The following is a 69384-nucleotide window of genomic DNA, read 5'->3' on the forward strand; positions in this document are numbered from 1 at the left end:
ATTATTATTATTTTACCTGAAATTTCAGCAGGAAGTTTTCTTGCACAGGCAAAAGTCTGAAAAACAAGAAGGGCGGGGAAGAGCGGGAAGCAGCCAGGAAAACACACTTATTAAACCACAATGACTTTTTGCTCAGAAACATAAGCAAATTAAAGAGGAAAGCAGTTTTTTTTCCCTTGGAAGCCGGAGCAGGCTCTTCCTAGACACAGGCATTTCAGGTGTGTCTTTGCCTCCCCACTGCTTCCTTCTCACCGCCCGTGACCTTACCGGGACATCTCAGAGAGGCCCAGCTTCCCGTCGCCGTTCATGTCGAACATCCGCAGCTGTGGGGACAGGAGCAGCACCCGGTCACCCACTGTCTCCCCCTCCCCTGTGTCCCACCTGCCACGGGGTGGTGAGACCCTGGCAGGGGGGGGAACAGTCCCACGGGTCCCACTTACGATGGTCTGTGTGTACTCCTGCAGCTTGGGCTCGTCGTAGGGCCGGTTCGCCTTCTTCAGCAGGTCCGACAGGAAACCCTGGGAGGAGAGGGCTTTGCTGGCTGTCCCCGTCCCCAGCTCTCCCAGCGGGAATGTCCCACTGGTGAGGACCCAGCTCAGCCCACCCCGTGCCCACAGCCCACCTTGAGCTCGTTGGCCTCGATGTAGCCGCTGCGGTCGGTGTCGTACCTGCGCCAGGCCTGCAGAGGGACCACCATGAACCCGAGTGTGGGAGTGTGAGCTTGTGTCCCCCTTCCCCTCCTGACATGTGTGTGACCCCCCATAACCCCCCGCTGGGAGCATCCCCACCACCACCCTAATGGAGAGGGGTCATCTCACAGCTCCCACCTCCTCGCCAGTGCCACACGCTCTCCCTTGGGGCTGGATGCTTTTGTTCAGCCCCATGCCAAGAGTTCAAGCACTATTGTCCTCATGCCAGTATGCAAGGCCAGGCTTTAATATTTAATAACATTTAACTGCACCCCCCAATTAAACAATAGTGCCAGCTTACCCTCCCCTCCATGCCACAGGGTGTTCTTATTTCAGCCATCGCCTTCACCTGGGATTCATTTTCCAAGCACAACCTCCCCACTCCCCAGGACTCTGCACATTCCTCTCCACCCCCAGCCGTGTTTTGTTCCCCATCCACAATTTCTCTTCCACCTCTGTGGGTTCACCCCATGCAAGGGAATAGTCAGGTTGTGGGGTGGCCCAAAGCAGTGTTGGCTTTCATAACACACACAAGCACATTCCTTGGGTACTGTGGACCAACTATGAGGGGGAATTTACAGAACAGCCCCAAATCCTCGCAGCTCACCTCACACAGAGAGTGGGATGAGGCACCTGACAGTCCTGAGGGGTGCCTAAGAGGTGCTGAGGACTGGGAAAACTCACCACACCCCGCTCTCCCCCCAGACTGGCACTGCCTCCCAGTCCTGAGTTAATGCCAGGAGTTTGGGGGAGACTGTGGGAAGTTTGGGCAATTCCAGCTCCCAGTAGTTTTTCCACTGTGGAGCTGGGCACTGAGGACGGAATCCCACGGGGAGCCCCAGCATAGCCTGTCCCTCTCACCTCCATGAACTCCGAGCTGGACCCCACGTGCTGGCGGAAACACAGCAGGAAATTCTCCTCCGTGGGCAGGATCTGGGCCAGCTGCGGGGAACAGGAGCATCAGGGAAGGAACACAAACATCAGGGGGAAACCTGAACATCCCTGGGGGGAACACGAGCACCCCGGGGGTTGGTCAGGTCCAGCACCACTCACCTCTGCCATCTCGATTTTGCCATCTGAATTTTTGTCATACTTGTGCATGAACTCCTTCATCTTGTCGCCCAAGTTGTCCTTCTTTAAGTCCTGCCAGCAAGGAGAGAGGGGATGGGAGCATTTCCCCCCCCTTCCCTCCCAGAGGAGACCTGGTCCCACTCATCAGTGCCATTCCCAAAGGAGATGGGGCTGGCACGAGTCTGCATCTTTGGGCAGGAGGGAACTGAGGAAAGAGGGAGCAAAACCAGGAAATGCCCTTACCACGCCCGCCCCCTTCCTTGCACTTTCCAGCTCCTGGAAGAAGTTTTCCAGCTCTTTGCCTTCGATGTAGCCATTTCCTGGGGAAGGAAAAAAATGCAATAAGAATTGCCCCGTGTTGGAGGGCAGGAGGAGAGGGATGGATGCTCCCAGGGGACACAGTGCTTGTTCCCTCCGCACCAGAGCACGGCTCCAAGGCGACTGTGGCAGCAAAGGAACACCAGCCAATGCTGACACTGAGTGTTACATAAACTGGCAATGCCCAAATTTGCCCAGGTGACACATAGCCCTGGACTTGTCCCCTGCACCCACTTGCAGGGCACTGGGGACTTTGTCCATCTTGGTCTTTGCTGCATTTTCTGTATCTGATGCTCCAACCAAATGGTTTAAATCAACCTCCCCATCCTGTCCGAGCGTTTCCCAAACCAGGCCTGGCTCTTCTCAACACACTGTGGGGGCCATGAGGGCAAATGAGGAGCAGACACAAGGCACCTGGCACAGCAGCATCTCCCCCATGCCCCTGGGCACAGGATCAGCCCCAGCAGGATCAGCAGGAAGCGAAGGGATCAGCACAGTGCTGATCTCTCCCACTCAGGAGCTCCAAAAGGTTCCTGTCCTGTGTCCCCTGTGCCCCTTGCTGCTGCTATCTGTGCTGAGATGTGGTTTTTCCAGCACCTGGGATATCTACAGCCCTGCCCTGCCTGTGGGATGCTCAGTGGCAGGACGGCTCAGCTGGGGGCCAGCCACACCCGGCTCCCATGGCACTGGCCCTTGGTGGCTTTAGGGGGTTGGCCACTGTGCCTCAAAGCAGCAGGGTCACACCACGGCTGGGGACAGCAGAGGACACTGGCTCCATGGTGCTGCCAGGCAAGGTGCCACCTCCCTGCCAGAAACGCTCCCTCCCACCAACATCTGGGCACAGCTGAGGGATGCTGCCCTTCCCTCTGAAGTGCCTGGCTGAGGGATAGCCAGGGCTCTTCCTTGTGGGCATTCCCCCCAAAATTGCTCCACATTTCAGCCTCTGGAGGCTTGGGACCACAGCACCCTGTTCCACACCACCTTCGGCATCATCACCTGCAGGCTCCCCAGCAGCATCTTCTCCCCGCTGCAACACAGTGGCTGGGAATAACCCATCCACATCCCAGCTTGGAACACATGGGAAAGCCCCAGAGGACCCTCCTCTTTGGTGACCACAACCCAAAGGATCAGCAGCATCCTTCCCAGGAGGGGATGAGGGGCTCAGGTGATACTGAGGTGCCGCTGTGAGCTGCTGAGGTGCTTGGCATTCCACTGCTCTTCCCAGGGGCTTTGCTTTTGTGGGCTCAGGAGAATCCCAAGCTCCTCAGAATTCAGTTGGAAAAAAAAGAAAAAATCAGCAAAAGTTTTGAGCTGGGAAAGAGAAAAGGGCCAAGAAAAGCCGTGGCCAATAGCTTGGCTTCCTCCAAGCAGCAGCTTGGACAAGTGTGATCCATGTCCGCAGAGCAGCAGGGTGTGGAGTGTCATGGAAAATCCCCTCCGGAGAGCCACGGCCGGTCCATGCGGCTGCACCTCGGAGCCTCGGGGCAGCTGTGGCTGGCAAAGAGAGGACATCAAAGACATCCAAGGGGACATCTCTGGGGCACGAGGAGCCTTGAGGGGAAGCGGCTCAAGGGATGGAAGCCCCATTGGAGGGGTTTAAGTGCAGGGATGAGCTTGGCTGAAGTAATCCCATCCACAGGGGAATGAAACCCACGTCCCTCCATCGGCAGAGGAAAGCTGCTGGAGCTGTTGGAGCTCCCACTTGGTGTGGCTGAGCATCGTCCTTGTCAAGGCCACCTTCTTCCCTGACGCCCGAGTCCCTCCTCTCCCGGGCACAGCCGCAGCCCAGTAGCCTTGCCCTGCCCGGGGGCCGTGGGCCAAGCTGGATCCGTGCCCACCGCTGTGTTTTGGAGATGACAGAGCACATCCAAGGGCGCAGCAGGATGCGCTGCAGGGAGGCAGCTGGACACCCACACCAGGAGCTGTGGGGTGCCACCTTCCCAACCCCTTGGTGGTGATCCAGTGCCAGCTCCAGTGGTGACAGGGGCTCATGCCCGTGTCCCCGGGGCTGCGGGGCTGCAGGGGGGACCCTGACGGTGCAGCCGGAGCAAGCTGAGCTCCAGCTCCAGCAGCACAGCCGAGGAGGCTGCGTGACGCAGTTCCCAGGAGGGTTTTGGTCCCCAAACCTCTCTGCAGGAACAGGAGACCCAGCGAAGGGCAGGAGTTTTCCCCTGGGCTGCTCTTCCCAGCGGGCTGAGCCTCCTTCACAGCACTGCAGAGCTGAAAGAAACTATTTTCTCATAAAATGATGCTGCTTTTTGCATTTCCCCCACTTTCTGGGGCTGGCAGTGGTGGGAACAGGGGTGTCCTGCCCAGCTGGGATTCCGTGGGAAGGTGACATCCCCGCAGTGCACACGGTCGTTTGGCACAACATCCCTGGGCAGAGGTTTTGCGGGGCTGGGGAGCAGGCGGGGAGGGACCGAGCACTCCAGACACGGAGCGATCGTTCCTCAGCCCGCTCAGGGAGTGGGACACCCGCTCTGTCGCCCCTGGCAAGGGGGTGGCCCCGCTGCCCCTCTCTCCCCAGGTGCCAAGGATGGGGCACTGTCGAGGCGCGGGGATAGAGGGGGCCGAGGGTGGGCACTGGGCAGGGAGGGGGCACCCCGGAAAGGGCAGGACCCCCAGAGCAGCACCCAGAGGTGAGAGCAGCCCTGAGCGAGCCCCAGCTCTCAGGGCACTCGGGGGACGTGCCAAGGAGCCCCAGGGCACTCTGGGCTCAGCGTCCCATGGGCTGGGGGCTCCCGGTGGGGTCCGGTTCTGGGGCTCCCCTCCTTTCCCGACGGGGAGGTCCTGGGGATCTCCTTCCCGATCCCGGAGCTTCGACCGACGGGGCTGAGCCCCAAGGGCTCTCCATCACCCCGGAGACTCTGCATCTTGAGGTCTCTCTATCCCGGGGGCTCTCCATTGCTCCGGGGGCTCTCCATCCTGAGATCTCTCTATCCCGGGTGCTCTCCGATATCCCCGGGCTGCGGCGGTGGACACTCTATCCTCTCCTCCGGGATGTCCAGGGACTGTCCACCGCCCCCCCACCCTCCCGCCCCGCTCCCCCCGGGGATGCTCAGCCCGGTGCCCTCCCCGCCGGTTTTTTGGGAGGCGAAGTGTCCCCCCGCGCCCCGGGACTGACCGTCCGCGTCGAAGTGCCGCCAGACGTCGAGGAACTGGGAGGCGGTGAGCTCGGCCAGGTGGAGGTGCGGGGCCTGCTGCGGGCCGGCCATCCCGCTCCCGATCCCGCTCCCGATCCCGCCGCTCCCGATCCCGTCGCCGCCCGCCGCCGCCTTTTATACCCGCCGCCGCCGCGCCGCCCGCCGCCGCCAGGGGGCGCCGCCGCCCCGGGACACCGGCCGGGCACGGGGGGCAGCGGGAGAGCGGGATAACGGGATAACAGCGGGATAACAGCGGGATAACAGTGGGATAGAGGGGTACAGGGATAACGGGATAGAGGGATAACGGGATAACAGCGGGATAACGGGGATAACAGCGGGATAACGGGATAACAGCGGGATACGGGGATAGAGGGGTACAGGGATATAGGGATAGAGGGATAACGGGATAACAGCGGGATACAGGGATAGAGTGGTACAGGGATATAGGGATAACGGGGATAGAGGGATAGAGGGATAACGGGATAACAGCGGGATATGGAGATAGAGGGGTACAGGGATATAGGGATAACAGGGATATAGGGATAGAGGGGTACAGGGATATAGGGATAACAGGGATAACGGGACAGAGGGATAACGGGTTAACAGCGGGATAACGGGGATAGAGGGGTACAGGGATATAGGGATAACAGGGATACAGGGATAACGGGATACAGGGATATAGGGGTACAGGGATAATGGGGATAGTGGGATAATGGGATAGTGGGATCCAGGCATCCAGGGATCCAGGGATAATGGGATCCAGGGATAATGGGATAGAGGGATAACGGGATACAGGGATAGCAGGAGAGTGGGATAGAGTGATAATGGGATAGTGAGATACAGGGATAACAGTGGGATACAGGGATAGCGGGATACAGGGGTAATGGGATACAGGGATAGTGGGGTACAGGGATAGCAGGATAATAGGATAGCAGGATAACGGGATAGTGGGATACGGGGATAACAGGATACAGGGATAATGGGACAGTGGGATACAGGGATAGTGGGATAGAATGATAACGGGATAGAGGGATACAGGGATAATGGGATAGCAGGATAACGGGATAAGGAGATACTTGGATAACGGGATAATGGGATACCAGCACACCAGGATAATGGGACACTGGGATACCAGGATACTGGGATAAAGGGATACAGGGATAACAGGATAGTGGGATACCAGGATAATGGGACACCAGGATAACAGGACACTGGGATAACAGGATAGTGGGATAATGGGATAGTGGGACATTGGGATGCCAGGATACTGGGATACTGGGACACCAGGATGACAGGATACTGGAACTGGGACACCAGGGGTAGCACCAGGCACTGGGGTCGGCAGCCTGTGCCTTGCCACTTGTCCCTGCCTTGTCACCTACCCCTGCTCTGTGCCACCTGCCCTGCCCCATGTCACCCACCCCTGCCCCATGTCACCCACCCCTGCCCCATGTCACCCACCACTGCCCCGTGTCACCCACCCCTGCCCCATGTCACTCACCCCTGCCCCATGTCACCCACCACTGCCCCATGTCACTCACCACTGCCCCGTGTCATCTACCCCTTTCCTGACACCTAGTCCTGCCCTGTCACCTCCTCCTGCCCATCACTCCATCCCTTCCCCAAGTCCCTGCATCCCCTCCTGTGCCCCCAGCCTCACCCCTGTCACCATGTCCCTTCCCTGTGCCACCCCACCTGTGCCACTGTCCCTTTGCCTCACGGCAGCTTCACACCTCATGGTTTGGGGGTCCTGGCAGGAGGAGCAGGGCCAAGGCAGTTCTTGTGTCACCACCACCAAGGGACCATGGCCACAGCAGGGCTGTCACTCACCGCCCAAGGACACAAAACTTGGACTGCATCCATCTTTTGGAGGAAAAACCAAGGAACCTCCAGATCAAGGCTCTGCCATCCCTGCTGGAACAGAGCTCCTTAGAGGGATGGGAGCGATGCTCAGCCCAAAAAACCTTTCCCACCCTGGCTCCCTTTGCCACTCGCCAGCTCATCGTGGGATTTTCTTTTCCCAAGTTTCCCCAAATTGCAGGGAAATTTCCAGGCCCAAACAAACAGCCACACGTGGGGTTTGTCACCGGCTCCAGCGCAGCCTGCCCAGGGGAAGCGTTGCCATGGCTACGGGGGGGGGGGGAATTCAGATCCAGCGAGAAGGCTGAGCCGATGGAAGTGCTTAATTAAAGATGAGAAGGCACCAGGGAAGTTCAGATGTGCGCAGAGCAGGGACGGAGTTGGCAGCAGGCAGCTGTCCAGGGGATTGCCCATCCTGTCAGGTGCTGGCACCTCTTATTTTTTGTCTCTTGGCTGGAAAAAAAGTGAGGTGCCCCCCCACGAATGGCAGGGGATGCAGGCTTGGGGACTGGGGGAGCTGAAAGCAATGGAGGTGGCACCAAACCTGGCTCTAACACCGTGGGAAGCTGGGGCAGGGCAGGACACCCGACTCCAGGCATGGGAAGGGAGATGCTGCACCAGCATCCCATGAGGAGAGCCAGACTGGGACACCAGGCAGCAAGATGGCCTTCTCCTTCTCTCTGTTGCACAACACAGCCTTCAGGCACACATGACATGCTGAAGGGTGTCCTGGGTATTCCATTCACATTTACTGAGCTCTGGCACAGAGATTAGACCCAAAAAAACATTCTTTTTCCCATTATTGCAGAGCAATTTCCCCCAGCTGAGCCCACTGCTTTTCTATCCCCCTCCCTCCAGAGCAGTTTTTTCCTGGGGGCTGAGAGGGGACACTCACTGCCTCTGTAGGGCTGGATTTAGGGATGTGTCTCCAGTTGTGCCCAGGCTGGGGAGAGAAGCAGCACAGGTACCTGACACTGGTCCATCTTCTTCTGCTCCACAGGGAGTGGAGCCCCAGCACAGGGGTGGCTCTGAGTCACCAGCCCATCACAGTCCCACTGCTCCACAATGCCCAGGTCTCTGCTAACAAAGAGCCAAGGCTGGTCCAAGGTGGGACCTGGGAGCAAAATTTGGGCTCTGGGTGCACTCTCTGCCTTCTCTGGGGAAATACTTCCCCAAGCTGCCTCTGTGAAGCAGCCGGCAGGAAAAGGGGCTCGTTGCTGCAGGAAGGGATTTGCTAAGGTTGAGAAAGACTTCTGGAGAGGGCTGTGAAGCTTCAGGCAAGGAAAGCAAGTGATGGTTGTTCTTTTGTTTGAAGTCATCTCCCACAGGGGTGTCTGGGCACAGGGCATGTCCCCTCTGCAGGAGAAAAGTCTGGATGGTTCCCTCCAGCCTTCGCCCACGTCCCAGCTCTTAAATTACTTCCTAGGTTGGATATTAGGGAAAGGTTCTTCACCCAGAGGGTGGTTGGGCACTGAACAGGCTCCCCAGGGCAGTGGTCACAGCACCAGTCTGACAGAGTCCAAGGAGTGTTTGGACAACACTCTCAGGCACATGGTGTGATTCCTGTTGTTGTCCTGTGCAGGGCCAGGAGCTGGACTCGATGATCCTTGTGGGTCCCTTCCAACTCAGGATATTTTATGATTCTCTCTGAACATGCCATCAGATTTTGGAAATTGCAGCCCACCATGCTGCTGAGAGAGTCAGATTTTAATTCAGCAATGCTCCAAGATCAGCCCTGTTGCCGTGACCCACATCACTCCCCCCTGCTCTCCACATTCATTGTGGCAGGGAAGAGTTTAATTCTTTTCAGCAGATGAAATCCATGCAGTGAAGACCTAAAGCTTTCAGAAAAACCCCGAACAACACACCACTATAGCAGAACCCCCTTAATTCAGCTGCAGGATTTCAATAAAGAGAAACATCTAAGGGAATTTTGATAACTTGAAGGCAAGGCACACGCTCGCTGCCGAGCCGAGGCAGACAGCACAGGCTTTTAAAAGCTTTCTGATTTACTTTTATATAAGAAAGAACGCAAAAGGCAAACCACATGTAAAAGGAACTCTGGAAAACCGAGCCTTGCAAAGGAAACAGGATGGATCACATCACCAGTTTTTTGGGGTTGCAAGGTTGTTTTGCAGATAACAGCAGAGATCTCTACTTAAACACTCATTATATGGTCCAGTCAAGGGCTGTGGCAGAGATTTCTCCTCTTGGCCTCACACTTTCATGTGGATCCCACATCCATATAACAATCTCCATCTTCTCCAGGGGACTGGAAGCAGCAGGAACTCATGATCCAAAAAGTTTTCTCTGGAACGGTGAGCAAGGAAAAGGAAAGGGCTGGCAGAGAGGATGGGCCAGACTGGCTCATGGATCCATGGCTGTGAGGGAGTAAAGGAGGAGCTGTGCCAGCTGTGCCCTGCACAGACACAGGTTTTCCATGGATCCCCCTGCCACAGGTAGAGCTGCATGGGACAGCCAGTGCTGGTGGCGTTCCCAATCCAGCCAGGATCATCATGCAATCTGGGACTCTTTTACCCCCTGCCAGGTTTTTCAGCTTTTTGTGCATCTTCCAGCTTATCCCTATGACCATAATGCCCTGGACTGCAGAAGCAGGTAAGGGGCACAGAGGATAGGAACGAAGAAAGCCAAAGTTGTTTCACAACCTACTCATTTCGGCCATGGATGTTGCCAGAAAGCACCAGGAGCACTAAAAAAAAAAGGCACAGCACCAAGGAACCCACATCCTGCCTCCAACACAGGTGACTTGCTGCACTGGCACCACCACAGCCCATCACACCTTCCAGCTTCTCAAAAGTTAGTCCAGGTCCTTTGGTTCTTGGTGTTTCTTCCATAAGTTCCTCAGCCTGGTGGGATCAGTAAGAAATACCTGCACAAAGTGCTGGTCCAACGTTGGTCCTGCTTATCCAGAGCTTTGAGCTCTGGCTCCCCAGGGATGTGGTGCTGTGGGGTCCCCCAGGGATATCCTCCAGCCTGGGGTGGAGTGCAGGAGTGTTAAGCACCTCCCTCTTTTCTACACAACAACCTTGGCACAGCAAACAAAAACACTGTTTTCAGGATCACAGCAGGTTTTATTCCCTCAGTTTCTTCCCTACATATCTTATTTGTCCTGCATCATTGTATTTCAGACTTTTGAAATTCACCAGCAGTTAAAAAAAACTCAAAAAATTGTATTAAAAGTATCTCCCAAAGCCAGACGAGCCCACTCTGTTAACTGTATTCTCCCTCTCCCCCATAAAGCATGAATAAGATCCTTTCCAAAGTGCCCAGGGCATCTTCCCTCTCATCACTTACAGGGACAAAAATGAGGACACTCACGCAGAGTTTGGGCCATCCAAGCCAACCCTGAGCAGCAGAAAGAAGAGCCCCAAACTGTTTAAGGGTTCAAACACTATTTAGAAAATATTTCTTAAAAAAAAAAAAAAAAAAAAGACATAATTTGCCTAAGATTTAGCTGCAGGGTGGTTTCCAGATTCAATTTTAAGTCGCATTTAAGCCACATTCAGGCACAAGAGCAGGGGATCTGCCTCCGGTACAGCTGGAGAGAGGAGCAGGCCCGGCCTGCTGGAAGCAGGTGCTGCTGCTGCCAAGCTCCTCTTCATCTCAAACCCCGCCTGAGAAGCACCAGCACAACAGCAGGTTTTTTTGGATGCTTCCCTTCACATCACAGCCCAGCCTGACTCTGATTAATTAATGGAGCCTGCTGAAATCCCAGCCTTAGCTACTCTGGCTGCTGCCAGCTACAGCGAGCTGCACAGCTGCCTTCCACTCCCACTTGAGAGACTTTGTATTTACCAAGTATTAATTAGATGAATGTGAAGCACCATTTTCCAGGCAGGGGAAATCATCTGCTCTCTCCCTGCCCTGTAACAAGCCCATACTGGGGCAAGTCTGAAAAGGGAGCAGGTAGAAGTGGCTCCTCCTTGCTCTGCACATCTGGCACTTTTCGTATTTCGCTGCTTGTGCTGCCCCACGTGACAAGCACTTCACTCCTGCTAGATCTGAAAAGGCAACAGCCCTGTGGAAGACGGAGTTGGAGTCCCTCCCCCTCTGCAGAAAACCACCAGAGCTGGTCCTCGAGACTGCCCTGACAGTCAGAGCCACTAAATGGGAAGAGCCTCTGTCTCTGAGGGCTCCTCCAAGTTCCAGGAGCTGCTGAACAAGTGACTCTGCCAGAAAAGCACAAGCAGTGAATCCTCCCCCTCCACAAGTCCTCCAGACCAGGCTGGGCAGATATTTGTCAGGAATGAGCACAGGTAACCCTGCCCACGAGAAGAGAAGGGGACGGGGCGGTCACCCAAGATCTCCCCTACACCTGAAGTGCTGTCATTTCATGGAAAACATTCAAGGCACAGCTGTTCCTCCTGGTGGCAACATCTGCACCACGGATGCTGCAGTCGACACCAGTAATTGCAGCATGAAGGGCTTCAAGCAAACACCCATTTGGAAAAAAAATGGAAGAAATGTCAAGGAAGGCTGAAGGCTGTGACGGAGGGCAAGCGTCAGTGGTAAACAACTGATCAGCTAAATTTAGGAAGGCAGGTTGGGAGCTCTCCATGACCAGTTGGGTGTCTTCAGTTCAGACCAGTGAGTCAACTGAAAACATTTAACTATGACCGTGATGGGCTTTATAGAGAACTCCAAGATAAATGAAGGGAAAAAGGTTATCTAATAATTACAGTCACTGTTTCACATCCAGCTGCATCCACAGCTCAGCCTGACCTTTGAGGAACAATGAATAATGCACCACTCTGGTGAATGTTCCCCTTCCTTGATAGACCATCAGCACGCTGGTAAAAGAGAGCCTCTCCTGTTTGTCCTTTGCTCACTGCTTGGCTCAACTTCTTTATGTAAGAGCACCTGGAAAGTCAGAAAAATATCACACCTGCTCCAAAATATTTCCACTGTAATTTCACATTATCAAACTCCTCAAACCAGTGGTGCTCCAACATCTGCTGCAGGAGAAGCAGCAGTGGAGCAAAGCTGTTGTGAAACACTGGGTCAAACTGATCTCTCTGTCTTGTGACACCAACAGGGAACCAATCTCCAATGCTCAAGCTACTGATCTCCAAAACATCCAGAAACAGAAAGAACACATCCAGGCAGAGCTGGACCTGGATTTCTGTTTTGGCCATGATAGGTCATGCCTTGTTGTTGGGCTGCATTTTCATCCCCTGTAAATTGAGACAGAGCAGAGAGGTGTGAGGGGCGCTGGGGGAGAGCTGAATTGTAGCAAACAGCTACTGAGCTCTGCAGCTGGTCATGAGAAGCCAAGAATGAGCAAAGAGGGGACTTTCTGGGAGACCATCTGGCATGGTAAGGGAGCACAACCCCATGCATGGGAATGCAGTGGTTTTCCAAGCTGTAAAATCAATTGCAATTCACTTGCTCTGCAGCACTGCCTGTTCCAGGCAGACCTCACCTTTAGCCTGGCCCATTTCATGTATCCAGAATTCAGAGTCTTTTTGTGGACTTCCACTGGCTTCAGACCAGGCCCCACCAGAGCAGGCCCAGCAGGCACCAAGCCCCAGGACCAACTGTTGACCAGGCTCATGTGGCACGGGGGAGCAGAGGCTCGGGGCAGGAGGGTGTTGTGCCAAGAGAGACAGCAGAATGAGGGGGAGCTGGAGCTCACATTGCTAACACTGGGGCTTGCCAGAGTGTTTAAGTGCCAGCGACCTGCTTTGGCCAGTGGCTAGTAACAAGGGGATCATTCTGGCAGGATTCAAAGCAAACCTCTGCACCTGTTCAGACAAAGCACAAAGATAAAAAGGTCTATTCAAAGGGAGGAGAGCAGAAGGGGACAGTCCCACCAACGGCTCTCCCCCAGCACTTGCTAGTGTTCACACGTTAGGATATGAATGCTGAATGGCTGGGGGGTCACAGAGAGTTTGTGCTTTCCCCCAGCTTCCCCAGGAGGTGTGTGACCAGTTTCTGCAGGGCCTCAGCCCGGACCACCGAGACGCGCAGCACTTCCTCGTGGTTGGCTTTCTCCTGGCTGTCATAGCTCATCACCACTTTGTTGGTGATGAGGGAGATCCCAAGGACTCGGAGGCCACAATGCCTGGCCACAATCACCTCTGGGACAGTGCTCATGCCTATGGTGGGAGAGGAAAGGACCAGAATGAGTCAGGATTTACACCAAACAAAATCTCTCCAAGGCTGCAAACCACCATCCTACCTCCAAAGCACATGCCCTTGTCTCCTTCCCCCCACCTCCCTGTTCCTGAGCCCTGCAATAGTTAAAGGATGTGACACTTAGAAGGCTCAAATAGCTGCAGCACTACAGTTACTACTCTGCTCAGCACAATAAACCTCCTGCATTTGATCCCTGAGCCACAGCTCCCTCCTCAAGACGTGTCAGGCTGCTTGCAGCCTTGCTGAGGAAAGTACTGATGTGCTGTGTCATTTGGCTCCTCTCTTCCCCAGTTAAATAACCTATTGCAAAGAAAAACGGCTTTGAGGGGAGCTGAGCTCCTTTCCTCACACACAATGAATCTGCAAAGTATTAATGAACAGACTTCCACGAGCCGGGGGCCAAGCTGGAGGAATCATATGGATCATGGCCCTTACTTTCCTTGTGCATAGTTGGGAAGGTATCCATGATTACCATCCCTAAACAAGACTCTTATGGGGGGCTGGTTTGTAGGGAGAAAGCACAGCGAAAATCTTCACGGTGTCAGAATTAAAAAAAAAAAAAATTAGAAAAAGACTCAGCTCTGGTGAAGTGGAGCCATCTGAGCATAAGAGACTTGTGCTTGGGAAACAAACACAATGTTGTGCTGCCATCCCTGCCCCGGGCAGCCATAAGCACGGGGACTTTCTGCAGATCCATCCAAGGAGCTGCACTAAGCCACTGCAGAACGAAGTAGAAACACACAGAGCTCGTTTCCCCAGCCCCGGGAGACTTAAGAGACTCAAAGACTGAAGCAAGTCAGCGTTGAGCAGAATTAACTGTATAATCCATGTGCCCAACCAACCCTGCCAGCCCAGCCTGGGCTCACCCACGGCGTCGGCTCCCAGCGCCTGCAGCACCCGGCACTCGGCGACGGTCTCGTAGCAGGGCCCGGCCAGCACACAGTACACTCCTTCCCTGGTGAAGCTCAGGAAGCCCAGCTCCTGGGCACTCTCCTTTGCCAGGCCCAGCAGATCCTGTTCATAAGCATCTGACATGCAGGGAAACCTCACCCCAAACCTGCAAGGCAGTAAAAAGACACAGCCGTGTGACACCGCGACCTTCCCGTCCTTCAGAGTCCAGGGGTGCTCATCCTTTGGGGAGAGGGGAAATGTCAAGGGCAGAGCAGCCTCTCATTCTGCCCTTATCATCAGATCACTCTCAAATCAGAGAATCATAGAATAGTTTGGGTTTGAAGGGGCCTTTAAAGGCTATCTCATCCAAACTCCTGCAGTGAGCAGGGACACCTTCAACTAGATCAGGTTGCTCAGAGCCCTGTCCAACCTGACCTTGAATGTTTCCAGGAACAGGGTATCTACCACCTCTTGGGCATGACATTTCTGCTAGATCTAATCACCCAAAACTCTCAGAACATAGAAGTTATGGCTGTTGGAAGGTCTGATGCTGCTTATTTACTGCACAAACACTTCTGAAATGGTCATTCAATTCTTTTTGTCTCCACGAGCACTGATGGCCAGTTCTCTCTCTCCCCAGTAATTGCTCATAGTGACTTTTAAACACTGTCCACCAAACAGTTGTTGCCCTTTGGGCTCCCTGAGGCACAGAGTCCCACAGGCTGTCCCAGGGAGGGGGTTTGAGCAGGCCCTGATGGAGCACCAGCCACCACATTTAAGGCCCATCCCAGCAGGCAGCTACTAACATCTTGGAGCTCCAGGGCCATATTTTAGGTAGCCTGCATCCTCTGCTTCAAGGCTGGGTTTCTTGCTTGCCTTAGGTCTTAAGATAACAGCTCAGTCCTGCTCCTGAATCTTTCTACTGGCTCATGGAGAGCAGAGTAGATGGCAAAGATTGTTATGCTGCCACTGAGGAAACCTGGAAAATAAACTCCCAGCCATATTCACCAGTGCAGTTCAGTAGGAGTGGACCGGGTCCCTCATTTAGGCTATTAAAGCTCCTGCTTGTTTACATGTTCTTCCAGCTGAATGCTTAGGGCAGGAGGTGGCTTATTTTGTTTTTATAAACAATAAATATTATATAAATAAAAACAAACTTTCCCTTCTGGTCGAAGGCAATAAGTACTCATCACTATGAAAATTGCTTCCCTTTCCTGAAGGATGGCCAGCAACGCAGAAGCCAATCTCTAATTTATTAAAAAAATATTATTTCCACATCACTTCATTGCCTCTGGTTTTGCTCTGTTGTGCTTAGATAAATCCTTCCTGGTAGCTCAGCTGGACAGGATTTCAGGAGTTTGCTCAGCTAAAGCTCCGCAATGCTTTGAAACCTGATTCATAAAGACCTTTTGCCCATTTTGATGCCTTGGTCAGCAGTGCAAAAGTCACCTCCCAGAGCACTGCAGTCTTCACCAGGAAGCTGCCTCTGGGAGGCAATGAGGCAGCTCTGCTGCCTTTGAACGTTGTCCAGATGCAGTTGTTTGATTGGCGTTTCTCCTCCTGCTCCAGAGCAATTATGCAAGTCCAGAGAGCTTTAAACATTCCATGTGGCTTCTCTGCTTTTGATCACTCTTTCCTCCAACCCACAGCACTACCTACAAAGATGTAAAGATGTTCCACTTCAGATGGCTACTGTCCTCTCGCCATGGAATCGCAGCACAGTGGTTATTTCTCCCGAGGCAGCTGCCGGCACCTTTCAGATTCTTCACAAGCAGGAGCCGGGTCTGCTGTTACATCAGGAAGGAACTAACCTAAGTGAAAGCCAGGCAGGCCACCTTATTCTCAGCAGAACTTTCTCTCTGGAAAGATCCAAGGACAATCCAGATGCCTGCCCAGCAAACATGTCCATTTTTCAGGATGAAGGTACCAACCCAACAACAGATTTAACCATCTTATTATCTGAACTCACTCTTTGCTCATAAACTACCACTTCCTTCACCACCTCCTTCAGCAGCCTGTTCTCTGGCTTCACATATCTGGCTGTCTCCTGGCCTTTTTTCCTGCCAGCTTGGTTAGGAAATAATTCTTGCTCCTGTTTTCTCCTTGTCACAATCTGGCCTCTTTCTTTCCTGCTTGTGACAGCGCTGGATCTTTACTGCTTCCATGTTGATTTTCCTGACAACTGATATGCTTTCCTTTGCTCAGCCTGGATCTCCAGTGGACGTGTCCTCACACCCTTTTTAGCCCCATCTGAGAGCCAAAGGGCTTCTCTTTGTGAGCACTGCTCCATCTGGAATGTAACCTCTCAGTGCCATGACCTTGCTCATGCTGGTTGCCTTCCACCCTACCAGACTGGTGGTGTCTTGGAAGGATTTTAGGATCATAAATTCATGCTGGAAGGGACCTCGAGGTCTCCTAGTCCAAAATCCCTCTCAAAGCAACTTTATGCCCAGAGGCAACTGCAGTCTGGGGTGAGGATATGTTGGAAGCCCCTCTCTGCTCTGACCACAGGGTAAAGATTCTGCTACACAGCCAGTACAGGAAACCTGACCTCACAGCAAAACCAGCAGCAGGTCAGTCTTGTAGGTCTAGAGGTCTCTGAAGAAGCTGCCAAGACAACCTTCTCTCATCAGAGCAATGCCTTCAATGAATCCATTCTGTTAACAATGGCACCCCAGCTTAACAACCTGGATACAAGTGTGGCTATCAGGAGATTTGGAGGTTTTATCTTTGCCCTGCTCTCACTGCCTGGCCTCTGTTGTACCCCTTCCATCACACCAGAAATGGCTGTTGGTAAACACAGGCTGGGGACACTGCAGTTCACCAACTGCTCAGTTAACAGGAACCAGCAGAGAGAGGGGTTGACAAGAAGAGACAGCAGTGGGTCATGTCAGGAGAGGATCGGAAGCCTACTTGTATGGCACAGAACATTCTGGGCTTGTAAGAGTAAGCAACAGCCAAGGCAGGGTGCTTGAGGAGGGCAGGGCAGGTGGCACAGCACACACAGCTATTGCTTTAACTCTTCCCTTGTGCACACCTGGAGCCAGACTCTACTCTCAGTAAATATCTGTCAGCAGGCACAACAGGCAGCCCCAGCCTGTGGCTGGAGGAAGAAAGGATTCATTGGTAACATGGAGCTGATGCCTTCTTACCTCTCATCATTTGGTCCACGCAGTGGATTCTGCCCTCCCAAGCCAAACAAGCTGATGTGGTCTCTTATGAACATGATGTCCCCCACTTGGAAGTGGGGATTCAGTCCTCCAGCAGCATTTGTGACAATCAAGATCTCCACCCCCAGGAGAAAGAAGACCCTGATGGGAAAGGTGACCTGGAAGAACCAAAGGCACATGTGCAATGAATATCAGAGCCAACAGACAGCTACTGCTACTGCATTTGTAGTATCACAATTGGTGGGTGCAAAGAAGGGTCTATACACAGAGACAAATCAACCTTCTCCAATTCTAAACATTCTTCTAATTTAAACAGAATTTTAATGGTTTTTAAACATATTAAAACCTAATCTTGTAATGAACACCATTAAAATCCAAGCCCACACTTCCCACAGTTGCACTAAGGTCAAATGAAGGTGGTACAGAAAGAACATACAGATAGTTCTTCCTCACTGCCAAGGACTTGCAGAGATCAAACCACTGTGCTGACTGAAGTGACTACTTATGCATATGGCCCTGGAGTGCAATCCAAAGTTAAGGAACAACTGGGAACTGGAAAAAAATTTTAACAGTTTTATTTTGAGGAGTCACAAAGGAACTGGGATGATAGCTGCTCCCTCTCAAATGCTAGAGAGGCTGTGAGCAGAAAATTTCCCAACTGTGGACACCACTTCTTTAAGAAACCAGTTAATTTTAACAGACAAACATGTCTTGATTAAACTAGTTACGTATTGAGTGATTTTAAAATAGTTGTTTTTTTCTGTAAAAAGCTGAGTGGTGCCAAATGTTGTGGTTTATATCCAAACACAAATCAACCTCAGCCACCTGGAAAATCTCAAAGCTATCCAAATAAAAAAAAGAACACACAACACTGTCAGAGAGTAAATATTATTGGTGTTTTCTAACAGAAATGTACATATGTGTATGTTAGGCAGTATAAATGCAACTATCCACACACTCCTATATGTTAGCTGGGAGGGTATAGCAAGTTGCAGTAGCCAGGGAGTTTTTTCTAGGGGGAAAAAAAAAGCTGTAAACTATACAAATGCAAAAGAAGATTAAAATAGATTATTCTTATCAGAGTTTTCTGGTTGCTGATTTAAATCATGATTAAACTGCCTGAGTTAAAGAATGTAAATTAATCTGCCTTGTATGATGAACTGTTTTCCCCTGCAAGTGTAACAGGGTTAGCCAATTTGTGTGGCTGCACAGCATCACCTTCACCCAGTAGAAGCCTCTTGGTTTGAACTCCCAATTTTATTTTTCGGGGAGAAATCTGAAATCTAAGAAAGCCTCACTTCAAGAGCAATGCAAGTTCATTGTGAGAGCTAACAATGCGCAGCTAGATAGCAAAGAAAGCAGTCGCTTTTGCTTTTTTCTGCCTTTTTCTTTTTACACTCTCCCTGCGTGAGTGTTTTCCTCGAGGAGGACTCACCGTGCTGACAGAGTAGCCTTCGTAGGAGTGGAAACGCCCCTGCATGCACACGCAGGGCTGCCCGCTCAGCTCCCCAAACACCAGCCTGCCAACGTGCCCTGCAACTGCAAACCAACACAGCGTCACTTCACTCGCAGGTCTCGAGGCCTTGGGGCTTCAGAGGGGTCTGCCAGGCCATGGCTTTGCTCTGCAGCGAGAGCAGGGGCTGGAAGCCGAATAAATAAATAAACACATATTTCTGTGCTACGGTGTTTATATTTTTTCACTCTGAACACACATTTCAGCACCGAGGGACTGGCGCGCGGGGCGATGCCAAGAGGAGCGCGTCGGCTCAGGTGATCTCTGGGTGAGGCTGTGCTGCAGGGCTGCCCAGGGGTGGGATGCTGGTGCCCTGGGGTTGTGCTGACCTGTGCTCCGTGGGAAGTGAGGGATGTCCTCGTAGGGAAAGACTGTCTTATTATCCAACACGTCAGCCAGGCCTCCCAGTCCGGAGCCGCAGATGATGGCGATTTTTGGGCGCTGGACGGTTCGGGCACGTAACCAATCTGCTGTTTCCTTGTACACCTCATAGCTGTTCCTGCAGAAGGAAAACAGGTCAGGGAGACTATCAACCCATTCAAAGAACAAGCTTCAAAGGATACAAGTCCTGAAAAGGTGCAAAGAAAAGGAAATTTCATTAAGGCTATAATAATAGAAGCTTCACTGCTATTATTGAAGATGTATCGCTTTTAATCTCATGTATATACCCAGGGAAGGCATTTGAATCATCTTTGCCAGTTTCATTCTGTCATTGAAGAATGGCTAATGATACCTAGATCACAGAAATGTCACAAGGCATAACCACTCCTGCTTCTGATGGGCTCTGGTCTCTCCAGAGTCACCGAAGGAAGGCAAAAGCACACTTAGACTGAGAAATTGCAACCTATATGTGTGTGCACAGGGATGTGCAGCCTGTGATGGGGAAACCCAAGAGGATGGAACTCCAAAGGCACCTCAACAGCATGGCTGGAGTGCTGGGCTGATGAAAAAGTAGACACTGTCCTCTGCAGTAGCCTGACTACTGAGACATAGGGCAAGAATCATCTACAGAGATGGAGGAGCCAATCTCCGTAAGTGTTGAGTGCCATCAGCTCCCAGTGCCTCCTTCAGGGCCTGGTACCACACCTCAAACACCCACCTTCTCGATCCCTCGTGCCTTCAGCACAGGAGGATAAACATGGAGATCTCCCTCAGCCTCTTCTCTCCCACAGAGTGGGCAGGGGGCACAGTCTAGTCCTAGGCAAGAGGTCCAAGGACATCAGTCTACATCAAAACAAGTGAAAACCAGGAATTTGGGCTCCAGAGTTTATGCCCATTTAAGAGGGGGACTGCTCCAACACCTTGGCAAAAAAAGTCTTATGCAGCACTGAGCCCCCCTGCCAGGAGGTGGGATAGAAGTTGGCATTAGTGTGTACTCTGTACAGTCGTGCAGTTGTCTCAGGGGAGGGGAGAGAAGTTCAATTTTTAACCTCTTAGCCCAGTATTCAGGTGCTTTAATCACAGTTTTGAAACACGATCAATAGGGAAATAATCCGATAATCCTGTTTCCAACAGGACAATGCAGATACCTCCTGAAAGTCAATACCAAGGTCGATTGGAAACTCTCCTCAAAAGCAGGGGTACCAACAGCAGTTCTTGATAGCAACTCAATCATTACCATTGATGAGCAGAATTAATGACTGTACAAGGTAGAGGACGAGGTCCTGGAGTGAACCAACACAGGTAGGGGTAAAAAGGTTCTCTATATGAGAAGCTGATCTGCTTATTGAGAGGTGAGAGAATCAGACACTGCGAGGCCTCCAGTCAATTTTACATCACCTGTGATGCTGATAAGCACTCACCGTCTGCTTCGTGAATGTTTATTTTTTGGTGGTTTTTTTTTTTTTTTAACCAAGTCTCTTGATTTCTAGAGGTGTAAACCTCAGTACTGTTGTGATGTTGCTGTCTGCAGCCTTAGAGGATATGCAGAAAAGCTTTCACAGTGGTGCTCCTCACTCCAGGAGGTGTCAGGCCACTGACTAAGAGGATTTGACTGCCTGTGTACAACTGAGTCCTCCAACTGAGGTATCAGACATTGAAACAGAGGATCTCAAGCCTATGTTTTTTCTTCCTTTATACTGACAGGGTAGGTAGTTACTGCACAGATATTTTCTGTGAGCTTTTCCTCTCCTAGCTGTCCAGCTCCTACTGCAAGTCCTGTCCAACGTGTTGTACAACAAACTTATGTTCCCAGTTACAAACTGTGATGTCAAAAATGCCCGAAAATATCATAAACCTGCAATCCAATAAGAAGAAATAACTTCCATATACATGGATTAAAAAGAAGAGTCCTACTTAGCTGAAACACTTTTCAAAGGAAAAGTCTGGAAATGAGGAAGTTTATTTACCGTCACATATTGTTGAATTTTCCAAGTGTACCATGAGCTCCTGAAATAAGCAGGAGCTGTGAAAATGACATTAATGAGGTCTACACTTGACTATATTATCGCTTGCTCCCAGACAAAAGCTTTAAAAGTGCTTTACATACATTAATGAACAATTTCACCCAATCTCTCCATTGAATAACTGTAATCCTTGTTTGGAAATTCAAGGGAACCAAGAGAATTTATATGCAATACCCAAGTTTTTGACATACCTGTGGCAGGCATGAGAAAAGAACGAGGTCACCAGGATCTGCTCTTCCTCTTGACCATAATCCCCTTTGTCTCTGTATTTTTTTTTAAAAAAGGTGCATACACCCTTGCAAAATAACATTAAAGAATGGATATTACTCCTATATCCTCAGAAATTTTAGGAGTGCAGGATGAATCACTCGATGTCTGCTGAAGATATCGGGTCTGACTGAGCTGTGCCAAGTTCCAGGGATTTTTTTTTTTCTCTTCTTAAACAGAAGATATTAAAATACTTCTTACCCAAAGAACTAAAACTCCAGTGCTGCACATGTCTCCCTGCCTGGATGGAGCTCCAGCCAGCGTGCAGGGGCCTGGCAGAGCCCTGTCCATCCCAAAGGCTTTGGGCACGTCAGAGCTGTCCCTAGTGCTGAGAGCACAGCCACGCCAAAATTAATCTGCCTGCAGTATTTGGTTTTCAGAAGCCTTCCAGATGCACACATCAAAGGGACTGGCGAGCACTGATAATTTCTGAATTTCAGGGAGATAATTTCAGGGAGATACCTGCACAGCAGGAGCAGAGGGGGAGCTCGATCTGTGGGTCACCAACCACATTGTTTAGCCCGGAACCGCACGAGCACGAGGCCTGTGCGAGCTTTTTGACTGCTTGAATTAATACATGTAGCACAAAGGCCCCTTCAGCTACTCTGCCTCCAACAATGCACACCTAATAATAGTGCTCAGTAGCATCGCTTTGGATTAAATCACAGGATCAGCTGAAAGCACAATCCCCTTTATTGTGATTGCTGTCATCCGCCGCGGAAACGCCTCTGTTGCAAAACACAGGACTGTCACCGGTGACAGATCTTTTATGGCACGAAAAACCCCACCCTCATTGTGCTCCTGGGTCGGTTGAGAGCAAATCCACGTAAAAAAAAAAAGCAGACATATCCCAATAAACAGCTAAAGCATTGGTTTGGGGGCACACAGCCATACGTATTCGCAGCCTGTGCCTCTCCACATGAGATAGTTGCCTCTTCTGGCCCATAACCTCTCCCAAGGTCACCTGCCACTGCCATATTTCATAATACCAGCACCTGACACAGGCAGATGGCCAGATTCCTCTTCAATAATACGATGTTTACTTCTGAGCAGCCTTTGTCTGACATTTATTGAGTGCCCAGTAGGAAGGAGAGGAAAACGACGTGAGAAAAAGAGATGCAATTTCACCAGCCCCTTTCCAGCCAGGATGTCTGTGCATCCCCTGTTTCACAGCACCTTACCTGTCTTCCTCTGCATAGGCCATCCTCCTCCTCTCTGGTTAACCAAAAGAAGGGGATGGGTGGTGGAAAGGGAGCTGCAGGTTTTTGTTTGACCAAAGGGCAGAGGCCTGTTGAACCTGCAGAAGCTGCTGCTGCCTCTGGCCGTGAGTCCGGGAGGTGTGTCCCAGCTTCCCCTGAGCACCTCCAATCCCCGAGTAGGAGGGGCATGGCCAGGACATCTGCTTTTCTGGCCTCACCCCACATGACACACATGCTCTAGAGCTCCACAGAAAGCTCACACGCAACACACACACTTTAGAATGCGCATTAAGCCTGGAAATTCCACACGCACGCACACGACTGTGCTGACAAGGGATCTGCCTGGATTTGCACACTCTTGCATCACCTGGGAACCAGCTGGTAGCTGGAGTCACCTGCTCCTTTGCAATTCCAACCCCTGGGAGCGTGGCATGAGCTCACTGGGAGCGTGCAGACTCTGCAGGATGACCCGTGCCAGCCACCACTGCAATGAGAGCTTTCCACAGCCCACACCATTGTCCTCCCATCCTTTCATGGCAGCCAGGGGTGATGACCCATTAGCTCCTCCCCCAGATTTATTTATTTATTTATTTGCTCACACATTTAATTGCCTCACCCTTCCCAAAAGGAAATACTGCCTTGAGAGGTGCTAAACCTCTGTTCAGCTGAGTATGGGAGACACGGGGAAAAAAAGTCAGAGGCCTCATCATCTGCCCTTCTAATTTCAGCTTTGTTTTATATGAAAACAAAGCTTAAAACAAGCTTTTTGTGTGGATCTGTTTGTGTGACAGTGTATGATCTCAACAACTGATGTCAGCCACATTTTACAGAGAGCCAGAGATGTTTCCAAGACAATTGGATGCCAAAAAAATTCAAGAAAAGCAGTGATGAGTAGAGACCTTACATGCCCCAGATAAAAGGCCACAGCTAAAATATGCATTCACAGCTTAATAGATCCAGAGGGGACACATGGGGGTAGAATTTATAAATATCCCAAACAGGGACAAAACCTCAATCAGAACTTGTCAATTCCTAGACAAATCAGCCAGACATTTAAGAATAAAAATTAGAAATCTGGGCAGCACCCATTCCAAGTCTCGTATTTCTTTTTGCTTCCATTCATCTCTACCTCTTGGTCTTGAAGACCTCACATCAAACATCCCATTTGTTGCCCCAGAAAACTGTCTCAGAGAACTTCAAATTCAAACGAAGTAATAAAATGCAGCAAGAAAACCCCTGGGCATTTTTAGGGAGATATATATTTCATTTTGGAAAACAAAAACCCAGTGCCGGCCTTGACGCCAGCACAGGCTGGGAGTCTGTAACAACCAGCAGAATTTAAACATCAAATTCTGTTTTATTTCCTGAAAGGTACAGTTGGCACCAAAGAAACAGAAAATGGATCTGATCAGAAACCATAATAAGGGCCCTTCTCCCTCAAGTTCTTGACCCTCTTCTCCCTTTCTTCTGTGTGTTCCCACTTCCACCACATTCTTACTTTCTCTTAGAAAGCTTAAAATGCCTGTTCTCTAAAGACAAGCAGGTGAGAGTGCTGCCACTTCAGGGCCCAGCAGTACACTGCTGCCCTGGCGTGGTGCATCTTGCTCTCAGTTTGCTGGAGGCAGTGGAAAAAAATCAACATTAAGGGTCTAATATTGCTCTATAAATCATTTTCCCTTCTGTGCCCTCTTTCTAACTCTGTTTTCACCACGTTCCCCCTCATTTTTCACACGTCTCCTTTTTGTCGTTCTCATTCTTGTATCTCTGAACCTCAGTCATCTCTGTCTCTGCCTGTTCTGGGTATATCCTCTGTTTTCTACAGTGTTGTTTTTCTGCACAAAACACAGCAGACTGAGAGCAGAGATGGTTTGGGGCAGATTTAACTGCACCAAACCCTGTGCCCAAAGAAGGCCCACACTGCTTAGCCAGGAGCCACCGTGCCAGAGGACCTAAAACAGGGTCTTAGAGCCACTTCCCAGCTCCCTCAGGTCTTTTTGCCCTCTGGAAGACCAAGCTCCTCTTGCCATCACTCAGGACTTCTTTGAAAGCCATTATTTGCTCCCATTAATTAAATTACAGAGCAATGCTAGGCCAATAACGTTGATTTTCCATACAGTTTGTTGGTATCAGCAGAGTTCTGATGCCCCCCAGATATGTTCCCTTCTTTAGCCTTAATCTGATTACGTTCATTAATCTGATTCTTTTTTGCAAAGCAGACAAGAGAGATCAGACAGCCTGAGAGCTCTTCCCAATTTGTCCTCGTCTAAGACAATCTCCTTCCTAGCTTGGATTTACATGGAAAACAGGATTATCAAAAAGGGACCATTTTATCTATCTTTCTGCAGTGTCTGTTATTCAACAGCAACAAAAATTAACTTGAGTTTTAACCTGTAATGCTGCATCGGCTGGACAAGGGCGAGATAAAGGTTCACCCTGCTAGGAAAAAATTAATTTGAGCACTGAGGGCATTCATGCCAATTAGACTGTAGGGAGAACTCCAGAGCAGATCCATCCAGAAAAATAAGCTATTGAATAGATTGTGTAATCCTGAAAAAAGTATTGATGGTCTTCTGTCCTGAAAGAATCTCACTCATCTCTTTCTGTATGTATGTGTCTGCAGCAATTTGTATCTATAATCCTGATTTCACTGACTTGGCTGTCGTTCAAGCCCTGCTTCTGTAGCTAGAACTTCAACTGCTACAGGATGCAGGCACAATCACCTGAAATCATTTTCTAACACTGCTTTACATTCCTACAGCAATTTCTATCTAAAGAAGTGTCGTGAAGTATTTTGCAAGCATTTCATCAAAACATTTAATTAATGCTTTAGGGTAAGTCTCCCACTTCCCTGTGTGCTGACATTATCACAGCATCAAATTACTTTGCAGTCTTCTCACCCATACTGCACATCACTCCTTTGGGAAGGGGAACTGAGCTGCAGAAGCATGAATGGGGTGTCTACACAGTGAGGACAACCCTGATTAGCCTATCCAGAAGAAAATATCCCCCCAAAGCCCTACAGGCATTACCAGACCCTTACAGGTGCAGTGCTCAACTGCCTAGGGGAATTTTTCCCAATTCCTTTCATCCTTAGAAAAGCCAGGATTCTGCCCCTGTGTTTTGGAGGAAGGTGAAATGGATAAAGCTTTGAAAGATTTTGCTTTTCTGCTGACTACCAAAAGCACAGGTTCCAGGTTTGATTAAGAAAAGTCACTAAATGCCAAGAACTAATCAGTTGTGGTTTTGTAGCAATTTGGAAACTCTTCATTTGGGAAATTCATGATTGTTTGTACGCTGGTTAGCCTGGACAGCCACTGGAGTGTCACCAGCCACAGGAAAGTTAAATAAAATCGAATTATAAACCAGAAAAAGTTATTCCCCTACAGACCATTGTAACAGAAACCTCTAGCAAGATCTGCTGGAAGTGGTGCCTGTGCTGCTCACTGTAAGTGGACAGAAAAGACACCTCTGACCAGAGTGGATGCAGCAAAGGGATGGCCAAGGGAACAGAAAACCAGACGTTCAAAGAGCTTGTCATGGTTAGCTGAGCAAAATAAGAGCAAAGCAATGCTCTGATGACAGCCTGAAAATGTTGCCATGGAGGCAGGAGAGATACAGAAACTTAAGACAGGCAGCAGGAAGCCAGGGAGATGCGTGTTCAGTTAGGCAAGACGTCAGAAAAAAGCTTCCAGCCGCCCAAAATGTGCAGCCCTGAACAGCCCTCCTGTGAGGGCAGTGAGGAAATGGCTTTTAGGGCAGAGATCAGTTAATGTAAAGGGTTTCATGATGTTTACTGGCAGGGAAGCAGGCACAGCGCTCACAAATTGTAAGGCAGCTCTGTAAAAACTCTGTAAAGCTCTGTAAAAACTCACTGTCTTTATAAGATTCAGGCAGAAAGAGAAAGCAACTTGATGAAACCTGTGAATAAATGATACCACAGAAAACAGTAAAAGAGCAGAGATGCCTTAATACCAGCCAACACTTCCATCTTCCAGCCCTAGAAGAGGTGTCAAACAGCAAAGGATAAGGCTGGGGTTGTGGCCATGGGGGTTTGCAGAAGCAAAGGCACCCATGCCAAGGAATTCAGTGAGAAAAGGTATAAAAAGGACCTTTTGGGGATTTGAGGGAAAGGAGTTGTACTTTCTGAAGGGATAAAATCAGCACAACCAGGGATCAGCAGTATGTCAGGCTCGGGATGAACGGATGGGCTTTTTGCTTTGGAAGTGCTTTGAGGCAGGCAAAAAATCAGAGGGCTCAGGGGAAAGTGTGGTGGATGGCTGAAACAACACTTTAGTGAAGATAAGTGGAAAAGAAACCACAGATCCTGGCAGATTAGAAACTACAAAAGGCCAGGTACCCCTCTGGCCCACAATAAACAGAAATAACTTGAAAAGAACTAAAAATTCTAAGGAATAAGGAAGAAATGCTTTCAGGCCTGTCACAGAAGAAAACAATTCTCAGATAGTTAAATGATACTACACAGCTCTATGTATCACTAAAGATTCTTGAAAACAGATATATTCCCCTATTCAACACAGGTAAATACAGTTCATATTCTGGCATCACAGCAAGCTGTTGGCCTGGGGCTCCAATGTGCTGCTCCACAGGAAGAATATGACTTTTCCATGGGCAGGACACTTACTCCTATCAAAACAGCAGAGGACCAAGGTTCCTCCTGCTTTGTGGTCTGGTTTTCACTAATCAGTCATACTTTCACACTGTGGAACTGGATGCCAGACCTTTCACCAGGCCCCAGGACCATGTTCCCATTTCTCCAAAAGCTCTCCTTGGAAAATGCTGCTTTCTGGAGGTCAGTAGGTGAACAGAGCACCATTTGTAGCCATGGTCTGTCAGGATGTATTTGTGCTGTTCCAACAGGATCAATGCTTCCTCATTATCTCATTTGTGGAGCAATAATGACACATTATTGAAAAGTCTATAGGTTTTCTTTTTCATCTCACTGATTTTTGTTTAAATAAGCAAAGGTTAGACAACCGTAGATCATTTCACTAATTGTCTACATTAGATGTAGTTTACTGAACTCTCCCAACTCACTCTCCCTGTAGCTGATGGTGGCTGCAATTCTTGCAGGGAGGAAAATGAAATGTAGATCTGTCTGACTTTGGACTGCAGGCCAGGAGCAGAACAAGAATGACCCTTACAGAGCAGTCCCCAAGGTCATGCAAAGCCACTGCATTAAGGGCAACCAGCCATCCCAGCATCGTGCACCACAGATGACAGTGCTGTCAGACACTGCACTGGGCAAAGTTTAGGCACTGAATTAGCAATAAATCTAATCACAATCATGCACATAATCACTGTGGATGATTCTTCTCACACCTGACTGAGAGCCTTCTCCTGACTACTCTACCACAGCAATGCTATCCCAAAATTACATGGGTTTGGGGCTGATCTTTAGAAGCAGGGTGAGAAGTATGGGATGTCCTACAGAATCTATGGATTTTCTGCCAGGGCTCACCATAGTCTTCCCAGAGGACATCCAGTATGACTGAAAGAGCTCCCAAATGCTCCAGGTAATACTCCCCATCTCCATCACATAGTATAATTACACAAGGAAAAAGAAAAAAGTCAGAGACGTAAACAAGAGGATGCTGTTCTTAATGAGATGTTTAACTGCCCAGTATTCCCTCAAAGGCAGATGCTTCCATCTGGGGCTGTTGGTGCCACAGCTGTGCACACAGGTTATGGTCTGACTGGGAAAAGATCAGCTGTCAATCAGCTGGTAAAGATTAGGTCCACAGAAGCAGGACTAATCCATGAACAGAGTGCTATGTTCCCATTTTCAGTGTCCTACATGGACAAAAAACTAAAAAAGGTATTATTATGCATAATACAAAAGCATCTACTCAGATTTGTGCTTTAACTTGAAGAGATTTCAAAAAACATAGGAGGACTCTGAAGCTCACAAGCTGAGTTAAAGGTTTAATTTCATAAAAAGTATCACATTTTTCTTAAGTGTGCTGTTCAATCACATTTATTTTAGCTAGGGCTCTTGTACTGTCACATGCCCAGTGACGAATTGCTCTCTCCTCTGTTTTGGAAGAGCCTTATCTTCAGCAGTCCAGGAGACTGACACTGAAAAGCTGCAAACTACAGTAAAAGCCTCGTAGGGTAGGACAGAAAAGGTCAAAGTCTTTCTTACCACTTTCCCCTACGAGCTGAATAGTAGTTTTCCTCTCGGTAGCGTTATCCAAACACTTAAGAACCCAAGAACACGTGGCAAGGTGATTTAAGTGTTTAAGAAGAAATTAAAAAGAATCAACCCTTAAGCTCAATGACTTAATTACCCGTGGCCCACAGAAGTCAGTCAGTGCAAGTCTGGTGCCTGGTGTGTGAGCACACAGGAATAACAAAAGGAAGGTCACTGAAACATCACAGCACCACTGCAGGTACCGGAGGGAAAGCCAAAAGTAAAGGAAAGCTCTGTTCAGGATTTTACTACAAACACAAGACACAAATGTTTCAGACTGTACCACATTCTCATTAACTTTAAATTCTCATGAGCTAAAGATCAGATTTTAGCAATGCCATTACCGAGTGCCCTGAGCAATAAAAGAGAGACCACGCCCCCAGCTCCCCACCTCACCAGCTGCTCACCTGCTTTCATTCATTTGCCCCAGCTCTCCCTCCCACCCTTACACAGCCAAACATGTTGATTGATTACAAGTGATTTTCAAACAGGCCAGTCAAAGGGTGAAGAGGTGTTGCAGACACAGAAATCTTCCATCTGCACCTCAACTCTTTTCTCATTAGGTAAAACTTCTGGTGAGGTAGCCAGTACCTTTTGGTTACACTCCTTAGTAGGGGTCAATAGGAGAGTTTTAGCTTTAAAAAATACATTATCTTTTTTTTTTTTCTCCAAGGGATTACAAGAGTTTTAGTCCTGTATTCCTTTTCCTGTATTCCTGTGGGCTTTTTCTATACTTATGGTTCTGTTTTGTAGTACTATTGCTTCATTTTCGAAAATAGGCAAGTAGCTTAAAAGAAAAGAGAGACGCTGTCTGGTTATAGATTTCTTACTTTAATATATTAGTTCTTTTATTACCTAGAGCAGGAGAAAAGATCACTTACCTATACACTATTAAATCCTTAAGATGGACATGTCAAGGGTTTTTTTTCCAATTACTGGGCTTTTAGCAAAATTTTCCCAAGTCATATCATCAATTGTGGAGTTCTTTGTAGTCACAGCACTGAATTTCTGTACCAAAACTACTTCTGGCTTAGGGCTCAATTGAGCTTCGTGAAGAAGTATGTGAGAGTGCAAAAGTCAATAGCAGGAAGCCTGGCATTGAAGCCAAAGGATTTCTGCTTACTCATGCTCCCGTGTTGGCTGTTTGTTCCCAAACGGGCTGGCAATGCCTCATTCCTGAAACTGCATATAGGAAAATCCCCACAATGTTTAAAGTCTTGGGAGCAACTTGCACCTGCTGTCTGCTGTAATAATGAATCTGCTTTGACCTTCCTGCCTCTGTGTGCAGATTAGATGCTGTTTTACTGTCTCAAAAGTACCCGTGTGTTTCCAGGGTTGCTGCAATGGATGCTTGATGATGCTCATTATGGATCTGTTAATATTTCAAGGCTCATGCCTCATGCTAAACCAAGCTGGGTGTAACGAGTCTCCTGAGGATTTAGAAGGGGCACCAAAGTGGGTTATTATGTGAAGAGTCTTCTTAAGTACCTGCCTTGTGGGTTACAGAGGCCCAAGTGAGCTCTGGAGGAGCATCACTGCCGGCTCTGGAGGCGCAGGCCGGGCTGGAGACACGGGATGTGCTGAGCCCTGGCCTCTGCAGGGCTGGGGGATGAAGGAGGGAGTTTGGTTCAGGCTCTGCTCCCCGGACAGCCCTGCAGGGCGCTGAGCCTGACCCAGGGCGCTGAGCCCCAGCCCTCCCTCCCCAGCGGGTGCCCAGCACATCCCAACCCCGCTTCCCTCCCGCCTTCTCCCCGAGCCCCCCGGTAAGTGCTGGGGGAATAACTCCTGGCAGCGCTCCCCGTCCTCCCGGGCCGCCCCAGTGCGGGGAGGCGGCTCCTCCGCTCGCCCTTTCCCTGACGGAGCAGCCCCTCTTTAGCTCCTGAGAAGGAAACGGCCTCCACCTCCGCGCTGCCTCCTGCGCTGCCCCGAGCCTTCCCCCGCGCTCATGGCGAGGCCCCGGCGGCACAGCCCTCGCCGCCCGGGCCGGGCCGGTGCCCGCGGCGGCCCCGAGCAGCGGGAGGGAGGGAGGGAGGTGCGGGCGGCGGGGCCGGGCGAGGGGCCGGGCCGGGCCTGTGGGTAAGAGCCGGGGCGGCTCCGGGGCCGCGCTGCAGCCGCGGCCTCGCGTAGCGAGCGGGCGGCGCGGGGAGGCGCCTGGGGCGGGCGCGGCGCTACGAGCGGCCGGGGCGGAGGGACGGGCGGCCGGGCCGGGCCGCAGCCGAGCGCGGGGATGGGTGAGGAGGCGTGCGGGGAGCGCAGAGCACAGCGCCGGTCGGGGGCGGGGAGTGTGTGAGTGAGTGAGTGAGTGTGTGTGTGTCTGTGTGTGTGTGTGAGAGGGGGGGGGAGCTGGAAATGATGATGGAAAAGCAGGGTTGTTTTTGTCATGCGCTGGCACAGCCCGATTAGGGATTTAGGGATGAGCTTGTTAGTGTTGTGGCTGGAGCAGCTCTGGGACAGGCTGAGGGAGCTGGGGTGGTTCAGCCTGGAGGGGGCTCTGGAGAGACCGTAGAGCCCCTTCCAGTGCTTAAAGGAGGTTTGCAGTAAGGAGGGAGAGTGACTTTGTACACGGGCAGAGGGGAAAGCTTTAAAAAAGGAGAGATGTAGATCATATGTTAGGAAGAAATCCTTCCCTGTGAGGGTGGGGAGGCCCTGGCACAGGTTGCCCAGAGAAGCTGTGGCTGCCCCATTCCTGGAAGTGTTCAAGGCCAGGTTAGAGTGACCTGGTGTAGTGGAAGGTGTCCCTGCTCATGGCAGGGGGTAGGAATGAGATAACCTCTAAGGTCCCTTCCAACCCAAGCTTTTTCTCTGATTTCCTGGGGTGAGCTGTAATTAAAAGCCTCATAGTTGGTGTTTAAAATGAAGGAAAACTAGCCCAGGACATAGCAGTCTCTGTGTTTCCTTGACTTTCCCTCTCCTCTCCAGCACATGCTGTGAGAAAGGATGAGATTGAAGCCAGAGTACATTTGTGCAAAGGACAGTGAAACTAAACCCGCTCGTTAAAAGGCCTCGAAGAGAGAAAACCTCAGCTGTGTGTGTGACCACTGTCTCTCTCCAGAGGGCTGATGGTGATGAGGGGAGACAGCCATGGCCATGGCCTGAGATGCCACGTGGGTTCGAGGGGAAGAGCAAAGTGTTGAGGCTGGCCATTCTTTGTGCTGTTTGCTTCCAAAGTTTCTCGACTCTTTCAGTTTTAACTCAGTAGTTTTTCTCACCCAGCTATTTCATAACACGTTAAGATGATTATATTTTGCTTTTGAAGGGAACGGGGTGGCTGAAATAATACGCAGAGAGATTTCCTGTCCCTGGTGGTAATTTTGATAAAATTATTTTGCTTAAATGAACGTTTTAGTTCGGAATAAATTGCTGGCTGGCTGGTTTCTGGTTAGTGACTGTCACTTGTGCCGTGTGTGCTTTGTGCTGGGCGCTGGAGCAGATGGCAGCAGCCTCCTTGGCTCTGTGCAGAGTGTGCTTGTGTTCGTCTGCTTTTATCCACTCGCAGCACAACACTTGGCACTACTTTCTTCTTCAACATCAAGCACATGTTCACATTGACCACAGCTGCAAACAACTCTCCTCTCACTTCGGATTTATCACAGTTTCTTCGGTCAGAAATGGGAGGCATAAGGGTTTGCAGGGGCCTGGCAGAGAGCTGTAATGCTGAGCACAAAAAAAAGGGGCTTTGCTCACAGGCTGGTGTCCAACCTCCCCCCAGAGCCTCTTCAGCTGAGAAACTGTGCTGGAGGGTGCCAGTCAGGGCTTTCCCAGCATCACCTGGGATCTGGTTGAAGAGATGGGGGAGTTATTCCCTGTTGGGAAACTGGGAGAGCAGCAGCCATGCTCCCTTTCAAAGGGAGCCTTTCCTTGTGGCTCCCTACCTTCCATACTTTGACCTCTCAGATAAATACTGCCATGAACAGACTAAAAGATTTCTGGGCCACTTGTTTAATTCATAGAGCTTGTGGTGTGTTCTCTTTTGTGACTGAGAGAGGTGTTTGTATGTAAGTGTTTAGACCCACACAGTGAACAGAGTACTTGGAGTCAGTGAAGGGCCAAAGCACCAGCAAACTCTTCCTCCCTTGCTGTGTAAATAGCAAGAAGGGCAACTGAACTGGTGAACCTCCTGAGTTCCAAATGGCCTTATTCAGGGTAGCTCTCATTTCTTTTCCTCGTTGGTGCATGATTCTGTGGAGCATTTCTCTCCTGTTCTGGAATACCGAGGTTAAGCAGGAGACATTTTTATTTTTTATGAAAAACTGTCCCTATTTCTGTAACCTGTATGATTGGAATTTCTTCTCCCCTGCTGTTTTCCAGGTTGTGAACCCATCCAAGAATGGACAAATGTAAGCAACCTTATGTTGACCAGAAGACAAACCTTGAAAAGTTCAGTCCTGAAGTTCTTTCTGAAATTGAGAAGCTCTTTGCAAAGAAGTTTACTTACACTGAGCCAGCGAATGATGAATGGAAGCTGCCAGATCCCAGCAATGTTTTTACATGTGATCACAAGGAATTTCACTCGCTCCTGGCTCTGAAGGACTCAATGAATGAAGTGAAGAACCAGCTGAGTGATAAGAACCTGGAGGACTGGCATCGACACACCTCCTTTACCAATAAAGCAGGGAAAATAATATCTCACGTGAGGAAATCTGTGAATGCTGAGCTGTGTACCCAGGCATGGTGCAAATTTCATGAGATCCTGTGCAGTTTTCCTCTTCTCCCAGAAGAAGCTCTCCAGGAGGGAGAACTGAATTCTGTCCACCTCTGTGAAGCGCCTGGAGCTTTCATAGCCAGTCTCAATCACTACTTGAAGTCCCACCATGTCCCTTGCCACTGGAATTGGGTAGCTAATACTCTAAACCCGTACCATGAAGCCAATGACACCCTTATGATGATCATGGACGACCGTCTGATAGCAAATACGTTGCCTTGGTGGTACTTTGGCCCAGACAACACTGGGGATGTGATGACATTAAGACATCTATCAGGACTTCAGAACTTTGTGAGCAGCATGACCACGGTTCACTTGGTGACTGCTGATGGCAGCTTTGATTGCCAGGGAAATCCGGGTGAGCAGGAAGCTCTGGTCTCACCCCTTCTGTACTGTGAAACAGTCACTGCTCTGATGATCCTGGGCACTGGAGGATCCTTCGTTCTGAAGATGTTCACGCTGTTTGAACACTGTTCTGTCAACCTGCTCTTTCTGCTAAACTGCTCTTTCGAGGAGGTCCATGTCTTTAAGCCAGCCACTAGCAAAGCTGGAAACTCAGAGGCCTACGTGGTTTGTCTGCGTTATTTGGGCAGGGAGAGCCTTCATCTGCTGCTTCCTAAAATGACGCAGAACTTTGGAACAGAAGTGGTCAACAAAGCCCTTTTTCCCCAGCATACACTACCGGGATCTTTCCTTAAAACACACGAAGAGTGTTGCTTGTTCTTCCACAGGTGCCAGGTAGAGACTATCTCTGAGAACATCCGTCTCTTTGAGCGCATGGAAGAAGCAGAGCAGATCAAACTGAACGAGTTAAGAGACTGTGCAGCACAGTTCTTCATGCAAAGGTTTCGTATGAAACCCATTGCCAGAAAAAACTGGCTTGTCAAGAAATCTCAGGCTGGTTGCAGCATGAATGCAAAATGGTTTGGGCAAAGAAACAAATATTTTAGTACATACAACGAAAGGAAGATGATGGAAACCTTGACGTGGGATGATAAAGTGGCAAAGGGCTATTTTAATCACTTGGCTGAAGAACATAGTTCAAATAATGTTGGGAACATGTGCATCCTGGAAGGATCACCTTCTAACCTCGAATGTAGCTTGTGGTACATTTTGGAAGGAAAAAGGCTACCAGTGGTAAAATGTTCCCCGTTTTGTGATGGTCAAACCTTGGAAAGTCTCAATGAAGCTGTGAAGAAGGTGGGTGGGGGGAGGCTGAAAAGCAGAGCAGTGCTGCAGCCTTGTCACTCCTGTGAAGTTCTTCCCGGGGAACTGATACTGGCAAAAGTGGCTGATCTTTCCAGGTGTCATCAAGACGCCCTAAATGAAAGTTGTAGTGACCAATTCAAGTGCCTTGTGGTGGGCTTTCCCTCCCTCTGTGGTACAGAGAGCCGGCCCAGTATGGAGGTAAAGCCCGTGGACTCGGCCACGCTGCTGACTTTCACCTTCTCCTCGCTTTATGACGGAGAACCCAAGTACCAGCAGCAGCTTTTGGAGTGTGTTCTGCATTCCCTGAGCCAGCTTACGACGGGAGATGCGTTGGTTTTGCCTCTCCTCTCTTGCCTGACTCGCTTCACAGCCGGGCTGGTGTTCATCCTGCACTGCTGTTTCAGAGGAGTCTCGTTCGCGTGTCCCACCTCGCGGGAGCCCCTGAGACCCGGCGCCGCTCTGCTGTGTGTTGGGTACCGGGGCCTCCCCGCTCCAGTTCTCCAATATCTGCAGCAGCTGAACACTCTGATGAGCTCTTTACTGGACACAGACTCCCCCCAGCAGGTCCTGCAGTTCGTGCCCATGGAGGTTCTCCTCCAGGGCAAGCTGTTGGAGTTCCTGTGGGATTTAAACACGGCCATCGCCAAGAGGCAGCTCCACCTGATTGTGCAAGCTCAGCAGCAGCAAATGACTGGGAACATTTCACTTTAAAGTCATTCCAGAACTGGGCGGGTTGCTGCTGCTAGACCTGGTTTCGCAGGCAGGCAGAAGGTGTTAAAAACATTGTTAATGTGAAGGCAGTGTTACTGTAAAACCTTGGTGTGACATTGGGAGTGCTGGGAAGGTGTTTTGAACCATCAGTCCCACTTGCACTATATTGTCCATGTGGAAAGCAGGAGAAAGGAAAACCAGACCTTGGTTTCTGGCCACTGAGCTGGGTGCTTTAGGATGAGTCCTTGAATCGGTGAAAGCAAGGGCTGACCAGTGAGCTGGAGCCTCAGAGCCTCCTGTTACCATCCCTAAAAACTGTCTTTTGACATCCCTTTCATTTACAGCTGGTTCAGTTTTTAATGATGAAGTGGGGGAAGTCCTGTGTAACCTCCCTTACCATTCTGGGTAGTATGGAATTATGGTGTTTATCAGTACTTGTCCCTGTTTCTCATTTTTAAACAAGAGCCTCTGAATTTCACCTCGTAGCCTTTGAGTATCAGCCTCTTTTTTTAGCACTTCAGGAACTGAGAACTGAGATTATCAGACTTTGGCAAGGGAAATTTTAATGGTTTCTCCATCTCATTCTTGCAACTGTTTGTGAATGCCATGCTGATATCCTTAGTTCCAGTTCTTTGTGCACTTCAGTCACTTGACAGAAGGATCAAATGGAGCTGTTTATGCCAGAGAAGCTCTCAGCCTCTGGCTGTTCATTGCCTGCTCTTTAGGCAATAATTTGAATTGCCATTGAGCCCTCTCTTGTGACTCCTTATGGGTCCAAAGCTGAGCTCAAGTCTTAAGAATGAAATTTGGTAAAAGAATTAGCCAGTGGCTGTAGACACACTTATAACAAGTGGAACCTTTAGGAGACATTTAAATGCAGGAAACTTTTCCACCAGCCAGGAGAGGCTCATATAACATGTGGTTGATGGGATTTGCCAGACTTTCCTTGCTAAAAATCTTTAAAACAAAGACTTTGAGGCGTAACCACCTGAACAAACAGTTCACCAGTTGTGTGCTGCCTTTCCTGTACACCTGGGTGTTCATGTTTGCACGTGTGGGAACCCTCAGGGTTGTACAGTCATGAAACTTTTGGATTGTAACTAATCCATGTGTGCTTTTGTTTTGAAGGATGCATATATTTTTTTTTTTAAGTAGAAGAAAGGATGATTTTACATGGCTGTTGCATATTTTCGTTTTGTCTGCAAATGGTCAAAGTGTTAAAAGACCTTTTTTTCTAAAAAGAGAAAGGAAAATAAATGTTATTTGGAGAAAATAAAGTCTTTTATTTTAAGTTTTCAGTGTTGCTGTTTACGTGTTGCTTTACCAAACATGGAGCAAAACAATGAAGTGCGGTAGGGGGAAGTCTGGGGAGGTTTAATATTCACTTTTTTTTTCCTTTTTTGAGCCAGGCTTTCCTCATCTTGCCACTTAGATCCACCCTTAATGAGTGAGGGGTGCTGGGGCATGGGAGCAGCCTGCTCAGCAGGGGTGCTCTTTGGTTCTCACTGTCTTTACCTCTGCAGTTCTCCAGCTCAGAGAGACTCCAGCTGCAGGCGTGGTCAAAGCAGCGTAGGAGGCCTGACCACAGTTCCCTTGGCCTTGTCACTGAGCCTTGCAGTCCCTCGGTGTGGCTGCTGTAACCTACTTTTAACAGCAAGGATTTTGTCTTCAGGATCTTCATTTTCTCCCGGCTATGACAGCTGCTTTGGTAGGACAAGCCTGTTAAACACTGTGCTTTTGTCTGCAAAGTCTATTATTAATCCTTATCCAAATGTTTTCCTCCTAATTGCTTGCCTTCACTGAGTGGTATGATTAAGAAAAAGCTGTGTGCCTTATTCCTCAGGGCTGGCTCTGCTGCACTGCCAGGGATTCCTTGGGTTGGCTGTCCTGCTTTGTCTGGAGACCTGCTTGCTAACTAACTTTAATTGCAATTATTAATGCTACCATGTTTTTCTCATTGCCTTTCTCTTTGGGAGTGAGCACCAAACTAGAGGGCTGGGGAAGATCATTCTGTGTCCTGGAGGTGTGAGACAACACAGGAAATGGATGCTGTTCCCATACCTTCATTTCCTTACAGCTGGTAGGTGTTTGTTGGGAAAATGTTTAAACAAGAAGAGGAGTTGAATGGATGCTGAACTGCAGGACAGTGTTGCCTCACTTGGTTTTAGTGAAGCTCCAGACTGTAAGCATTGGCTGTTAGTGTCAAAATGTACTTCAGGGGACATGAGGACTTTGGAAGTGTCCTTGAAATAGGAGGCAGGGATAGAAGAGCCTGTTAGGGGGATTGTCAGGTTGATTTTGGTGGAAATATTGTTTAATGTGCTTTTACTGAATTATGGGGAAATGTAAATGCTCAGAATTGCATTCAGGCTTATAAACAGTTCTATGAAATATTTGCATTCCCAATATAACAGTATAAAAACAGTGCCTAAAGACATATGAAATGGCAGATTAGAAAGGAAAGGGAAAATGTGGATGTCTTTATTTTGCTGCTACAGACCTTAAAAGCTGCATATGCGGCTTCTTCAGGCCTTAAAGTCAATTTATACACTACATTATTTAGATTATGTATCTTATTTGAATTTTGATAGAACTTAATATGCTAGCATGCCTGCCAGTTTTTGAGTTTAAATTGCTGGTGTTGAAAGCAAAGCCAAAGCACTGAGCCCAAAGCAAATTAGCTCTCTCCCTGGCTGAACAACTATTTAACAAATTCCCTTTTTCTGTGTTGTGTCAGGTCCTCAGTGTACCCCACTGAGACTGAGGAGGTGGAATGTTACCTGTAATACAACTCACACTAGTGCACCGCAGTTAGTGGCTCCTTTTATTAAAACAATAATATGAAATGGTTTATTAAAACAATATTTTTTCCTCCCTAGGAAACCTGAAAGCATTTACTGAAGTGCATCTTTATGGTGCTCTACTGAATGGGGACGGCTCGCTTGTTAGGGAATTGATTTATCTAAATTGGGGGATAGCAGGGAGAAGTGCCCGTCACTTGTGGGCGAATTGATTTGTTTAGATTGGGGGATAGCAGGGTGAAAGTGGATCAATATTCAAAACTGATTTGTTGCTGAAGCCAGAGATCATTATCTGTGTATCAGAGAGATGAATGGGCAAATGCTGCCTGATACAAATGGAAGCTCACGCCGAGGTACCCCCAGGTCCTGAGCTGTCAGCTACCTGTGCCTCCAAACAATGACCCAGTAGCCAGTTGGCAATGAAACCTCAATTACAACTAAGAAATGAAGGGGCTGTGGTGAAGTGCCTTAATTTAAGTCTCTCGAGTGAGAAGGTGAATAAATACTTGCTTCATAATCAATTGACTGCCCCGGGTGGATGACAGAGCACAACTCGACACCAGTGGAGTTGAAATGTAATGAAATCTGTCGTGGGGTCACAATTAAACCCACCTCCAAAGTGGCTGCTGAGGAGCTACACGGCCCCTCAGATAATGATGTGCTCTGACAGGCGAGTGTTCAGCAGAGGAGTGTGGGGACGTCAGAGCCACGGGAGCCCTGGGAGCAGCTCCGTGCCTGGAGAAGGCTCCCTGCCTTCATTCCTGCAGCAGTGCTGATGTACCCAGCCCTGCAGCTGGAGCCAGCCACGCTGCCAGCTGTGTGGGCAGCGTGAAGAGCCCTGCATGGAGTAGATCAGTAGCACAGGATCTGCTTGGGATTAGTGCACTTAGGGGAATGGTGACGGAGGCTTGTCGTCGCACCTGAAAACCACGTAGCAGCTCTGCATCTCTTAGAACACTGAGTGTTAGCAGCAGCTGGAAGGGACCTGGATCCACCTAATGTATTGAGAGTGAAGGGAGAGCTACTTCAAAAACTTCCCTCTGCACTTTGGGAACACTGGAAAGGCTGCTCCCCACCTAGGGTGAGCTTGCACTTTGTGTGGAAACGCCAGGGTAAGCTGGTGTTTAATAACTGTCAGCACTATGGCCTTAACTATAAATCAAAAAGTAATTGATTTCAGGGTGTTAATGAAATTTAGATTTATGGAGAAGTTCAGTTATGCCCAAGATGCACAGTTAATAGCACTGGCACTGAATAAAACCCAAATTAACTTTGTTTCCATTATGAAACTGGGTAGTATTCGCCCATAAATTTATATTCATATAAGTGGTTTGGCTTTTAATTATGTGACTAGCTTTGTGAAAGTTCTGTACTTAAATGCTGTTTTCAGACTTGGAAACCTGTTCAAAGCTCTGGATATTGTCCAGCTTTCAATTCCCAGCAGTATCATTGCCCTGTTGAGAAAACTTGAGGCCAAACTCTGACTGGACTTGCTCAGGGAGGAGTTTGAGTAGGAAGCGGATTAGCCTCAGATGGGCAATTCAGTCTGACTGTAGTTCCTCAGTGGGTTGCAGAGGGGACAGGCAGGACAGGCACTGCTCCTTAGGCTGGATGCTGGGAGTGGGGTTTGCCAAAGTGGAGCCAGAACTGAAGTTAAAAATGTCTTCTGACTGCTGTGGTACGATCCTGATGACAAACTGCGCTTGGCGAGGGGAGCAGCTGAGAATACTCATTTGTGTTTCAATAACTGACCTTACTCATCACATCACTCTTTGCAGTTTTGAAGTGACCTGAACCGTTCCCTGAAGGAAACAGTGACAGCAGCAATCTCAGGAGCGTGAGTGGAAATAATGAAGCAGTAATTAGCAATTAATGAAATGTGGTGAAACTTTTAACTGTGGCACTGGCCTAGAGGTCTGGTGCTGGAGTGAAGTAGTCCCTTGGAAATCTACAATTCTGAAGCTTAATTATCATAATTTCCTTTAGACACCATCTGCTCGTAGAGCCAACTTGTATATTTACTTTTCCCCCTGAAGGTAGATGAGTTTTAAGGGCTCCATTTCTGTGGCTTTTCACAGCAGAGATTAAATTGAAGCTGGGAGAGAAGCATGGAGAATGAGATGGCCTTTGTGGCTGATGTGTCCTGCAGAGGATGGAAGAGCCAGCAGGGTGTCAGAAAGGTGTTTGGATATAGAAGGAACTGAGAGAAACATGGACAGAATCTTCTTGGTAGTTGGCAGAGGGGTATTGCCTTATTTCCAGAGGGAGTATAAATCGAAATGCTGCTGTCTGTGTGCTCTTCTCTTCCCCTTCCCAACTCAAGCCCTTCTGAGCCGTGTCTGGAAGATGACAGGGTCTTTCAGATACTGTGATAATGAAAGGCAAGGCCTTCTAAGGAAGTTACCACTGGGTTACTAACTGCAGGCTAACCCCAAAGTCAGAGGCAAGTGAGGCTCTTCTGAAGAAGAAGGGGATGCACAGTGGAGGCTCCTTGCTCCTCAGATCCCTTGTAGTGTGTTGCTTTACCAGTCGTGTGATGATTTATTCCTTGCTAAGCACCGTAAAGTCAGCTAAAGCCAGGAGCCAAACTACATCACCACTCCTTGCTCTCCTAAAAATGAGCCTGAAAAATGGGCCAATCATGAAAACAAACAGCAGAACACCACCAAGCCTTCCCCTCAGCCCCCACCGTGTTAATCATTGATGGCAGGAGCTAAGAGCAAGTCAGGAGAGGCAGGTTAGGCTGAATTATCTTTTGGTTTCAGCTATAGGAGTGTCCTATGGGCTTGAAGAGAGCAAAACACTTTTCAAGCAGCAAAGGTGAGAAAATGGGACACGGGAATTTTGGAAGCTGTCAGTGCAATTTTGGACGTCACTCGTTTGCAGTGAAGGCTTGTATTAAGGATTCTATTTTGTCTTGTGTAAATCAGTTTTAATTAATAGAGCAGATGCACCAACAATGCATCTGGAAATGAAATGGAGGAGAAAAGAAAAGAGGCAGCTGGTGCTAGTGGATGTAAATATTTGGTTTTTGGGAAGTGAAGCTCTGCAGAAACTTCAGGCTCCATTTCAAATTCAGAAGGCTGTTTCTTGTGCCTGTGAAGATATATGGAGCAGAAAAAATTAACTAAACCATAATGCTTTGTTTGATTCCAGTGCATGTGATGTAAGTAGCCTGAGTTTTTGGAATAGGGCCAACACATGAAATCCTGGTTCCTGCTGAAATATTAAGGCCTCGCCTCTGTTGATGCAAGATGCATTAATTCCAGAGGAGCTGTCTCTGTACCTAGAAGCCTTCCCAGGCCTCTGCAGCACAGTCCTGGTTTATGAGCATGGGCAAATGGATGTGCTAATTTTTGACCCACTAGAGCAGAGCAAGGTGCAGGGATGCTACTGAAGTAGGGGCTGACTGGCAAACCAAGTGGAAGAGGTCCATGTATCTGAAAGCTGCTACTAGGGAGGTGTGGCAGGAATGTGTATGGACTCTGAGCTTCATGTGGAGCTGAGGGTTGGAAAAAAAGGCAAGACATAAATTAGGGCTTTGCATGTTTTGATGGGAGTTCTGCTGTGTTATTTTTGAGGACTCTCAACTGCAGAACAATCTTTCAAATCTTCCTCACTTCCTTTCAGTAGTGAACTTTTCATGAAATCCCAGACTATTCGTGTTAGAATTTGGAGAGCTTTTTGTTCTCTTTTGGTTTGTTTTTTTTTGTTTTTGTTAATGCTTGTAACTGCTAAGAAGAATTGGAAAACACAAGCCTAAGAGCACAAAGTACCACAGCAATAACAGAAAGTAAAAAGCAAAACAAATCCACTTCTAAAGCAAGTCATGTCTGGTGAGTGGTGATGTCCAACCTGGACCAGGCAGTGCTGGAGAAGGAAGGCAATAAGGGAGGGTTGATCCAGAGAAGATATTTTCTGCTTGGTTAACAAGACAGTGGGAATGAGAAAGATTCCTTGAAGTAGGAAAAGTGGTGGCACAAGTATTGTTAGTGCTTATTGCAAGCTCTCTGAGGATGAGACAGACTTCCTTGCTCTGCAGCTTTTTTTGGAATAGGACATCAGGGTGCTTGCACCCAGCCTTGCCTGTATGTATGATGGTCTTGGGTTTTGTGCTGGGCTGCTGAGAATGCCCCACAGCAGAGGGAACACCTCCAAATGGCAGTACAGCTTGGAGGTGGGCAGGACCTGTATCAAGGTGAAGCTCCTGTCCTTAACAATTGTGGAAGGAAGTTTGCAGAAGTGAGTCATGCTGCTGCTGCTGAAAGGGTTGGGTTTTCCAGACCTGGGAGCAGATTATTGCCCTGTGTTTGCACTGTGAAAGCTGCTGCACAGGAACGCCTTGCTGTCTGTCCCTTCTGTTTCAGAGCTCTGCTGTCAGCTATTTAATACCCTGCTCTGGTTACTGTTGTCATTCTCCTGCTTTCCTTCATCCTTCATCCTTAATTGACCTTGGGGAGCAGCAGGAAGGTGGTGATGAAAATGTAATGGATTGGAAGAGGTAGCAGGACCACTGGCAGTGAGGGATTTGTCCAGTGTTCAGTCTTGCAGGTGAAGCAGCTGAGACCTTTCAGAAGGGTGATGGGTTTGAAGATGGGTCAGGCAGGGTCACTAGGACATGATGAAGTTTAATTTTGCGTTATAAAGGGATTATCCACTCAACTTCAGGCTAGTAAGCAGTTAGTTCTTGGTATTTTAAAAGCAGTTAGAATCTCCTTTACTACTTTTGTCATTACCAGGTGTTGTATTGGCAGCTGGCAACCACACTGGTCTTGCTTCTGTCTCTCCATCTTCCATGTGCTGTCCTTGTGGCTTTAGGTTGTGTGTGTGTTTCTGAAATGCCTGCACACATTCCTCTGCCCCATTGTTTCTTACTGGAAAGGTTAGACTGTGGTCAGTCACACTTCCAGGATCCTCTGCAGGTAATGGGATGCCTGAAACTGTAGTTTGACTCTTTTGGGAATTACTGCAGAACCAGAATTTAGGTTTGCAGAGCCAAAATGTCTTGACAGCAACGACAAGAAGGATGCAAAGCATCCAGCTATGAGCTCCTACACACTGGTTGTGCACATACTCAGATGCATGGCTCCATCACCCCAAGCTGCAGAAGTTACTGTGTGGAAAAGGTGTTATGCTTCTATCTGACTTTTTTCATTCCCTGACTGTGTCCTTAGGGTGTTCCTTTCATGTCCTGGCCTTCTGGGACTTGAAGGGTGATGAAAAACATGCCTTCAGGCCCAGTGCACTGAGCCAGGGGCTCTGGCAGGTGGGACGAGGCTGTGCCTGGAGAAGGGATTTGTCTAAATGCAGCTGAGCTGTAGCCACCAGCTTCCAGTAGCACCATAAATTGTGCAGGGCTTGCTCTGTGCCTTAGCTGACTAAGTGAAGTGTCTGATAACCTGTTGTCTGATGTTGGAGTGCTGGGGTAACCTTGCTCCTTAGGGTAAATGGGAAGCCTTGGAAGCAATGCTGTGACAACAGGAGTGCTGTAAAGCAACAGGAGGGAGCAATTTGTCAAATAACATTGTCAGACACTGCAGACCTTTGATGTGGTGAAGGGAATTGCCACAGCACAGGGCAGAGGGCACAGGAATGTGTGTCCTACGTGGTTTGTTGGGGAAGACTGATGTTTGGCAAGGATTTGAGGACCCATTTCCCACTGAGCTTTGGGATGCAGATCTCAGAGCTGGGTCTGTTTGGATGGAGCTCTGCTTCAGAGCTGCACTTCAAAACCTCGTGGAAAATGTACCCACAGGGGGGACTGTAATTGCCATGTATTTTGCCCATAATGATATGGGGGGAAAAAACAGGGGCAGCTGTAAGGAATAAATGAGATGTTATATCTGATGACTCCCAGATCTTCTTTTTCCTGGGTGTTGTTAGGTCTGCTGAGGAAGGCAGGAGGAGGGAGTGGGAGCGTGAGTCTCCTCAGCTGTGCTAGTGCCTTTTTTTTTTAAATTCTGTCTTAGCAGTGGGATGCTTGTTAGAAAGCAGGAATCAAGAAGGGAGACCTGGGCCAAGCTCTTTGCTAGCAGAGTGTGCTGAACTCTGTGCCCTTGTGCCAGAAGATAATTTGCCTCCCAGCGCTGAGCAAATGCCCCCTGCAGAAGGGAAACAATTTGCTCAGTCAGGTTTCCCCTGCCCTTTCCTTTTTACTTAAGGAAAGAGAGCAAACCCCGGCGAAGATGGGATCACTGGCACAGAAGGTGAGTCACAGAGTTATTTTCAAAACTAGAATTACCTTTGTGAAACTAGAGCAGAAGAGGAAGGTTGGGGTGACTGAGCTTTGGATTTAGCTTCTGTTGTGGCCCTGAGGAGCCCATGAGCAATTGCCCATCCTACCATAGGTGACTGTGAGCAGCACAGTCCACTCTGGTGCCTGTTGGATCAGGAGGGAGCTCTGCTTCCCCAGCTGGAGAAGAGGTGGTGTCCCATCCTCCTGCAGAGCTGTGGCAGTTGCCTTTGGAAGAAGAGTGCTCTGGGTCTGCATCTGGGCAGCAGAAAGGGATGTTTACCTTGTGACACACAGAGGTACCCCTAGGGCAAAGCAAAGGACTGAGGATTTTTTTGATGGATGTTAATTCTCATCCTGATTTCGTGCCGTCTGAACAGTTTTGTCGAATCCTGACTGTTCTCCCCAGCTGCCCATCACCGACCCCCATGCTTTGATGGCTCTTGTCACAAATGGCACGGTAAAAAGATCTTAATTATTTTCTCTTTCCATTTGTTCCCCCCTTTGAGGAGTCTCATTTACTTTTTTTTTGCAGCTGCCCTGACTCCCTTCCCCCCTATCATTACCGGGAAGCAATGTGGCAATTAGGGCTGGTCGCCCCCGGGGGGAGGTGTGCTCTGCTGGCTTTGAAAGAGTTTGCAGCACTGTCCTTTGTGCTCGTCTCCAAAGCCTTTCTTTTCTCCCCGAGCAAGGGATTTTAATCTTTTGCAGTTCCACGTATAGGAACATCTGTAAAGATAGAAAAATGTCTGGTACCTGGATCGGTTTCATGAAGCCTCGATTCTTTTAATCTTCCTCGGGTGGTGCATCGCCCCACATCACCTCTCCTCCTCCTTCTCTCCCCTCAAAGGATATCTCAGAGGTGATGTAAAGGCATCTGTCACTTAAATATTGATGTGCCAAGCAAGGGCAGAGAGAGCAGCAGGTGTCTCTCTCTTGGGAGCATCGGCCCTGATAGTTCTGGTGCCAAATGGGGGCACCTGGGAAGGGATGGTGAGATATTCAGATCCTCGTGCTCCTCGCTCTGTCAGTCTCTCTCACACCTTTCTTTCTTCCACAGGCTTTGCCTCGTCCCCTGCTCGGCCTCTGTGGCTGTTTGGCTGCCCCAGGCCAAGTGGCTCTTGTGGCAATCGAGCTGGTCAGAGACAGCAGGACTTGAACTAATAAGGAAGATTTTTGTGCTCTGCCTGATCTCACTGAAGCCGCTTTCATCACCATTTCAGAGCACCAACCTGATGCTGGGGTTGAATCAGACCTGAAAGTTTGGTGTAGGGACCAAAGGATGGGGGGGTTTAGAAGCCAATGCCTACTCCTGTGGGCATCAAGAACACTGTTAGTGCTGTTTCTTTGATAACTTGTAGGAGGCATTTTATTTTGGGGTTTGTGTAAGGTGGTATAAAGCAACCCAGTGCAGCTGGAAGCTGGAGGCAAGGTTATTTATTTCAGTGCTTTGAAGAGCTCTCCTCCAGTGGTAGCTGTCTTGCTGCTGCAGTGGCTGGTTTTATTTTGCTTTGGAGCAACTGAATAGAAGTGTTCCTTCCATTTCATTTTCTCTGAGGTGAGAAAATTCCTGGAAGTGTGCTGATGAAGTTAAGGAATGTTTTAATCTTTTTTCCCTGAAATGGATTGAGTGAAGCTTCTGGAAAGCCAGGGTTTGGAAGCCTGAGAGCACTGACTCCATCTGAGAGGTCTCCTGATGGGCAGGGCAGGGCTGCAGGTACAAGACAGAGATGCTGGGTGCCTTAGTGAGCTGACCTTTTTTTATTTGAGGGTGCTGTACTGTCTGTACCAACTGCTAATAAGCTGCTTTCTGTTGGCAGGGCTGATGGCCCATCAGCCTGTTCTGGGAGATGAGCCCCTTGCTGGGGGCATCACTGCAGAGAGCTTTGTCATATCTTGACAGCATTTGACATTTCCCAGACAATGCTTAAATCTGCCAATTGACAATGTTTAACCCTCTCCTCCAAGAGCCTTCCAGCGGAGAGTCCTGGAAACTTTAGTTTTCCCTTCAAAAAATTGTTACCAAAAGCTTCTGTATTTTTGTCACTTGCCAGATGCTGCCAATGAATCTCTGTCTTTGTTGCTTTGGGCTTTTACATGTTGCCTTTAATTAGGATCTGAACTTTTCTGGCCGGGAGCTGATGAACAACTCTCTGGTGACTGAAACCAGGAGAAGAACAGAGGTGTTACTGCTTTGCTTCTTGTGCCTGAAGGAACAATCCTTCAGCCCAGGTGGTTTTGGATGTGTCTTTTGGCAGGGGGATACGAGGCCTCAAAATCCAGCAGTTATGGCTGTTTAATTGTTCTGTTTCTGTCCTGCTGCTTGCCCTTCGTTTGCAGAGACAAATTAGGGCTGCGTGATGCACAGAAGTTCAGGGCAGGGTTACCTCTTCCTCCAGGACAGGATCTGCTGATTCAGCTCCGTGTTTTTAGCAGGCATCACATGCAAGATGGAGCTGAATTAACCCTCCTCCTAGCAAGAGGTGGTAGCAAGGACGGAGGAGCAGTTCATTCACAGTCACTTAAACACTGGAGGAAATGAGATTTGTGTATTTAAAATTGCTTTCTTAACCATCTTGGGGGTCTCAAGGGTTAAAACACCTCTGGCAACTTAGATCAGTGTGTGGGGATTTAATAGTTCTCTGGACTAAGTAGGCAAATGAGTTAAACTGCACTTAGCTGATTCCTGGGGTGTGGATAATTCAGCCAGCCCTGTGCTGAAGACATCTGGGGCTTGTCTGGTGTTCACAGTGGAGGCTTCAGACTCTTTCTCAAAGACGTGGCTGGTCTGCCAGTGACTGATTTACTGCCCAGGAGGCAGGAGGCACTTGGGAATTAGCCCCTTTTGATGGAGATTGGAGGCAGACCTTTGCTTTTCTGTCCTGGACTTCAGACCGTGACTTTCACAGTGGTCCCACGTTCAGCTCGAGTCTGCTTTTTGTCATTAGGATACAGCTTTGTCTTGCCAAGGCTGAGTGAATTAAGGTCCTCTACTGTAGGAGACACCTCCAGCAAGGTACAGGACAGCCTTAAACATTGAGAAAGCTAAAACTTCCAGTAATTATGTATGGGAATGCAGCATGTAGAGCTTTTTGTCTTGAGTGCATCCACGCTGCTCTGAGCTTCAGAAACCCGGTGCTTCCAGCATTGCATCTTCCTCCCTGTTCTTCTCCGTGTCCCAGGTTTTGGCCCTGCTGTTTTGTGAGCTGGACCTCCCTAGGCTCAGTTATCAAGTGATTGGAGACACTTTGGTTCTTGCACTATTATTGCAGTGGCTGTGTAAGTCACACACAGACAAGCCCAGAGTGCAGACGTGTGGAGGTGGCAAGTCCCTGTTATTTTGCCCTGACTCCAGAAGGAAATGAACACCTTCAGTCATTTAAATCTGGATGGAAATGAGTGATGGAAAGCAGTTGCATAATTTTAATTTGAAGGGATCAGTGACAGAATGATCCTTTGCTCTGTTCCCTCAACTGAAATGCTCTGCAGCTGTTTGAAGAGGCGAGCAGCAGCTTTGGCTTTGCTTTGATTTTTACAGGGAAGGTTTGCTGTATTTAATCTGCTGGGCTGTTACACACAATCTCCCTGCAAGCAAGAAACTTGTAAGTGGCTGAGCTGAGATTTCCAGGTTCCTAATCAGAGGAAAGGCTATCCCAGCTAAATTGTTGCTGGGCTCCTGATTGCATCCTGATAGAAAGGATTATTCATTCAGTGGAAAACAAATAGAGCTGCTGTTTTATTGAGTGTTTGGCATATATTAGCTGAGCAAATCTTGGCTCTCAGTATGTGTTACAGCTCTGCTTTTCTCAGCCCATGAGCTGGGTTCACTTACAGCTGGCCTGACTCTGGAATGTTCCCTGCTCTCTGACTTTTCCTCTGTGGTGTGGCTTAGGTGCTTTGGGAACCCTTTTCCTTCTTTCCTTTTCATCATCCCAATTACCACATGCTCTGTGAGGTTGTTTGGGTCTCTCTTTACTATTTCCTGGCTGTTCCCTTTGGTTTATATAATCGACTGCCTGGATGTTCCTCTCTGATTTAGTTCTTCCCTCTCAACACTCCTCTTCTCAGCCAGGTGTGTACCCAGGGGCACCTCTGCCCACCATGCCCTGGCAGTGCCCCACGTACAGAGAATGGGTGTTTGTGCCATGGCCTTGAGGACTGGCCTGCTTGGTGCTGCTGGGTTGCAGGAGACCATGAAGAAGAGGTGGGTATCTCACTGCATTTGCAGGGCCAAAGATAAAGGTTGCTAAAAGAGGTTGCTTTTATTTCAGTGGGGTTATTGGTCTGTTACCCATCTTCTGGCACTCAAGTGTGCAGGGCAGATAACTCAGTGCCTCTCTGCTGGCTTTCCTCTATGAGGCAGCTGGCATTTTGGTCTCAGACAATAGTTCGACAGATGGCTGCTTAAAAGCAAACAATACCCAAAATCAGAGTCTTTTCCTTCTTTTCAAGGAGCCAAGGAAGTTTAAGGTGTGTACTGAGGTTACCTTGCAGAGCAAGGGCCGTGGGGTCACAGCACGTCTTGGAGCCTGTGCTGGAGTTGACAAATGTGTGCCTGGGAACTTTAGAGGCAGGTGAAGGCTTCTGTGATCCAGAGAGGTGGGGAATCTCCATCCTGGGACATGCCTAACACTGCTTGGTGCATCCGTGCACAGTCTGTTTTAACTTGGAAATTGTCTGTTGGGGGTTGGACCACAGACATCCAAAGTCCACCTAAATTTTTCCATGGTTGTCTGCCTGATCCTGCTGATGACCTGTGCAGTCTGCTTTATGAGGAGTGAAAGGGAGAGAAAAGAGCCTTATAAAACATGAAGAAATGTCTGCTGCAGGCTCTGGCGGGGAGCAGATGCCAGCTGCCTTTTCTCTTCTAGATGAATTTATTTTACTGGAAGGACAACTGCTGTTGTTGTGAATTTGCCAGATGGGCTTGTACATAGTCTTGGGGCAAGTGGGGAATGTTGAGGGGGAAATTTGGGAAGGCAGGGAGCCCATGCTGGCAGCAGCCCCTGCCCTGCCACGGGACCAAGCAGGGCTTTGGGAGGGATGTACTGGGGGAGTCCCTTGTGTTGCTTCTGTCTCCAAGAGCAGCTGTTTCAGGCTTACCTGTATTATGCCATAGTGAGAGAGGGTTTCTTGTTGGGTGGCATCCCAGGAGAGGTGGCACTTGATACCTGATCTTTGTTTTCATTTCGTGCCAGGTGTTCCAGACCTTGAAATTTTGCTGTGGGCTCAAGCGAACAGTTAAGTCGAGAAGGACAAAGGTAGGATTAGTTCCCAGGGAGACAGGATGTGTGCAAGAGTTGTGCTCTCTCACAGCTTTTGTGGGAGACAAACAAGCTTTGTGGGCCAAGAATAGCAAGACTGATGATGGGCATTTCCAGAGGGTTATGTGCCTTCAGAGCTCTCTGCAAATGTCAGCCAGTTTGACTGCTGCCCTGCAAATGCTACTTGCTGGGAAGGAGAAATCCTGCTTTCCCAAGTGAATGCTCCTCCCCAGCTGCTTTTCAGCTCAGTTTGCCAACTAAAAAAAGGGCTGCCCTTATGTGCAGGGACTGAGGATTGCTCAGAGATGCAGCCCAGTGAGCTTGAAAGCTTGGAGGGGCTGGTCTGACCTCTCCAGGGTCCCCTCTCGAGTCGAGGGCGTGCAGGGACCAGTGTGTCCAATGGGGCAGAAAAGCTTTCTGAGCCGTGGAGAGGAGCAAGGGACTGAAGCTGCCACCACAAACTCAAATGTCCTGTCTGAAGGGAGGTTTGCTGTCTGATCTGCTGCCCCTGCCTGGGGAGGGAGGGCTTGCAGGGCAGTGGAGGAGGGAGCTGTGTTCTCTCAGCAGCTGGAACCTTCTCCAGTCAGCCTGCAAAGCCGTTGCTCCTTTTGCTCCTGGAGAAGTGTCATTTCCCAAGCTGGCTTCCTGACCAGCTCCTTTGCTGGGCTAATTCCCAGATCTGCTCCATAAGGAGATTGATCAGCTCCCTTTGCAGGCCAGCTATTCCTTGTGAAGGTTTGATGTAGCTGGCTTGGTTAATCCCAGATGTATCTGTAATGAGATATCATTTGCAAAAGGAGTTCTCAGTGCTGGAGAGACCAGCCAGGAAAAAAAAAATAATTTCCAAACAGGTTTGGAAACCTCTGTCTTATAGTCATAGGAAAATTAAACTGAAGCCCAGCAAGTTGTTGTAAACTTGTCTGGGGGAAATCAGCATCCAGCTCCTAATTAAAAAGGTGGCAGTAGCAGCCAGGGAGGGATAAAAGAAGGGATCTGCCTTGAAGCTGTGGTAAAGAGAAACTGTAGATATTTGTGTCTCAGTTAGGAGTTCAGCTGATGGATGCCTCTAGAAGGTCCTGGTGCCTGGGCATAACTTTACTTGCCTGCTCCTGGTTTTTTTTTAGTGATGGAGGATGCTGAGGGCTGAAGGCATCAGCTGAATGCTCAGTGCCCTTCCATTTCTCTCTTGAGGGATTTTAGGTGGGTGACTGAGGCAGGAGGCAGGCTCTGTGACCTGACTGCAGACGTGCTGGGCATCTAAGCCCACAGCAAATGTGGAGGATGACGCCTTGTGTCTTCTGCTTCTAGGCAGTTGCTGAAGAAAAGCTGATGAACAATAAACTTATGCCTTAATTTTCCTGTGCAGTGTTATCTGCATCACAGTTCTGCCACAAAGCTGAGATGCTGTTTTCCCTGTCTTTCAGGACTGCTGCAGGCACTTGTTTTAAAGCTGTGCTGTAAGGGTATGGACCAGATAAGGTTTGTCAGTAATACATTTTGTTCCCATCAAGTTAGTTGGGTGAAAGATGCCATTTTCTACTAGGAAAACTGATTTTATATGTTGCTAAAACCACTGGGCTGCTCAGAAATTCAAGAGGCTGATTACAGGCAGAGGGTAGATCAGCCTCCCCATGGCATTCCCAGCACTGTGGTGAATGTTTTTTGTTACTCCTTGTGACTTTGCCTTTTCCCAAGTAAATATGGAAGGTTGAGCCCCTGTGAGATCAGTCCCCTTGCCTGATCTCTGGCAGAGCTGTAATTAAATGAGTGCAAATCTGTGACCTTCAGTGTCATCCTTGGTCCATCCTGTGTGCTGCCTCTGCCATGGGGAGGGGGATTTATTTTTTTTTCCTTGTCTTTGGGGAAGAGGAAAATGTTTGGGGATGGTCAAGGAAATGGGGAAGTTTTCTCCTCCCTGTGCTGCTTTGGGAGGGAAACTTGCAGTGCTGTCTCTGTGGTGGAGCCCAAGGAGGGATATCCTGGGGACAGGCATGAAGAAAACACCTATAAAGGAAGGATGGAGGCTCTGTGTCCCTTCCCTTATGTTCTTGGTTATAGGACCTCCCCTGGGTCTGCTGAGGCTTCCTGGAATGCTTCAACAGCTGAACTACAGGCTGTGAGAGAGGAGTGAGGGATTCCCACCGGGGAATCCAGCTGGGGATCCCAGCTCACCTGCTGCATCTTTGCTCCTGGGATTGTGGGTACCTGGAGGTGCAGGAATGCTGGGGAGGCTCCAGGCACAGTGGCTGTTTTGGCCAGCACACCACTCCTTGCTGTTTGCAGGGACAGGAGGGTTCCTGGACATGGCACAGTCATCATGTGCTGCCTTTCCTGACAAAAGGAGATCTTATTTACCAAGGTTTCATCTACTGCTGAAATCCTCCTCATTTTCTGCTCGCCTTGTCCTTGCAAGAGCAGCCAGTTGTGCTCCCACTACAGTGGGGAGAGGGATGGAGGCAGAATGGGATCAGTGGTTGGCAGCTGACAGTTTCTTTTTATGTTTCCATCTGTTCCCTCTCTTGCTTTTTAATGAGATCAGGTGCCAGAGTGCACTAGGAAGACTTTTCAATGTGAGAGGAAGTCACAATTGGGGTACTCAGGTCCTTGCTTTCATCCTTGGCAGAGGGAGGCTGCTCAAATCAAACCTGCACCCTCTTGAGCTGCTCCTATAATGGGAAAACAAAACTCTGCAGTGAGGCTGACAGCTCTGATCAGGTGGGTCTGTCCTGCAGCTCAGACTTGGAAATCAGAGATGCTTGTGCTGATGGCCACTGAGAAGCAAACCTGGCTGTTCCTGCCCCCACTGGGGTGCCTACCTTTTAATTTTTATATATATATATATATATATATATATATATAAAATTTCTGTTTTTAATGTGGCTACTGTCTGTTTTCCAAAACCCTGGTTGTTTTAAATGGTATCAGTGGCTGGACAGGTTCAGTCTTTCAGGCCCTTGGTGTTTGCTACACAGACCCATCAGCTTTTCTGATCAACCCCTCTCATTTCACGAGTGGCTCCACTCCTGCTTTGTGTTTTGAAGGGTTTTCCTCTCTGCTTTTGAGGCCATATGTTTATTACAAAGCTGGTCTTTCATGAGTGGGAAGGTTTCCCTGAAGGAGAATCTCAGAAGATGTTTGAGGCTGTTTTTGTTGCTGCCTCTTTGATTCATTGTAGTTCCTGGGACATGTGAAGGGTGGGAAGAGGTTCAAAGGAAGAAGCTGAGGAGCTTGTTTAACAGTTCAGCTTGGACAACCTCTATATGGAAAATAAAAATCTGCCCCTCTGCTCCCACTGCCAATATGTGATGTGCTGGGAGTCAGCACGGGGACCTCGATCAGGGAACTGCTGTAAAGTCTGACAGTACCTCCAGGGCAGAGAGCAGAGGTTCTTTTAGGGGATGTACTAGATGCCTTGTTTAAAAATCAAAGCCCTGGCTCAGCTTCCAGTCCAGAATGGCCTCTGCATGACTGTTCTTTAGCAAAACTCCCAATCTTTTAAGCAAAAGACTTTTGGATACCAATGCAGTCAAATATTTGGCTAAGCCAAAGGCAATCCAGTAGTCCTTCTTAAACAACCCAGCAGTCACTTTGGGATTTTGCCTGAGTTCACACTCCACAGTTGTCGCTGTTGCATGATTGTGTTGGGCCTGTGAAGGCAACTGCCCCAGTGCAGGTAAAGCCACGTTCAGCTTTGATTTTTGTCTTAGTCCCTGCTGTGGTTGGTGAGTTCCTTGCCCAGCAGAGCTGGTGCCCGCAGCCTGCCCCGTGCCCTGCAGGGAGCTGCACCAGCTGCCTGGCAGCAGCAAGGAGATCAGCCTGTCCCTTCAGTGCCTCACAAGTGATAAATAAAACAAGCAAGTCCTTTCCCAGCACTGCTCCTGAACAGCCTGGTGCTTTGTAGTGCTGTGATTGTGCCAGGTGCTCCTGTGGCTCCAGCTGAAACGCACGTCACGGGCTGGGTTCGCTCCTTCCCCGTGTCCCACTTACAACAACTGTTGTGTTTTCTAATCCATCTCTTCCTTGCTTCTCATCACAGAAGCAGCTGTTGGTGTTTGAAGCATCCTGCAGGGAGGTACTAGACCTGCTGGAGCTGGGGGTGACCGACCTGCTGTGCAGACAGGAGCAGAGGATACCAGTCCTGCTGCAAATGGAGCTCCCAAGTGATGCCAGAAGCTGCCAATGCCAGCCAAGCTGTTGTGATCCAGGTTAAGCATAAGAGCATTTTTCCCTTAGCCTGGAGAGGTTTGGAGGGAAGGCCTGCTGGTGGCATTTAGGGTGGTCCTTGGAGCTAACCATGGGAGAATCTTGCTGGGTGCTCAGGTATTGCCGTGGTTTTAGCAGCGTGTGGTGTCCACTTGCAGAGAACTGCCACGTGCTTGGGCTTGGAGGAGGTTCTGTACCTTGGCTGGAGGAGAGGAGAGCCTGGTGCAAGACACCAAAAGTGCTCAGTTACCTCTGTGGCTTCAATCTGGTGAGTGCTGCAGTGACAACAGCAGAAATGTTTGTGAGGTGCCTGTTTCAGCCCCTCCAGAGGCTCTGGTGCTCAGAACCCAGAGAGTTCCTGTGCTGTGAGGTCTCATCTCAGAGCCTGCAGCAGGGTTTTTGGGGGATGCTGGCTGATAGTGCTTTTAGCACTGCAGCAAAGGAGAGGTTAATAATGCAACATGCTTCCCTGTTGCCCTTGGCTGTATGCTCCTTTGCTTCTGCAGGAGGAGAAGAGCTATGTAAAGAGCATTTCCCAGGGGATGGGAAAAGGATTTCAGCCCTGTAGAGCAGCTCCCTGCACAAACTAAGTTACCTGTGCCTGTAAAGAGAGCAGGGTTTGGATTCTGGTTTGGTTCAGACCCTAGTAGGATGGAGAAGGGTGGCTTGTCTGAAGTGCTGGGGTGCCTGTCTTGCTTCTGTGCTGAGCTGTGGGCAAGTGTAACCCTCTCTCTGCTTCCCTGGGACGTGCTGCAGTCTGTGCAGGTGTGTTGGAGGGAGTTCACTGCATGTTTGCTGTGGCCATCCTGTGTTTTCCCTGGGCTGCTGTCACTGCTTTGAGACAAGGCACTGCTTGCCAGGCCTCTCCAGAGCCCCAGAGATGCAGGCAAGTGCAGCAGGTTCCTGCTGTCCTGGGGCAGCAATATGAGGGTCAGAGCTCTCTGCTGAAGCTGTGAAGCTCCCTGCTGAAGCTGTGAGCTGTTGAAGCAGTTTGGTGATCTGGGGCTCCTTTGATGCTCTCTGGTCTCCCCTCCACCGAGCTGGCAGGGGCTGTGCCAGGGTAGGGGGACTGCAGGCAGCTCCTCTCTGGGGACTGGGTGGGTGCTGAGCATCCCTGTGTCCTGCTGCTGCCTCCCAAAGCCACCACTGCCTCCTCCCCTCTCAGCATCCCTGTTGTTGTGTTGGGGCTGGCTGGGAGGCCCTGTTGCTCCTGACAGACACAGCCTGGCTGCCTGCAGGGATCCTGTGTGTATGTCCTGTGTCCCCTCTGGAGCAGGGAAAGTGGGAGATGCTGGTGACATGCTGGGATGCCAATGGCTGCATCCCCTCCCCAGCTGGAGTTTGGAGGGTGGCTTTCAGTGCCCGGGCTCCCTGGCCTCAGGAGGGAGGGCTTGGGATGGGTTTTAGGGATGCTGGCAGAGTCCCTTGTTCCAGCTTTGGGGTGCAGCTGAAGGTGCATTAACAAATGGTGCATGTGAGCAGAATGGAGGAGACTGTGCATGAGCCAGGCTCATTCAGAGCTGGCATATTGCTGCCCTAAAGACAAGAGGTGAAGGTGCTTTTATTTATCCACTGTAGGTCATGGTCAAAACCACTCACCTGGGAGAGGGTGCAGGTCCTGTGCAGACCCTTCCTTTCTGCCTAGCCTGAAACAAGGAGTCTCTGTAGTAGCTGTGATTTCACATCCTGAAACAAATCTTTCCTTCACTTTAAAGATGATTATTTTCCTTTTTTTTTTCCCCTCCAGAAGCTGCTTATGCACTGCACATTAAATAGTCATTAGCTAAAAGACTTTGTCATCCAGGGAACTGAGCTCCCCAGCCATGCCTTTTCCTCAGCTCTTGAGCATCCAAGGTGCCAGCCTGTGGATCAGGCTTTTTCTCACTTGCATTCTCCTTGCAGCAGTGCCAGGAGACATGGAAGTGACCTTGTCTGGGCTGACAAGCAGGACCAATGAATGGCTTGGGCCCCCTCCAACTGCCTGGGAGGAGAGGAAGGTTTGGGCTGGAAAAATCAATGGTGAGTTCAACAGCAGGAACTCAGCTGAGTGTGAGAGCAGGTTGTTGAGTTTGAGAGCGGGCTGAGGTACCAGCATCAGGTGGGCACTGGGTGCTGAGGTGTTTGCAAGCCTGGTGTGGGTTTCTTGTTGTTTCTACCACTGCAGTTCCATGAAGGTCCCTTCCTGCCAGCAGTTTCCTTTGCTGAGCACCCAAAGCTTCTCTGGCAAGTTCTCTGAGCATGAAACTTGTCTCCAGCAGTGCTCTTTGCCCGCAGCAGGCAGGAGTCACTCCTGTGCTGAGTAGGTGAGAGGCTCTAAGGTTGGTTCTAAGATGCTGGAGCTGCAGAAGGAGCACAAGGTGGCAGACCTGTGACCCTGTGAGTGAATCTCAGACCAGACTTGGTGGGTCTCACCTTGACATCTGTCTCCAAGCTCTGCCTTCTGAGGCAGGAAGCATCTCCCACCACCCAGTTTCTTTTCTTAAAACACTGTTGTCTTGGTGCCTTGAGTGCACAGGGGTGTCATATGTGAGGTTTCCTTGCCCACGCTCTCCAGTTTCCACTCAGCTTTGTAGCTGGGCACCACGTGGGAGATGTTTTGGAGCGAGTCTCCACAGGTTGGAGAGCCAGTTAGTTTTTAGGGCTTGGATCCTCCCTGACTGGATTTTAACTCCCTAAATAATGAATGTTGATTTTCAAATGGAGGGTTCCTTGTTCCTTGCCGAGCAGATGTGAGGACTGAGTTTGCCTGTGGCCCAGAGTCTCCTGAGAAGCTTTTGTTTATAGCATCTGCTGTGCCAAAAATGTGTGAAGCTCCCTGGCAGCAGAGATGCTCCTGTCAGTTGGGTGTCCTTGGCTGGTGTGTGTGTAAATGTGTGTGGGATTAATTGGAACAAGCTCATCAGAGGGTATTCAGCAGGTGCAGCACCAGAGGACACCCCCAAAGGCATTGTTGGAGCTGCAGCAACACGGAGGTTTGCCTGCTCTCCTGACACGATTGGGGTCCTCCCTGGGCGAGCAAAATACAAATTAAACTCTTGCTTTGTAATTCAGTGCACAAAGTTTTTCTTAGCTCCTTAAACAAAGACATGATTGACTTGTCTGCAGTGTCTAAATTTAATTTACCTGAAGCTTGTGGAGCATTACCAAATGCCACTCTAAGGCACATTTTCTAATACTGCTGCAGTCACAGGAACCATCTGTGCCAGGACAGCTGTGCCACCTAGAAAAGCAATAAAGAAAGTTCAGGGTGCTGGGCTACAATTCCTGACATGTCTCAGGAAACCCAGACCTATCAGACCAGAGTGCCAAGCTGAAGATCATCGAGGACATCCCAGATTCAGCCTCCTCAGTTCTCCCTTCACTGGACAGCTAAGGTGGAAGTTCCCACCATCACTGCGAGCTGCACAACAATTCCAGAACCCATTTACCTCCCCAGGCTTGCCCTTAGACCAGGAATCTAGTTAATGCTGAATATCACAGAGCTGTCTGAGGTGGGGAAGAGATTGCAGATTGCAGATCTCCCCCCACAGGACAGGGGGGGTGGCTGGAGCTGGGCTGTGTCGTGGCTGGTGTTTCATCCTGTCCCTGCAGGGACACGGGGCTCATTTCTTAGTTCTGCTTCTTTCCCCCAGGGCTGGGAGCCTGATCCCTGTAGTCTTTAAGTGGAAGTGTGGGGCTTTGGAAGAGCATCACTCCAGGGCAGGGTAGGGGAAGCTGCTGGACTGGGATGGGGATTTGGGGAGTGGAAGCCCTCTGGAAATAAGCATTGTGGGCATGATGGACAGGCCTCATTTCAAGTGAAATGAAATTGCAGTTAGAAAATTGGAACAAATAATCCAGTTATTTTTAAGACCCACTAATAAATCATTGAAATCCAGATTAATGTATTATTCCCCTTTAGATTTCTCTCTTGAAATACAGTTATTTCCAGCTTCAAACCCTAGCTCTTGCTGCAGCCTGTCCTGGTGTCCATAGGACAGTGCTGTGCTCTCATGTTTCATGTAAGAACAAAAGGAAACAGCAGCCTTGTGGATTATGTGTGCAGTGCTGTAACTGTTTCGAGAATAAAGGCATGAAGTTATTGGGTTGCTTGCAGGACATGGATAAAACTTGTGGGGAAAGAAATGGTCATTTTTAAGTAGACAATGTCTTGCTGTATAAAGTGAGTCCAAAAGACAAAAAAAGATGATGTGGAAAAGAAGGAAGCAGGAGGGAACATGATCTGAGATTTTACTTGAGGTCAGGATGCAAATAATTTTAGTTTAGAGCTTGTCTCCCAAGTCCAAGAAAATAAGAAGGGGGCAAATCCATCTCCTCCTTGGTCCAGTTCACTAGAAAGGGGAGGGGAATTATTTCTAGTCCAAAGTAGTGCTTAGTAAATGTTGTCCATGATTGAGTTTTGTTGGTGCTTGAAACCCATTTTCTGGGGTTGTCTTCTCCTCTTGCCCTCTCTTGCACACCCACTTTGTGTGACAGGCAGAGGGAGGTGGTTTTCAGGCTGGTGATTAGAAGAGGAATGGCCCTGTTTACCCACAGCTCCTTGTAGGATAAGGATGCTCACGAAGAATTACCACTAGGATTAAGTCTGAAGTGGCCTTGCTCTCCCATATGTTGAATCTCTATTTGACCTAATTGCTCATGTTCCTTTAATAGTTTAATGCTTTTATTTCTGCTGTTACAACTTCTAATGCCTATAGGAAGCCTCGGATTCGAATGTTACTCAGTGAAAATTAGGGGCCCTCATTCTCCACGGAGAAATGCTCTTGGGCAGTGTGGTAATTTCATGCCTGGAAGGAGTCATATTTGTTGGATAATTTTTGTAACTTAACCAAATTAGCCTTGAGAAGCTACAGTTCTTAATCAGAGCCTTGAACTCTCTGCTCCATTAGCCAGAAACATCAGCTCCCTGCACAAAGGGTGGACACTTGGTTTGCAAAGCAGGAAAGTGTTCTGATTTTGTCAGTGCTCAGGGCAGCAGCGTCCCTTGGGTTTGAGGTTGCTCATACTACTCTGAGCCCTCAGTAGGGACAGACACAAAGCCACATCAGGTCTGCTGCTCTTGCAAAATGAAGCAGCCAAGTGATGTTTGCCTTCACCAAAAGAAGATTCTTTCGGTGGGAATTAAACTCCTGAGAAGACTCTAAAGAGTAATAAAGGACAGTTTGGGTATTAATAGGGATTTGGTTGATAATTCCAGTAAATGGAGTTCCAAAATCATGGGGGGACTTGAGGGGAAGGTGAGAAATGCCAGTAGGCTCTGATGTGTCTTTGTCCCCTGTGCTGACTGGAGCTCACTTGACTGGAGATGACCCAGTGCTGAGGCTCTGCCAAGGAGATCTCTGTATTCTTCTGTGGAGGGGCCTGTGAGGCCAGACAGAGAGAAAACAAGTGCTAATTAACGAGAGAACTAAAACTTGGACCCATTCCTCTGCACCTCAGCCTTGGCACAACGCTGCTTTCCTGCTTTCCTCAGACTCACCCAGCAGTGACATCTCCACACGCCGTGGGTCGAGAGTGTTGTGCAAGGATGGAGTTGGGGGAGTTCTGATAACCCCTCCCCACTCTCTGCAAAGGTCACTGGCTCAATCCACTGCAACTAAAGAGGAAACAAATGCCTGAAGAGCAGAAATCCCCGAATATGTCACATCAAATCACGGAGCAGCTAATGGGACAGAGCCACGTGGTTAGAGCATGTGCATTCTGCTCTATATCATTAATTTACTGATGTTAAATATTTCAGGAAGTAACTTCCAGGACTTCCAGGACTGTCCTAGTGGCTGTGATCACAAATTATTCATCAGTGGCACTTGAACAAGAAAAACCTTTCTGAACAAGGGCATTTCTGAGGCTCTTGTTGGGTTTTTTTGCCTTTCAGCTGACTCCCTCTGCCTTCCAGAAGCAGATGTCTCTCACCACCAAGCAGAGGCTGGCCAGCACCTGGGAGATGAATCTGCCCTGGATTGTCCAGCTTCTAGACAGGAGTGAGACCTTCCATCACAAGGTAGCCTTTTCCTGCCCTTTTCCTTGCTGTTTTGATGTGACATTTGAAGAGGGTGAGTGCTTGTGACAGGCTTGCCTTCAGCTTATCAAAGTACCTCAGTGTCCAGGGTCCTCTTGTCGTTTCAAACTGCTGGTGGTGGAGTTCCTTCTGCTGCGGGAAAGGCAAAACATTTCCCCCTAGTGAGATGTTGGAGTCCTGATCTGCCCTAAGCCAACACAAAAAACCTCTGCAGGAGCTGGTGGGGTTTGCTGGGGCATGGCTAAAGCTAAAGCACGATGCTGGGGCAGGACACAAGGGCATGAGCTTGCCATTTGCCATTCTCCTGCTGAAATAGCCACCTCTTGCTTTGGTGTGGTCACCATCAAATGCTTGGGCTCACAGGATGGCAGTGCTGGCCTTTGAAGGCTGAGAGCCTGCTGGTAATTACTCCTGATTTAACAAAACCAATTGCATTAATGCTTTGGGTTGGAACCCTGACAGGGTGCTGGGTTTTGCAGGCTGCCAGATACACAGGGGACTCTCCCTGGGGAGAAGGGAGTGGATGTGCTTTGTCTGGTTCAGTGTTTACTTGGAGGTGTGTTTAAAGCTGCTTTCCTTAGAGGACTGCTGAGTATAAAGCCCGGTCCCAATGGGTAGGTGACTGAGGTAGGCTGTTGAAACTGTCAGCAAGAGATGGTTAAGGGTTGCCCTGGAGAGCACAGGAGGTTGGGAACACCTCAGACAAGTGCACAAATAACTGAGAGTGTGCTGCAGCCACTCAGCTCAGCATGGCTGTGTCTTCCTTGGAGATGCAGGAGACCTGCCTGTGTGCTTTGAGTGGCAACAGTGCAGCTGGAGAGGGCAGACAAAGCAGGGAGGAGTTTTCTCAAAGCAATGTCTCTCCTCTGTGAGCATTTGCTGTTGTGTCATTCCATATGTGCCTCTGCAATGGTATTAAATAAATCATCAGTAACAGATTACAAGAAAGCAGCCATTTAAAGCTCATGGAAAAACGAGATACCAACTCCAGTCTTACTCAAGTTGCCCAGCACTGCTGAGAAAAGAGCTGAACCTTATCACCATCCAGCATTCACCTCATTTGTCTCTTTCCTCACTGCTGGGTTACTTTCTTTTTGCCCTCACCTCCTCTGGTGCTGTTCTCTTCTTACTGGTGTCTAAGCTCTAGATAAAAAGAGATATTTGGAGTTGTGTGGGACTCAGTGTCTCTGTCTCAGAGTAAAGGTCATCCCAAAATTGTTTCCCATGGAGACTGATGTAAATTCTGGGGTTTCACTTGCTCCATTGGTGCTCAGGGCTCTGTCAGTCGGTGCCCTGGAGCTCTGTGACCCCATTAGCACAGGGCTCTGCTCGAGGTGAGCACTGCCTGGTATTCTGGAGAAGGAAACCTGGAGAAACGCTTGCCAAAAGAGCTGCTCAGCTTGAGCCTGCTCATTGTGGTGCAGCAGCTTTCGATCAGCTCAGAGCAGAGGTGGGTGAGCTGCTGTTTCCCCAGTGGGAGCTGGGCAGTACTCACTGACAGTCTGTATTTCACTGGGGGTCAGTGCAGGATCCTCATTCGTGAACCTTCCTCCCAGCAGCTGAACCTCTCCCTGCTCTCTCTTGCCTCTCCAGGTCTCAGCAGTTGACCCAGACCAGACCTTGTTTCATGTTTTCCCATCAGAGGTGGTATTTCAGAACTACGTCCCACACAAGGTCTGTGAAATGCCACTGGTTCTGAGGAACAGGGACATGGTGAGTGCTGGGATATGGAGGTTTAACAGTGTGCTGGAAGAGGAGAGAGGTGCAATTCCTGTGCTATAAGTAAGCAGAGCAAGTTACCTGCTGCAGCACACCCAGAATAAAATGTCTCAGCACCTCTGTTTGGCAAGATGATGGACATCTTCCCATGCTGGGGATCCTCCCCTGATTTTGGCTGTGTTGGTGGTATCTACCCCAAAGGAGCTTTTCTAGCCTCTTTCTTTCCTTTGAAAGCCCTGAATTGATGGGAATGTTGAGGGCTGTACAGTTCTTACCTGCTCTCATGCTTTAACTCCAGGGTGCACCCTGTCCTGTGGATCCTTGGTCAGTCTTGGTTCCTGGCAGGAATCTCTGCCTCTCTCAGCCTGTTTAGCTGCCTCTGTGCAGCTCACACTCAAAGCTCAGGGGTTGAGACTTTTCCACTTTATGCTGGAATTAGTTATAATTAGTGGCACTGGCACTGCAGGAAATGTGTTTTGAAACAGCCCTGGAATCAGACTGATTTAGCAGAAGCAGTGGGAAGCCTTTAGGTGCCACTTCAAGCACCTGCTAAGCTTAATTCAGCTCTGCTCAGGTTTTCCAAAGGCACCGTGGTGCTCTGCTTTCCCTTTGGAGAACCACAGCACATCCAGAGCAACGTGCTCTTGAAGGTCTCGACCCTCACTTGAAAAAAAATTGTGATTGTTTTGCAACTTCCCAAGAAAGTTGAGAAGGGGAAAAGTTGAAAAATGTCAGCAATTGTGTTCCACTGTAAAAAGGAAAACTGAGACCTTTTGAATTTCAGTCAGGGGAACGTTTTCTCAAAAGGTTCTTGTGCCAGGAGCAAGCTGGGGGGAAGCGACAGGACAGAGGAAAGGAGCAGGGTTCAACATTTTCTCCCAAAACACTTTCTTACACATAAAAGTTTCTCTTGGTACATAACATTAAACATATTAGAAGTGGGAAAAGGTCAGAGAAACAAGAGTGTAATTAAAGATGTTGTTCTGTAATGAGAAGTAAGGTGTATGCATGAGAAAAAGGCAGGATGGGAAGATGGAGTTGTGCACAGGAGCAGGGGAATTAACACCCTCTCCAAACCTACCTGGTGGAGGGGAAAAGACAAGTGGACAAAACAAGCTGTTGGGGCATATTGTAGGTGGAGGAACAGTAAGAGAAGTCAAAATATGTCCTGAAATAACAGGTTTTGACAGGGACATGGCTGCAAATGAGAGACCCTTTGGCAGGGAAGGATGCAGGTGTGATCCCTCAGTTATTCCTGGAGAGCAGTGCACCATTCCTGGCCTGGCATTTATCCTGGGAATATTGGAAAGGTGCAGCATGGGTGCCCATGCCCAAGGGATGCCATTGGTGGGGTGCACATTGATTCTGGGCACTTTTGCTGTAGGTTTCTCTCTTTGCTGATTCAAATGTGCCTCACTTTCTCTTTTCCTACTGCTCTTTTTCATTTCCACTGATTCTTTTGGCTTCAGCTGCTCCAGTATCCATGAAAGCTCATCAAAATGTTTGTCTTTGCCAAGTACCAGCCCACAGACAAGCAGTGAATTTGCTCTGCTCGTGCTTCCTCAAGTGGAAAAGGACATTTGCATTAACATTTCTGCCCTTCCCAGTAAAAAATAAAGAACTTGTACAGCTGCATCTTGGGATTTTTATGCCCTGTAAAGGGCTGTCAATTTTTTTTCCCCAAAAGAATTAATTTTGAAGTTAGCAAGACCTCAACCATTGGACAGCACTGCTGTAAAAGTAAGATCATCTCTGAGGAAAACACTTGGCATATTTAAGTGCACAAAGAGACAGAGGTGATAATCCCAAGAGAAGTTATTGTATTCTAATTTTGTTGGCTTTTGGTAATGTCCTGGAGAAAAGCAACACCGTGCTCTGTTTCCAAGGTTCCTCACCAGATTCTTCTGAATCATAGTGACTTTGTGTTGTAGCCTGAGGTTGTCTGCTCCATAAAAATCCAGCTAACAGCCAAGTGTATTCCAAGTGGAAGCTCTCTAGCTGTGCAAATTCGGAAGTTCTTCACCTGTGTGTTGCCAAATTGCTTTTCTGTCTTCTGGCTGCTTCTTGCCACCCTCAGAGATGTCCCGGGTGGCTTTTGCTGAAGTTCTTCGCTGGATGTGTTCATCTCCCAAGGGTCCTGGTGACCAAAATGTTTCTCTGCAGTGTGAAATTGACCCCTGGAACTTGCTGGAAGCAGAGGCTGTTTGGAGAGCCTTGGCCATGGGTTATCAGGCTCGGGTGGGTGGTGCACAATGAACCTCCTTTTTTTTCCGGAGTCTCGTGTGAGGTTGTTGTTTATCAGTGAAGCTGCCTGTCAGTCAGAACCGCCTGTTTTAGACTATGTGAGATATGAGGCTGATATCTGTGTGCCAGAAAATGCCTGCTTGCTGTCTCTGTGTACCCCAGAGGGCAGGAACTGGCAGCAGGGTGCCTGCAGGGTGAGGGGAGGAACGCCCAGTTGCTCTGCACTGGCAGCTGCCTGGCCACAATCACCAGGCAGCAAGAGCCCCTGGAGAGCCAAGATTGGCTTTTAATAATGAAACCACACTGTGAGTCAGTGCTGGTCATGTTTCTCCAGGCAGAAAACGCCTTTGAAGCCCATAATTGATAGGCACAGCCTGGGGTGTCGTCTGGCTCTCCATCACTTTGGCAAGTTGATTGCTCTCATCTTCTGCATCAACCTTTCCTGGTGGTGTCTTGTGCTTCTTCCTTGCTTCTTTACAGCCCATTTAAATTCTCCATCTCCTTGTTTCAGGGGTTGTCACTTTGTCTTGCTGTGTTCCTCCTCTTGCTCGTCAGGTTTGCTTTTACTCCCAGTAAGGCCACAGTGTCTGGGCTCCTCCTCTTGCTGGTCTGCCCACAGCAGACTGCCCCACTCAAACCCAGTCTGTTAGAAGGGAATTTCTTCCTTCCCCCAGACTATTTTGCCTTCAGGTAGCACATTCCCCTCTGGAACAGGGCTGCAGGGCTGTGTGCAGGCAGAAGCAAGCAGGACTTTGGGCTTGTGGAATATGCAGATGACTTGGTTCAGGTGTTCTGTCTCCATACTGCTGGTGCCTGACCTGCTTGGCTCTTCCCTCCCAGAAGGCACTGCCCTCCTGCCTCTGGCCAAGATGCTTTTCCCAGGCAGGTGGGATTCAAGTCCACCCTTGTGTACTATGTGCTAAAAGTGCTTGGGAATTTGGTTAAGGAAGGACAGAGCATGGTCAGGTCTCTTCTCCTGCCCTTTCCACAAGTGGCAAAATCATCATTCCACGTCTTTCCTGCAGGTTCCTCAGCTGGTGAAGGTCACTATGCAGAGCCCACCTTATTTCAGGTTGGTCAGCCCCGGTGGTGTGTGCTGTGAGGTACCACTGTAAAGCCTTGTAAAGTCGTCTACTCTACACATCCCCTTCAGCCCTGAGCAGAACAAGGTGAGTCTGGAGGAACATTATCTCTAAAGCCATTGTTTTTCTTGCCCTCTGGTTACAGCCCACCCCGTGGTGCTGCAAGGTTGGCTCCAGGCTGTGGGCAGGCAGCCTGCAGCAGGTCACACAGCCTTGATGGGCTGTGCTTTCCCTCCAGGCACTTCCTTGAGCATTCCCAAGGGAAGATGCACATGGAACAGTAGGGAAGTGACAGGGAGGGGTGTTGATAAGATGCTTAGCCATCTCTAGGCTCAGTGGAAGGGGTTTAATAATTATAGAAAATACTAGAGGAACAGATAAATTCAGAGAGATTTTTCTCTTTCCCACTTCCTGCCTCACCCTGGGCTGAACCAAAGATGATGCTTTTCCACACCCTCTGTTCTGCAAGCTCTGCTGTCCTTGAGGGCACTTGCCTGTCTGTGATCCAGCTGTGAGGCCAGGGGAGGGGACGTGCTGTGCTGGTGGCAGGGAGCCAGCCTGGCACGGGCACACTGAGCTCTGGATGCTCTCAGCCAGCAGGAGGTTGTTGAGCTGCGGGTGACTTGGACTCCTGCCCCAAAGAGCTCATGTAGGGCACGTACAACCTGCAGGCAGGTGTTGCCCCAGAGCCTGTGGGTTGGGTCCTCCTGTGTGTCCCTGTGGTTGCTCTGCCAGCTGGCACCTGTTCCATGCCAAACGTGCCGTGCTTTTGCTGGGAGGTTGGAACATCAGTGCTGAGGCCCTGGCAGGTCTGATCTCAGTGCTGGGATGTGAAGGGTCGATGCTCTTGTCTGGAGGTTTGTTAATACCCAAGGATTTAGGATATGGTGTGGAAGGGAGGAAACCTTGCTGGGAAACAAAGAGAGAGGCAGGCTGACTCTGCCCACCAGCATCCTGCTACCTCTTGGCACAGTTCTTTGCCTGACCTGTTTGGGGAGGCAAAGTGAGGAGGGAGCTCTGAGCCAGCTGATGTTTCTGCACCAGGACAGAGGTGCAGAATCTCTTTGGGCACAGCTGTTTTCTCATCTTTCCTTTGCTGCTTAGAGTTGGTTTAATGCTTTGTCCTATCCTCAAACAGCATGGATATAGAAACCCAAAGAAGAAATGCCCTGTGTTCCCAGCTCCCTGTCCTTAGGAGGGACTGAGGAATTATTTAACATCATTAAAATTTAGACTAAAAATTATGCTGGCCTAGGGCAGTTCTCTGTACTACCCAAGTGACACAAGAGCTTAATGTCACTGAGGTAGGCTTTGAAAAGCACACAGGTGTCTTTAAAACGGGATTTATTAGTACAAATTAGTGTTCATTTTTGGGGTGGAAGAGGTGAATTGATGCCCACGAAGGGCAAAGCGCTGCTCTTGAAGTTTAGAGAGGCAGCAGAGCAACATGTGAATGTGGCCACAGACAGAAGGAGGGTGAGATAACCCGGGAGAGCACTGATGTCCCGAGCTCTGTCCCTTGCCTCGCCCTTGAACTGGTGAGGGTGTGGCCCAGGGAGCTCTGCCAGCGAGAGCTCCTCTGCTCAGCTTCAGCAACACCCCGGCAGTGTGTGCTGAGCAGGGCTCTGGGGGTCATGCAGGGCATCAGGGGAGGGTTGTGCTGCTCAGCAAGGAGCACGTGGGGGTTTTTACAGCAGAATCAGAATTCTGTACGAGTTGAACATTTTGTCTCGTGCTTGATGGAGCTGCGAGTCAGCGAAGTACCCGAGTGCTGTGGCTCAGCTAGAAATGCATCGATAGCACGGGCAGGAGGTGCAGAGCACCTTGAAAACCCCTTAGCAAGGAGGCAGGCACGGAGAAATGGTTCTGAAAAGCCACCTGCATTGGGCTTGCAGCCACTGGCATGCAGAATATCTGTGTTTTAGTTATGGAAGGCCTAGGATGCTGCTTTGAACCTCTACATCTCACCTGCTCCGTGATCCACGGGGCACAGACCCCTGTGTCAGGGTTGTGGGCGTTGCAGTTGGTTTACATAATTCTCTTGCTTTAAATCTGTTTTTTCCCTGGGGTAAGCCTGACTTCAGCGAAGACGCTCCCGATTCAAGGCAGTAAAGTTGTGTCTGAGCCCTAAATAAAAGGACCATGTGAGTTGTCAGTGGCTGAAATGCCACGTGCCACGTTGCCCTTTCTTGACAAACGAGCAGTTCCCCATCGTCTCGCAGTGGTTTGGGAATGTGCCGCACGGTCGGGCTGCCAGAAAGTAAATGAACGGCTGACGTGTCTCTTTGTTTATTGGCACTTGCATTATAAATATGAAATGCTAATGTTTCTACTGGGCAACATTTCCAATTAGTTCCTCTTGCTGCCTCTGATTTACACGTTCCCCTTTTGTGGCTCCGGTTGCCCGGCGTGGGTCTCCTCGTGCCATCCCTGTGTTCCCGGGTGTCCTTGCATTGTGGTCTGACAGCCTCTGCCTAATTGGAAACCATTATGGAACTGACTGGCAAATACCCAAAAGACAAGAATATTTACATTTGAGTGTCCTTCAGGCTTATTAATAGATTATCTGAAAGGAAGAAGGAAGCAGGAAGCATATAAAATCAACGCACAGCTTATTCTGTTCTGTCCTCTTGTTCTTTCCACTGTAGCAAGACAACATTTTCAGGCAATACAAGTTCAGTCTGTAAGGTTTGCAAAATTTATTCCTGATGTCTGAATTACTGCTCACTGATTAATAGGAAAGACGACAGGACAATGAGTTACTGCATTACTGAAATTAACTCCTTTAAAATTCGGTTCCAGCCCTGTCAGATGTTTTGTAGCACACGGAAGTTACTTCAAACGGGCTTTTAAGATGAGTGTTGAGGGGACGAAAGGGACAGAGGATGAAGGCAAATTGCCCTGCACAGAATGAACCTGGAGCACAGTGACTGATTTCAAAGACTCCTGTGGGTTGGTAGCTGAGGGGGCAGGAGCAGGGGGACCCCTTCTCCTGAGGAGCTCTCCTCAGGCACCAGTCTCTCCTCTCTTTTAATGGCTATTATTTTCCAGCCTTTATGATATCATGGTTTCAGCAGGGAGCTTTCCCTGCTTGACTTACCATGTTACCTCATGCTACAGGGATCTTTTCATTACAAGTTTTCTGCTGCAGGGAATTCAGTGAAGGATTTAGGATTGGTTATGCAGGATAACTGACATCCGAGTCTGGTGTACTGGGCAGGCATTAAGGTTGATGTCACTGTGACGGCAATTAATTCTGGCCTGAGTCTGCAAAGGGCCTGAAAGCAGTGCTGGGTTAATGGTTGGACTTGATGATCTTGAAGGTCTTATCCAACTGAAACAGCTCTGTGATTCTGTGAAATAACACTTGAGACAAGCAGTTGGTTTAGTTTCAGTGGATACTAATTTGAATGCCAGGGGTGATATTTGGAAGGCCAGAGCTGGTAACTTACTGCTTATCAAAGGGGAATAAGAACAGAGGAATCATCCTACAGTCATCTGTATTTTCCTTGAAATTGAGAAATTGTCTGAAGACAAAAGTCGTATTTTCATGAAAATTTATAGCCTCGAGCTGCATCTAAATCGTCTTTAAAGCAGAGAAGTGATGCACCTTCTTGCTCATTTAGAAACCTGGTTTGAAACAGTCTGCTTAGGGTTTTCAGTTGCCAAGTAAGGCAAGATTTTAAACTGGTTTCAGCTGTACCCCTGGGTTTTGTAGCAGAGTTATTGCCCTCATAACACAGGGCAGTGCTGCAGAGGAGAATTTGCAACTCTCTTCTCCCAAGAGAGGGCAGTTCAGCTTTCTAAAGCTGAAGGGGCCATGGCTTCACAGCAGCATGGACAGCCAGCTTCTGCCTAGCACACTCCTTCTCCTTGGGTCTCCCCCTGTTTGTCCAGACACTGCATTCACTTTTGGTGCAAGTCCCTTTCCCCAAGCTGTGCAGGCAGTGCCAGTGCACCCACTGACAGTGGAGCTGGGAACAGCTGCCTGGGCTGGTTTTTGGAGGGATTTATTCCTTGGGCTCTTATTTGCATTCCTCTTGATTCCCTCACTCCTTAGCAGTGGCAATGACTTGAAAATTTCCTTTTACTTCCCTGAAATACCTCCGGTTGCTGAAGTTTCTTTTCTTTTTATCCCCCTGCTGATCTGAACTCCTCGCATCCTCCTCTGTCTACCTGGCATCTGGAAGGGAGAGATAAGTGAGTATAGCATGCCAAGGCTTAATAAGACACACAGCTTTCAATTGGATTTACAATGCCTTTGTTACAGTAGTGTGGCCAAAATAACAACAACAACAACAA

General features: G+C 49.1%; 4 protein-coding genes across 5 annotated transcripts in view; 1 reads left to right on the top strand and 3 right to left on the bottom strand.

Moving 5' to 3' along the window:
• Positions 1-5343, bottom strand: part of CALB2 (calbindin 2) — a 6417-nt gene extending 1074 nt beyond the window's left edge. The window contains exons 1-8 of the mRNA XM_027646663.1: positions 5203-5343; positions 2004-2080; positions 1743-1832; positions 1551-1631; positions 623-679; positions 441-518; positions 268-323; positions 17-56 (exon numbers count right to left, since the gene is read on the bottom strand). Of these exons, the coding sequence (XP_027502464.1) occupies positions 17-56; positions 268-323; positions 441-518; positions 623-679; positions 1551-1631; positions 1743-1832; positions 2004-2080; positions 5203-5293 (570 nt within the window). The 5' untranslated portion in view covers positions 5294-5343. The remainder of the gene's footprint in view (positions 1-16; positions 57-267; positions 324-440; positions 519-622; positions 680-1550; positions 1632-1742; positions 1833-2003; positions 2081-5202) is intronic.
• A 366-nt stretch (positions 5344-5709) lies between these two features.
• Positions 5710-6778, bottom strand: LOC113948940 (small proline-rich protein 3-like; the record flags this gene model as incomplete). Its single annotated transcript, XM_027646969.1, has 3 exons — positions 6763-6778; positions 6015-6296; positions 5710-5786 (listed from the first exon to the last, which is right to left on the bottom strand). Coding segments are annotated over exons 1-3 (375 nt in total), but the record flags the coding sequence as incomplete, so codon positions are not given.
• A 2412-nt stretch (positions 6779-9190) lies between these two features.
• On the bottom strand, positions 9191-22809 carry PNP (purine nucleoside phosphorylase). The gene is made up of 6 exons (XM_027646660.1): positions 22668-22809; positions 19144-19313; positions 18737-18840; positions 17284-17459; positions 14107-14297; positions 9191-13200 (listed from the first exon to the last, which is right to left on the bottom strand). Exons 1-6 carry the CDS (start codon positions 22688-22690, stop codon positions 12983-12985), a joined length of 882 nt encoding a protein of 293 aa, XP_027502461.1. The 5' UTR covers positions 22691-22809; the 3' UTR covers positions 9191-12982.
• An 8130-nt stretch (positions 22810-30939) lies between these two features.
• On the top strand, positions 30940-36752 carry CMTR2 (cap methyltransferase 2). Of its 2 annotated transcripts, none has more exons than XM_027646541.1 (2): positions 30940-30972; positions 33205-36752. In XM_027646541.1, the coding sequence occupies exon 2, from the start codon at positions 33224-33226 to the stop codon at positions 35516-35518; it is 2295 nt and encodes a 764-aa protein (XP_027502342.1). In that variant the 5' UTR covers positions 30940-30972; positions 33205-33223; the 3' UTR covers positions 35519-36752. The 2 variants fall into 2 exon arrangements, with proteins under 2 accessions (XP_027502342.1, XP_027502341.1); XM_027646540.1 differs by lacking the exon at positions 30940-30972 and adding an exon at positions 31079-31127.
• The last annotated feature ends 32632 nt before the right edge of the window (positions 36753-69384 follow it).

This window comes from Corapipo altera, unplaced genomic scaffold (assembly GCF_003945725.1).
Source record: "Corapipo altera isolate COAL_440 unplaced genomic scaffold, ASM394572v1 62, whole genome shotgun sequence".
Classification (NCBI taxonomy): Eukaryota; Metazoa; Chordata; class Aves; order Passeriformes; family Pipridae; genus Corapipo; species Corapipo altera.

Bases quoted from the DNA above. Each gene is read 5' to 3' on its own strand.
- PNP (XM_027646660.1), bottom strand. From the start codon at position 22,690: ATGGCCTATGCAGAGGAAGACAG. The intron at 19,314-22,667 runs GTAAGGTGCTGT...TTCCTTCTGCAG, and splicing joins GCCTATGCAGAGGAAGACAG to GAACAGCTATGAGGTGTACA. The intron at 13,201-14,106 runs GTGAGCCCAGGC...CTCCCACCATAG, and splicing joins GCTGGGAGCCGACGCCGTGG to GCATGAGCACTGTCCCAGAG.
- CMTR2 (XM_027646541.1), top strand. From the start codon at position 33,224: ATGGACAAATGTAAGCAACCTTATGTTGACCAGAAGACAAACCTTGAA.